Source organism: Protopterus annectens, chromosome 6.part0 (genome assembly GCF_019279795.1).
Source record: "Protopterus annectens isolate FY-2018-M chromosome 6.part0, PAN1.0, whole genome shotgun sequence".
NCBI classification, from domain to species: Eukaryota; Metazoa; Chordata; order Ceratodontiformes; family Protopteridae; genus Protopterus; species Protopterus annectens.
The window spans coordinates 1,726,919,871-1,726,991,959 of record NC_056737.1 but is presented as its reverse complement, the minus strand read 5'-3'; positions in this window follow the sequence as shown (position 1 = coordinate 1,726,991,959).

Below are 72,089 nucleotides of genomic sequence, written 5' to 3'. Positions count from 1 at the left end.
AGGTATACTTTAGTCCTTTGCTCTCAAATCTTCCATATTTTTACAAAGGCCTAAAACATTCTTTATCATACTTGTCTCCTTTAAACAAAAATATGAAAAAAGTAGGTATTATAAGAAGCTTGGTTGAAGGCATTTACATTTGTAAGTGATTATTACTCCAAATGAGTGGCAGACATCCAGAAATGAGTTATTGGGTATGTTACTTCAATTAATAAAATGGGGAATTAAGGCCACCATGAAATACCTATACTTTCTACAGTTGCAGTTGAAGGAAGGGTAAAGCATTTCCAGGATGCTAAAATTTTACCTGAATATGTTTTCAAAACTGATGTTGAAAGAAAACATGGATCTCCTGACTGGCTTGAAATGACCCATTTGAATCTGTACACTAACCTGGTTACCATATTTAAATAAAATAAAATCTCCTTCAAAATCTCAGGAGCTTAAACAAATCTGAAGTTCTCTATAAGAACAGTTGAACAATTTGAATAATTTGTGTATATTGCTTTTCCTTTCCTGAAAAAAGACAAAGGTAATTTAAAACATTATACCAAAATCGGCAAATATGCTGATAAATTATCTTACTAGCCAACATGGCTTGAAGACAAGAGAAATATTTCAAAAGGAAATATTATGTGCAATTGAGTAGACAAGTTACAAGTGACTAGCTGGTATACAATGGATATAGGAGTTAGGGATTAGTAAGGAAGGACTAGTAATATCTTATCCTCAGCTAGAAGGTCAGCCTCTATAATTATGGTCTGTATTATCAGATCGAAACTTTAGGTAGTCGAATACCTAAAGCTCGATCTGTAAATATCGAAAACTAAAAACCACAAACGGCCACATCCACACAGGGAACAAATTCCCTTGGCCGTATAAAACAAAAATTAAAAAAACTTTTAAACCCAAATCAAGTGGGAGGCTTCACCCCCCACACCCCTCGATGTGGGGGGCTGTGCCCCCCACCCCCCCAACTAAATATACCAACTCTGAAATTGCTCTACATTGGACAAAAGGGCAAATTCCACATAATAGTCAAGTGAATTCTTTCCCTGAAGAAAAATTTGCGGAAGTGGCCATATGCAGTTTTTAGTTTTCAATATTTACAGATTGAGCTTTAGGTATTCAACTACCTAAAGTTTTGATCTGATAATATAGACCCTATGTTACAAGGAGTCTACTTTTCTTGATCAAAAACCCATATACTCTTAACATTATTTTCATGAGATGAAAATAACGAAAACCACAATCCTGAACTGAGCAGTTTTTCTCAGGGCAAGTAAACACTTGCCCAACATGGGGAAATATGCCATTTTCCACATGGTAGTGTGATCTTAGAGTTGATATATATATAGTTGAAGGGTGTGGCGGGCATACGCCCACCCCCTCCTAGGTGGGTTTCAGATACTACAGTGCGTTTTTGTGAAGTTTTTGGCAAGTGTTTACTTGCCCTGGGAAAAATGTGCGATTCAGGATTTTTTTTTTCGTTATTTTCGTCTCACAAAAATAATGTTTGAGTGTTTGGGCTTTTGAGCATGCAAAGTAGATCCATTACAAGTTTTAGAAGACAAGTGGTATAACTTGCTGCATTCATGACATACCTCTGATAAATGTTCCAGCATTCTTTTTCAGAGTAGCATCTTGGTTTTAATCCTTCTCTTAACCCTGTCATAGCACCGGTCTAACACTTCTAAACTGAAAAATAAAATGAGGAATACATATTCCATTTTGACAGGCCAAAAGAAGTGCTACATCTCTTTTCAGTCACCAATATATCTACTAATTTAGTTATAGGTTTGAAGCTTTATTTCATTCATAGCATACCCAGATGTTTTCCCAGACTCATTTAGTAATCTGCAGTCTTTCCTCTCTGATAACTATGTGTCAATTAGCAACATCATTTTATCACTGTACAAATATAGGCTACTTTCATCGCCACCAGCTCCATCTCCTTTAGTTCATTCCTTACATTTTATAATAAAGATTCACAGTTCCAAAATGAAGATGTTGCAGAAAAGACTAAGGGAATTTTTGTTTCATTCATCAGTACTTCCTAAATACCTCACCTATTACCCCATTGACAGCACACTATACCCGCAGCATAGTATTTCTTCCATAATTTGCTTTATCCAGTCTTCCAAGAATTTGAGATTATACAGTAGCACCATCCTTAGGTAATCCAATTTTATTCAGTCAAGTACCCGATAAATGCTACCAGCTTACGTCCCCACTTTCTCACCTTCTCAGATTAAAGGAATGCCTTTTTAATAGTATCTGCTACCTGTATGCCCTAATGAGGCCTGCTTAATTGTAAGCTTTAACCCTATCAATGTTCATCTATTTGTTAGCCATACTCCCTACATAAATCTTTCAATATGTTGTTACTACCACAACTACCTTGTACCATTTAGTCCATCAACCATCATTTTCAGGCTTTAAAATGAAGATCAGCACAACATAAGTCAATGCTTGGCATTATTAAGTTCTTCTTAACTTCCTTCCAGTCCTCACACAGTATGTTTTGCAGACTTCATACCTCTCAAGTGCACAGATTTTTGCAGTATGTTCATATTTTTGCCTCAGATATTTGGTCTGTTTGTCATAAAATATATGGTTTTCTGGCAAATCACAGAAGACTGAAGTCACTAAATAATGACCAAATAATGAGATATTTGAGTTTCAGACTTCATATCTTTCAGAAAATGTATGCAAACATAAATCCTGTTATTCTAACAGCTTTCTAAGTTTACAAGAGCAATGTTTAAAATACGTCCCTATTTTTAGTCCTTTGTCCCACTTTATTTTAGGCTTTGTCAAGATTTGTTATATTAAGATGTTGAGAGGTATGTTTGCAGTTCTTTATTCCACCTCTTTTAAGATTTCTCAGCAAAGCATAATTTCCTGAAATTTTTAATTATTTAAAATTATACTACATACTCTTTTCATCCACCTCTACACCAGCTGACCACTTTCCTCCTGTTTATCTGTCATCTCATCTCACAATAGTTTATTCTTCCTTTTGCATCTTTTTGCAAAACTGCAGACCTCCTTAAATTGCCCCCAGTTAAACTTATCATCCTGAAGTTCTATGATTTCTTAGTTTCATTACCATTCTGGTTATAATTTATTGTCTTATTCCATAATTTGCATGACTTCTCTTTTAATACCACTGCTAGTGAGTAGAATATTTCAACTGGTATGGGTCATCTCCTTAACATTTCATCCAGGATTGCAAGACTATTATTTAATTGACTCATTTCCCCCACCATCTAGTCATCTGTGCTAAGAGATAGATAACATCTCACACAATTCAGAAATTCATTTCAGCCATCAGTAGTCTGTGGACAGAGAATCATACACCTTACTGTACCACCCCTTAGATAATAATTTTATATACTCATTGTTAAAGAAGTAATTTGGACTGTGCTCCATTCCATTGGGTTTAAAAAAGGCATTAGTATATACAAACCTGCTGCCACCTCTGTAGCTACCAGAATTCATTATACGCTGAAACTTTTCTTGAGCTGTAACCTTATTTTTATTTATTTACTTTATTTATTTGTTTGACTTTTTGCCAACTAGGTCATTCCAGTGGACACAAATGTTCCTTTTTTTTTGGTCACCTGGGAGCAGACCTGCTTAGAATCACACAGTAAGCACATGGAGGCTAAGAGAATCATACCCTGTCATAGCCTTAATCCCCTGTGCTAAGAGGTAGGTAATAGCTCACATTATTCACAAATTCATTTCAGCCATCAGTGGTGTGTGGGCTAGGAATCGTTTGATACTGCTTTTATGTACTCCTTGCTAATGTTGTAATCTGGACTGTGCTCTGTTCCATTGGCGCATTAGTATGTACAGACTTGCTGCCACCTACTTTACCACATCCACTTTCCTGATTGCCACCATTTCACTATCAGTTTACCACTGTATATTATAGTAATAAGCCCAGTCCTGCACATATTTTTTTGCAGGGAGCTTCAGCCTGAATGAAGTCCCCATACCATGATCCCTAAATATAATACCTCTGAGGCTTCTTGGAGAAAAGTAGGACACATTTATTCCCTTTTGCCTGAGTTGGTTCAACTTTAGATGTACAATATTCAGAGATTAAGAGTGTGGTGAGTGATTTTCCACATAAGGGAGGTACAAAAGAGCAAAGCATCACTGAAAAGCCACTTTGAAATAAGGTGTGGGCTGTACTTCTTTGCAGCATTACACTGGATGGTAGGACCATGTTATTGTTAGCCTGGGCACCTAACAGTTTGGGATTTGGTATATAAAATCACATCTAGGTGGTAATATCTCCACTCCACTTAATGGTCACATCACCACATGATCCAACTTAACTCTTCACTGTTCTATGTCCTCATTTTTTACTGGTCCAGGGAGCACAGTAATACTAATGATAATTCCATTCCTCTTCCCTTTATATTCACTATAACATAACACTCTAATCCATTCTTATACTTTTCTTGTACCTCTTTTTCAGTACCAGATACTCTATCCTTTAATAAACATTCTAATTTTCTCCCTGCTTCACACACAGACACAAACACTCCCATAATTTCCAGTCTCTTAAGTTTATCCTTTCACAGTGTGGCAGACGTAACATCTACATAAAAAGGCAACAATCTGCATCTTTCTATAGTGCTGCACTGTCAAATATTTCAGTACCATTATAATCTCATTTACATTCATTGTCAGTAGTTTCATTCTGCCATGATTTGCTATTTCTCAGGATCCCAATCTGCTCCACTATTTACCATTTATGCAGTCAATGAAGCTCCTACCCTTTCTGCTTGGTTATTCCCCTCACAGAAAGCTTAACATTCATTTGCATATTTCTGTCAATTCCCATATCCTTCCTTTCCAGTACAAACCTCATTAATATACATGCTCTCTGCATTGATTCCTTGGCTTCCCCATCTAACCTTTTAGTTCACATGGTTTGATCCTACTGGATCACACCATTCATCCTTTGAACTCGTAACAATTTAGTAGTTAAAAGCAGAGTAGAACATCAGGCAGTGGGAAGGATAGCACCTTGTGTGCTGTTAGAATGAGCTTGCCAGTTGAAATCCCGGTCTCCATTGCCTTCCTTATCTTCTTTTCTTTTTAGTGAGACACCAGTTAGATCACTGCTGAATGAAGAAAGATGTTAGCAATAGTTTGCAAACACAATGTCTTATTTATAAACTTCTTGTCAGATTTTTAGATCTCCAGAATTCTGTACTAATGTATACTTTATGCCACATGACTGCAATCTGGCATTCTCAGTTTTCAGGGTAAAAATCAACAGCGTTGAGATGTTTATTCACTGGTTACTATGTCGATAACATTACTCTTAGACTCTTGGCAAATAATACATTAAACCTACTGGGCTATACAGACTTCCTACATGCATCTATTTAAAATGCATGTGGTATTTCACTGATCACAATACAAACTGTATAGAATCACACCTCTGTAGACTGAGAATCCTACACAGCCTCAGATCTACAGGCATAGAGATTCTTGAACTTTATAAATACAAATATCCTTGACTCAACAATGAATATGCCCACTAGAGGCTCCAACATACTAGATCTCATACTTATAAATATGGAAGAATGCTGCACCTAACCCCACTCTCCCCAGTATTTCGTCCATTCTGGTATGGTCTGACCATAATGTTGTCTCCTTCAAAATCCAAATCAGCTCTGTAATACTACTAAAACCAGTAATAGTTAGGAGCTATTCAAAGGCAAATTACTTTTTATCAAATAAAGGATTGTCAAAATTCAATCCCCCTAAAGACCCAGATAACACAGCAGCCTATGTTGAATTGCTCTCAGAAACTCTGTACAACTATGCCAATAGCTGCATAGATGCTGCTGTACCTACCAGAAGTAATCCCAAGGCTAGTCTGAGAAACAAACCTCCCTGGTGCCAACACTAATTAAACAGAATATAGAATAAAAAAATCAGCAAGGGTAAGTTCCATAAAGATGGAAACTTTCTCTTTAAAGTAAATAGGCAACAAAGAGGGTTCAATTGATCAAGCAAAGCCAACACTGAGGCTAAGATAGCCTCCCAGGTGAGAGATAACCTAAGACCTTCTACAGCTATGTCAAAAGCCTCAAAGGCAGCATACAGCAATGTGGCTAACTGGTGCTTAATGATGCCACATTCACTGAGCCTGGAGATTTAGCAAACCTGTTAGCAGACAAATTTAGTTCCAAATGTAAACCCCCAACCATCCCCTCAAAAATACCCTCAGACAAAACCCGTCCAGCTATAACTATGTGGCATGTACTGGTTGCACTCACAAAAGCCAATAACACAGCCTTGATGGGCCCCAATAACATCTCAGGATGCCTCCTGAATAGTCTAAAATATGACTTATCAGGACCCCTGCAGTCATTATTTAGCTATAGTCTTAAAACAAGATTTGTGCCACATGAATGGAGGAGTGCAATGGTCACCCTCCTTCATAAGGAAGGGCCTTCAACAGACCCTGGAAACTACAGATACATTAGTCCAATTAGTCTTATTTTCAAAGCCACAGAAGAAATTATTAGGGGAATTATCAACAAAGACTTCCAGACAGTGAATCCATCACAGCTTGGCTTTGTCAGAGGAAGGTCTTGCTTAGTGAATCTGGTGAACTTCTTGAAAAGGTAATTAAGGCAATGGATGAGGGGGGAAAGGTGCATACTGCCTACCTAGATCTGGCTAAAGCATTTGATACAGTACCCAACTCAGGGATCATCAACAAATTTATTGAACTAGGAATTAAACTCCTTTATAACACACTGGATAACTAGCTAGCTCACTGATAGGACCCAGGAGGTTAGGATCGGTGAGACACCTCCACAAAGAGGTTGGTCATCTGTGCTGTGCCTGCTCCTCTTTAGCATCTAGTTCTCTGCCTACCAAGTTTGTAGATGATTACAAACTGGTAGCAGTCATTGAAGCCCCCAAGATTAAAACACCTTTCAGGAAGGTCTAACACAGACAACACTTGGTGTCAAAGCTATGGCTTAAAACTATATACCAAAAATGCATTGTAGTGATTTTAGGAAGTCTAACACTCTGGGTAACTACATCATCAATAAAACACCCTTAAAATTTGATTCGCCCCACAATACTTTTTGTTTAGTAGGTCTTATATTTACTAGCTTTAATTTTGAAATGTAAGAGCATTTAACTTTGCTGTTAACAGGTTTTAACCTTGTCAGATGTGTTACCAGTACTCCTAAGACAACGACTTGGGATGTTTAATTAAGTTTTATATGAAAACTTGGTTGTCTTGGTTTTGGAAATGTTCTGTTGATGTAAGAACCTTACCATTTTTGAAAATGTGTAGACTTAGAAGAAAACTAGTAGAGGGGACAATCTCTACTCTTGGATCATTTATAATAATAATATGTGTTGAATTCAAATATATACTTGACTTAGGATTAAAAAGACTGTATTGTATATTCCATTGTTTTGTGAATGGCTTTATAATGCTTACGTTATCTATATCAATATGTAAAAGTTATTAACAATATACTCTAAGCTGACTAACAGAAGTTTAAAAGACCTTGTAAGAGCTTTTTCTGTGAACATTATTTTCATTTTACTTATAATCCTTAAAATGGTTTTATATACATGGGAGGGAACAGACTCACTTATAAACTTTATAATAAAAATAAAGATCAAAATTTGGAAATTCTATTCTCTATCAGAGTCCTGGTAAAATATTGCTTAACTTTTAAATTTATATCTGCCTTTGTATGCTTAAATTCTATAACTTCATTATGTATTATTAGTGCTTTCAGTTCTTTATCCTCTAAATTTCACTCAAACACTAGAAGCTTGGAATAGATTTCTTAGTGTGTTTAGGTAAGTTATGCTATGCTTTTTTTTTTACTTAAAAATTGTTTTGTTTGGGGGCAAAATATCTTTAAAGGAAACATTTTAAAAAGTTGACCTTTGGACAACTTATTTTTCCTTTCCACTTTGTAAACTAAGTTTCCCTACATTCCCTCTCTCTTCTGGGCCAGGTAGTTTATCAGTTAGGCGCAGGGCTGAGGCAGGAAGAGATAAGTGCTATTTACCATTACAGGTATAGTGGGCCCTATACCTGATTACACCAGAGCTAAATTAATTCAGCTCAAAAACTTCAAGTTACCATTTCTGTTATCATTGTAATATGTGGGTGATCGACTCTTGGAACATGAAGGGGATCCAATTAGCTAAAAAGAGAGAACTTTTTTCATCTCATACTTAAATCGAAAGCTCAAATAATTTTTGTGCAAGAAACACACATGCAAACTGAGCAGGGGACACAACACAAAGAGAAAAAATGGATCAGAACAATCTTAGCTTCTGGAAGAGAAGTAAATAAAACTGGGGTAGCTATAATTATCAAAAGTTCATTTCAATAAGGCATTATACAGTATGATACTAACACAGAGGGTAAATGGTGCTATATAATCATTAACTGCACTCAAATAGATAGACCTATTCTAATACTGAATCTATATGCCCCATGCTGTTATCAACAAGACTTTTTTATGTCCCTATAAAAGATACTATAAAAATTTCAGGACCACTACTTAATCTTAGGAGGTGATTGGAACTCTTATCAAGATCCTTCAGCACATAAAACAAATCCAAGTAAACCATATAATTAATGTGCCACAGATACAACTGCAGTATTAAAGAGTGACTTTGGCCTATTTTATCCATAAAATTGTTAGACCCAAAACTCACCAAAAGGAAACTTTACCTTCTATTCACAATGTCATAAAGTATGGTGCAGAACTGATTTTTTTCTTAATCTCTGATTATTAAAAAAAAAAAACTAGATATTGGCCTATGTACAGAACCTAGATTCTTCTCTGATCACTTGAAAATTACACTTTCTATCAGCTGGACACTCAAACACAATCCCCTTAATAAGGCTTATAACTGGACTTTGAACCCCAACCTATTACTGAAAAACGAAATAGTAGAAGAAATAAACATGAAGCTGTAATCTTTTCTAAAAAAAAAAATCAGCCACCTCCCATTTACCCTTTAATATTAAATGGGCCTCCACTAAAGCTGAAATAAGAAGGTTCCTCATCAATAAAGCAACTTACTATAAAAAACTTGTTAAATCTAAAGAAAACTCAATTAAAAATAATATCTGTAAGTTAGAAACAGATTTACAACTCAAAATCAATTAATCAAGCTTCAAAAAGAGCGATACATGATTAATTATCAGCATTTGACTTTCCAGAAAACCAAGATCTTGGCCAACTACTCAGAATGGTCACAAATCCCCTCTAAGCTATTAGCACGTTTGTTAAACCAAAGAAAACATACTCCTATTATGTCAGAAATAAACTAGGCAAAAATACTGCTATAATTGTGAAATTGCCAAAATTTGTGAAATGATATACTCACAAATTTATGGAGACCAGGCCTTATCATCTTTACCACAGGAGAATTTCCAATTTCTGAACCAGTTAAATTTTCCAAAGATTGACCAAGCTCATCAAAAAACATTTTGTCTCCCATTACTCATCAAGAGGTAATTATAGCAATTAATAACCTTAAAACAAATAAATCTCCTGGCCTGGATGGGTTTACATCAGAATTTTACAAGAACATTTTCCCCCAAAATTTCTAAAGTATTACTGTACCTTTTAACTACATAATTAAGAAATATATCACTGATCTACACTTCAGTTCTTTAAAACTATTTTTATTCTTAAAGAAAATGCTGATCCTAAAGATCCCAAGAGCTACAGACCTACCTCCTTGATTAATCTGGATGTTAAAATCTTTACAACAATACTGGCTAACAGATTAAAACCTATTTTTCCAAACATCATATCTCCCAAACAATCGGGTTTTATCCAATGCACACAAACTTGTGACAATACGCTCACACTAAATGCACTAATAAAGCATTCTTAATGTAAGCACCTTCCCATATCTGGCATGATAATTGATGCATACAAAGCTTTTCATAGACTCAACTTAAACTTTTTGCTCTGGATCCTTTTGGTTTACCCACTTGTTTTACTCAAATTGTCAAAACTTTATACACCAATGCCTACACAACTTTATGCATAAACAGGATCAACTCTAAGAGAATCCCAATCAAAAATGGAGCAAGACAGGAATGGCCAATGTCTCCTTATTTGTTTAACTTCTATATTGAACCTCTTTTTTACTCATTAAACAGAAAACATTTCAACATTTATCAACTCTATATAATACAAGATTCCCTCTCTCAGTGTTTGCAGATGGTTTAAATCTTTATTTTACTCTACCTAGCTTAGATATTCCCAAATTACTGAACTCAATAAACATATTCTCAAATTTTTCCAACAATAAATGAAACTTGGATGAATCCTTAATTTTTTCTTTGAACTTACCAAATCCCCTTTTTTGTATCCTAGTCCAACTGAAATTAAAATTAAGGACTCCATTAAATATTAAGGTATTTTTTCCATCAAGATCTCAAAATCTGCTGCCAAAATATTATTTTAAACCACTAGCAATCCATACATCAAGACCGTAACAAATAGAGCAAATTTAAATGTCCTTTTTTAGCTAAAGTGGCAGTTATTAAGATGAATATTTTACTGAGATTGTTAAAAATCTTCATGGCCTCTCAGACAATAATACACGCTAAATTTTTCAATGAATTTCAATCTACTCCAGCTAAATTTATATGGTTCCCCCATGTCAGTGAGAATTTCCTATCAAAAACTGATGCTTCCTAAAGATAAAGGAGGACTAAATCTTCCGGATTTCAGGTTATACTATGATATAATTAATAGCAGCAGACTAATAGCAAATGCTGATTTCACAGCTAATAGGAATACCTGTGCACTGTCATGGATAGAATTATACCATAACTATGTCAAATGACTTAACTTTAATCTTACAGCTTTACCTTTCATTAATTCCCAGAAATTGAAAAATTTGAAATTGCTTTAGCAATAAAGAAAAGTATTATTAACCTACACGAACTTAATTCACTGAACCTTGCTAGTACCTTCATAACCTTACAACCACTGCATCTTACTCCAAACTTAAAACTGAATAACTCAATGCTTAATCTTTATCATTTTCCTCTCTTAAAGATGAAATTTCTATGTGACTTCTTACCTCTATGAGACAAATCTATCACAGAGTGGGGATAATCTCTAAACCTGTTGTTGTGCACAGTGTGCCTATATCACAAAAGAAAAAAAAAATATTTTGAGTAATATGCTGCAAAGCAGAGTGGCATTTGTAAATGGTAATTGTACAACTAGTAAAATTTTGTACATAGTAAAGTGTGTAAACTGTGTGACATTTTACATTGGAAAGACGGAAAGGGCACTAAAAACAAGAATCTATGAATATTTATATGATATAGGTAAGATGCCCTATACAGGCACTCAACTGTATGCACTAATTTTAAGAGGTTTATGTTTGGTATTTTAGAAAAAATTAAAATTAACTCAAGGGCAGGTGATTGGCAAAGAGTACTCTTAAAAAGGGAATTAGTGTGGCAGTTAAGGTTAATTGCCACCCCCCCCCCCGGTCTTAATGACCAAGTATCCACTGGACCAGTTTTGAAGAGAGGGCAGAAGTTTTAACATGACAAATTAAGAAAAATATAGCAAAAAAAGAGAATTTGTACATATTTATATGTTACTTTGCATAGGGTATGAATGACTTTTCATATATACATATATTTTTACAGTAATGATGGTCAAATTGGAAAATTAACATATTAGGAATACTGAAGACAAAAATTGTAGCTTTAAGAGTGGAATTTTATTTAATTGTATTATTGAAAGTAAATGCCTTGTTTGGAATGGTATAAAAAGAATAATGAGTTGTACTGATTTTTATCTGATGAAGTCTCTTTGAGAGAAAAAAGTGCTTATCAAGTATTTGTGGATTTTTTTTAAAAATAAAAAAAATTAAGTTTCCTTGCTCTGTGGGAGTGGTCATCTTTTTGGATTACTTGATCATCTCTAAACCTCCCTAGGAACAATACCATCATATTGAGACAAATTAAGGAACTGTCTTCTGCGTTCTAGATAACCCCAACGTAAACAGTAAAGATATTGACACGTCTTTTAATGTGGAAGTTATTTTCAATGAGGAAAAAATGATTTCAAACTCATATAAATTAATAACATCTCTTAGATATCAAAATTAAATACTGTTTTTCAAATACTGGTCCACTTTAAATCTATTAATTAATACAACTAATCTCTTAAACACTTCTTTTCAAAAAAACTTAATTATACACAACTTATGATTATCAACAATGCTTATCATACCTCTGCTATTCAAAACCAAATTAAACATTTATGTTCCTCCTTTTGTCCTTATTGCGACTCACAAACAACAGACCTTCTCCATATTTTTTAGAGCTGCAAAGACTCCTATAAACTTTGGTATTCCCTAAAAGTCAGACTCCAAATGATGGGGCATGAAAAATCCACACTTTCATGAGAATTTGCCATTCTACATAGACCACCAGAGGGTTTAAATAGACTTCATATTTGCATCTTATTTACTATATTTTCACTGATTACATTTTATATCACACTGAATTGGTTACATAGAGCTTCAGTTACATGGAATGGGTTTAGGCAGATGGCAATTAAATATCTAAATGCTCACAAAGTTCTAAAATGTAGTCAAAAAGCTCATCTGCACTTTATTGAACTTTGGGGCATACTATTAGATCACATTTTGATATGATTCTCTACACTTCAATTTTTGAATGCTTAAAATAAATACAAGTTTTTTGGATCACCTTTTCTCTAACTATTACTTCTTAATTCTAACTTTGCAAGGACAGGGCCTGTATTCACTTCTTTTTTATATTTTCTTCTCCCCTTAAGGTTCAGTTATAGAAATGCAATTATTTTTGGTAGATAGTACTGATGTAAAATAGCACTGTGTATAGTTTATGAGGTAATGATGTATTGATGTAGCCTTAATATATTTGTTATTTACATCTCAGTTTCTTTTATCATGGTTTTTGCAGTTATTTGGTTATATTTGCTTTAAAAATGTTTGTTGTGCTATCTAAACTTAATTCAAATAAAGATTTTTGGAAAAGAAAATCGGTTTACTAGTCTAGGATCTAGGAACTCATGTAGATAGTAACCTAGCCTTCAAGCAACATGTGTCCAAGGCAGTAAGACAATATTTCTATGTTGCTCAACTTATAAACAATGGCATGGCATCTAGGTCCAGAAAGGTCATCATACCACAGTACTCAGCCTTCATCAGACCTGTCATAGAGTTTAATTCCCCCTTTAGTATGTACCTGACCTGACACGTGCAGCAACTGGGACAGCCACAAAGGTTCCTTACATAAAGAATACAAAGAGCAAACACAATGTCCTATGCTGATTGCCTCAAAGCCCTGTCTTTTTAGTCAGTATCATACAGGCTTCTCAGAGGTGATCTTTGCCTGGTATACAGGGCATTGCTGGACCCTGCTTTAATGAAACTTTTGCACATTCACAAAACAAACATTATCAGAACTACCAGATTAAAACACCTAATTTTTGCTTGCAATATAAGTCGGACATGTTGGAGAGACTGATATATTTCTCAGAGAATTCCCATTCTCTGAAACAGGGTCCCCATCCATGTGATATAGCGTTCCTTCCTATCCTGTTTTAGGCGCAACTTGGACCAATGGATGAGTAAACGGAAATTCACCCCTGGTCTGCCTCCTATGTAAGTGAGAGACAGAGGCAGTCAGTAAATCACAACCTATACATTCAGGTACAACTAACATTGGGTAAGACAGCGATTCAGGTCATAGCCTGCTATAGGTTCCCAACCATGTCCCAAGACTCTCATTCTATATTCCTAAGCACCTTGGAAACTATTAGGATCCAACCCAACATTCTCATACCAGGTGACTTCAACTACTCCTCCATCAAATGCCAAAACTACTCATGCACCAATACACTGGCCCAACGCTTCCTGGAATTCATCAATTCCAATGCCCTGGACCAGATCATTCTTAACCCTACTAGAGGAAGCAACATCCTTGACCTGGTTATTACTAACATGGGCAAGCATTGCTCTACACCAATAGTAAATTCCTCCCTGGTTAGATCTGACCACAAACTAATCACCATGGAAATCCACATCTCACCCACACCCCCCCGCAAAGGTAACCACCATGAAAAACTTCTCCAAAGTTGACTTTGGGCTCCTAAAAACAGAAGTGGCACCCTTGTCAATGGAATAGATGCATGACTGCCAAATCATATACCAATGCACTGTAGAAACCCATACATAAATGCATGCAACTAGCCATACCCAACAGAACCAAGATGCACTCCTCCAAAAAAGGAAGCCAATCTGTTTGTCCCCTGCCATTAATAAACTCTACAACAGAAGGAAGAAACTGTTGCAGAAAAAGATGAAGTCCCAAAACTGGAAAAAAACCCTTATTAGCCTTAACAAAAAGTCGAAATCCCTCATCAAAACCTCTAAAGCCAGCTATGAAGGCAGAATTGCAGCAGACACTAAAAACAACTACAAAACCATCTATAGCTATATAAGAATCTCCACGGAAATACCCAGGTTTGCTCTGAGTTATTGCACAATGGTACCTCCTATACTGAGCCAACAGATATTGCCAACATACTGCCCAATAGATTCAGTGCCAACTCTACCCCTCTCCCCCCGCCAAAGGACCAATCACAATACCGGAGGCACCCAGCATTACTGCAGCACAGGTTAAAGTTGCATTGTCCAAAGAAAAGAATACAGCTTCCATGGGACCACACAATATCGCTGGATGTGTTCTACATGAACTACAAGTGAACTGGCACCACATTTGTGTACCCTGTTCAATCACAGCCTCACCTCAGGCTTTGTCCCTACCAAATGGCACACTGCTACAGTCATCCCTCTTCATAAAGGAGGCATGACTACAGACCCTAGGAATTATCACCCCATTAGCCTGACGAGTCTGATTTGTATGGGTATGGAGTGCATCATCATGGACCTAATTAACAAGGATATAGGGAATCTCCAAACTGTAGATTCCACGCAATTTGGTTTTGTGAAAGGTAAATCATGCCTGCTCAACCTGGTTTACTTATTTGAGTCAGTCACCATAGCTGTGGATGAGGGCAAGGCAGTTCATACAGCCTACCTTGATCTGGCCAAGGGCTTTGATACCATTCCCCACTCAGGAATTATTGATAAACTCACCAAACTAGGCATCAACCCCTATATCACTAGGTGGATTGCAAATTGGCTCACAGATAGAACCCACAGTGTGAAAGTAGCGGACTCCAAGTCAGACTGCCGACCAGTCACGAGTGGAGTCCCACAGGAATCAGTGTCCTGTGTCCTCTCCTCTTTGGCATCAACTTCTCAGAAGTCCAGGCCAACACAGAGGGACTCTGGCTGATCAAGTTTGTAGATGACTGCAAGCTGGGATCCATTATTAAATCCCCAAGTGATGTAGACATCTTACAGAAAAGCCTCACTGAGACCAATGATTGGTGTCAAAACCATGGCCTTAAGCTTAATGCCAAAAAATGCATCATCATACCCTTTGGGAAAAACTCAGTTTCGACTAATTACCACATCGATGGGAGCTCACTGAATACTGAAGGCGTGATACGAGATCTGGGGACACAGGTTGACAGCAACCTCTCCTTCGACCACCACATTGCCACTGTGGTCAGAAAGTCCTTCTACGTGGCACATCTCATTACCAAGGGTTTTGCATCCAGGAAGAAAGATGTCATCATCTCTCTTTACTCTTCCTTCATTAGGCCAGTCATCGAGTATAATGCCCCATTTGGCATGTACTTCACTAGACAAATGCAACAGCTGGAAAGGCCACAAAATTACCTCATGAAGAGGATCGTAGGCCTTAAACACATGTCCTACATGGACAGACTCAAAAAACTCCAGCTATTTTCTGTCTCATATCATCTACTAAGAGGTGATCTCTGCTTGAATTACAAAGATATGTCTGATCCAGCTCTGTTAGAAATGCTACATCCAAAGAAATCCCAATCCCTCTGCACCACACTCTCCAGAGACCTCAATCTCATTACCACAGTCAACAGAACTTGCTCGAGGAACAGGTTCATAACCCAGGGACTGCCCATGCTCTAGAATAGACTTCCAATACATGCCAAGCAGAGCACCTCACTGGCCTTCTTCAAGAGAAATCTTGATGAGTGGATGGAAAATAGAAATTTCACCCTGGGATCACTCCAGTGGCTCTACTTGATAGGGGCACTGGGAACTTTTGTCAGGCAGCACGATGCCAGGGCACTTCTGTGGGCTAGGCTTGTAAAGGCTCCAGCGTCATTAGCCTAGTACATACCAATGAACCTATGAACCTATATAAATCAAATTTGTGGGTCACATTTAGGTTGCACAGCTAGGCTTATAAGGGCCCTAGTGGTTGATAGGCTAGTATATACTTATGCACCTATGAATCTTAGTTGTTTGTCAGGCTAGTATACACCTATGAACTATGAACCTCAGTTTTATCAACAATCAGTGCAATTTGTGATCATCAACAGCTCTTATAAAGCTAGAAACAAATATAAACTCTGCAAAAAAGCGTTTTTTCAAGTCTAGTATAATGTAGATCAAGAATATTACTCTAGAAAAAAATACACACCTTAAATATTTAAGTCTGAAACAAAGACTGCAGTTATAAATATGACCATGTAGACAGCTGTGTTTTACAACTATATTTATTTCTGTTAGAATAGTGTGCTTCACTCAGTCATGTTCCTTTCAGTTTCTCACATCCCACTACTGTTTTCCCCAGCAGCTGTAGCAATAATCTTTTAAGCCAACAGCCTGAGTTGACAATAGTTTTGAATAGTTTTGCTTTCTGATGCAGTAAGGTAAATTATTAATTAAGAACAAATTGCACACAGTGTTGCTTCAAACAGTGTGGTGGAAAGAGATGGCCAATGATGGGACAATTCAGTTGCACCTATAGGTCAACTCTCCTACTAAAGAAATAACACAGTATGCCTTGTATGCAAATAATATCACTCTGCCATGAAAATGAGGGCTACTTTGCTGATGAGAACCATTGTTTATGCAAATGATAAAAATCAAACAAGCCAAATTGATTCAGAAACATATACTATTAGCTTATCAGGCTATGGTGATCATCTGTTCCTAATACCAGGAATGGTTGGTGTACTAGAACTTCACTCATGTTAGATGCTATGATTACCATCAGCATTAACAGTACAGTACAGTATGCATTAGTGCCTGTCTTCAAAACCAGTGCCTGTGATGTTGCACTGTGTCTCCCGCCACATTGCAGATGGATCTAGCAGATGTTAGCATTCCAGCCCCTCCACAACCAGAACATTATTGACTGTTACCTTGTGGAGAGAGGCAGACACTATACAGGAGTTAATAGACATGGGCTGCCCTCTCATGGAATTGGGGTGGGGGGGATAGCCATCCTTACTACTGGAATTATTGTGCGTCTATCAAAATGAACATTAGATGTCTCACACTCATAAACATCATGAATCCTATCAGGTGGAGAAACACTGTTATGCAGACATTCTATGATATAGCTCATTTCCATGAGGTTTTAGGGAGGGTCTTGACTGCACCCACATTGCTAGAAAGGTCTCACCTGCTACACATGGTGTTCGCTATATCATCCAGAAGGCTTCCACTGCAACTGCTGGGTGGTGGCAGCACACAGGTATTACTATGCAACGTATCTGTGCACCATCTTGGTATTACCATGAGTCCTACATTCTGGCACATATGTGACTTATAGACCAGCAAGGCAGCACAGAGTTCAATAGATTTAATAAATACTGATAAATATAACAAACTAGTTTCGGCCAACAGCCTTCTTCAGTGTAAAACAGTATAATCAAGTTCAATTGAATCATCCTTTAAATACATATCAAGAGCATGTGATAGTGGTTCATCCAATATGGGATTATAAAAACAGATAATAAGTATGAATATATTGTCATATGGACATGTTAGAATATACTAATAATTTGTATAACTTCATATATTCACTTGGTGGTTATTTTTCCTGTTATGGATGGACCTCCCCTGAGTATTTATATTAATTTTCATTGTATATGTATATGATTTACTTTAAGTGCCTTAAAACATATTCTATAAATATGTTTCAAATTTATTAGTATTCATGAGCTCAACCTTTTGATTGGCTCTTGATATGTATTTAAAGGATGATTCAATTGAACTTGATTATACTGTTTTACACTGAAGAAGGCTGTTGGCCGAAACTAGTTTGTTATATTTATCAGTATTTATTAAATCTATTGAACTCTGTGCTGCCTTGCTGGTCTATTTGGAGCTTTCTACTTGGTTTGGACCGTGCATCCCCTCGTGCATAGGACTTGGTTTACTCTACATATGTGACTTATACCAGTGTTCCATACTAGTTGACTTTCCACATGGTCCTGGAGTTGGCAGGTTAAACATTGCCCCCAGAAAGTCTTCACTGTACGGTAAGCTGTATGTTGTAAGCTGGCCACTCATCATGGTGTCCACCATAGTGTTAACAATGATGCAGGAAATTTCTTACAACCATGACTGCTAACCACAACCTGAAACACAAGGACCATGGCAGAGATTATATAAAATGAGACTATTGCAGACAAGACACATTGTCAAACATATGTTCAGATGCTGAAGGCCATCTCTGTTGCCTGGATACATCTGGTTGTACATTACAGGATGCTTCAGAGACTTGCAGGCAGATATTTGTGGTTTGTGCCAAGACAGATATTAGGGTGCTATGACAGTTACAATATGTGAACACTGTTCCATTGTCAGGCATACCTACCTGTGGCAGCAGCAGGAGAGGAGTCAGGTTAGATGTCATCAGAGGAATGTTTTAGTGTTACCCTCTGTGTGGCAATGGCAGGTGGAAAAATTGTGCCAATGACAAAAAGGTAGCATCTGGTTCACAGCAATGAGCTAAGACAAGAACAGCATAAAATAAAACTAATACATACAATAACACTCCTAGGTTATGCAGTATAGCTCACCGAACGGCCACCCTGTGTATCAGACTTTAGCATACACATGCAGGTTACAGAGGTGGGAAGGACACAGTCATCATCATTTGCAAATGTGGGGTAGGGTACAGTGAGAAGGACAACAATACTAGAAGCAGGCTGAAGGGTCAAGGGGTGTGGATCATAGGATCAGGGGAAATTCAAGACAACTGAATCTTGTGACCATTTATGTTTTGCTGTTACCCACCCATAGATCATACTCCCTCTTTTGAGGAGGGCTAAGCCAGTCAAGCCCGGGGTTAATTTTTGAATACCAATCCAATCATCCAGTACCTATTTGAAGGAAGATAATGTATCAAACAGTTTGCAGGGGATAGTACATTCTAGAGTTGAAAAAAGGCACTGTACAATTAAGTTCTCTCTTCACTATGCCTTATTTATCTTCTAGTGATGATTTACATTCCTGACTTTGGTATTTGTTGGACTATTTGATTTGTGGAAATGCAAGATATTTAGTGGGTCCTTAATGGAATGAAAAGGAATGTGTAGTTCCAATCTCAGGATTCTATAAGAGTCTGAATAAAGGGACAATACTTCCAGGCTTTTCTGGTAGCCTATGGTTTTAAACTCAGTGATCTTTATATTTATGAACCTCTGTGGTCTTTCTAGTTGTTCAATGTGTCTAGAAAGGTACATCCCAAAGGAGGCATTGTATTCAGTAATTTAACTAATTATTTCTGAATATAAGAAAATAATAACCTCATTAGAACTGAATAATATTCCTTTGGCAATTTGATGCTTTAAATAGAAGGACTTTACATGATGTAAGCTGAGACACCAGATGACTAGAGACTTCTGTGCTTCCCATAAAACAAAAGTCGCCTGTTTTTTTTCTGTACTAGTTACTGCACTTTTTATTGTGCTCTAGTTATTTAATACTATATTTTAATACTGTAAACAAAACTGCACTGTTTGTACTGCATTTGTCTGCCTTACTGTGCCTGTTATATTGTATTGTGTTGCTGTTTCACTGTTGCAAAGCCTTTTTTTGCTATTTTCACTGTTTGCAAAGTAATCGTTGCTACTTTTCAGTGTTTGCAAATAATCTGTTCTGTTTGTTCTGTTTTTCCCACCAAGCAGTGTTTTAAATAACTGATTTTTTTATGTTTAAAACGTTCTTATTAATCCTTGCTGCTGTTCTGATGCTTAAAAAATTTCTTAGTATCTTGCTGTTGTTTTATATTAAAACATTTTTAAGGTTTCCCGCCTAAATTAGTGTAGCTAGTAGCTGTAGCATAGTCCAGGTACAGATTTGCTGCATCTGGCTCTGTTTGTAGAAGCTGCTGTATTCTAAGCACATTTTCCAAGCTATCTTTAATTGAAAAGGGGCCCTTCTGCAGCTTTGTGAGAGAAGTGTGCTAATTGGAACCTGTCTGGTGAAGGGTGATTGGTCTAGGGCTTGGAATAAGCACCCTCATTTTTTTTTAAGTTTTTAGCTTCTGGTATTTAAGCCCTGCATTTGAGTGGGTTCTAATTGTTTTTGCATTATGCAGCACCAAGTACTGCCACTCAATTGTTCATCATAGCAAGACAAATAATTTTGACAATCTTTCCCTTAGATACAGCTGTAGCGCATTAGTGTAGTCCTCATCTTTAGTACATCTTGGTCTATGAAGTATTGCTAGTGAGCTGTGGCCTATTAAACCACCAGCCAAAAACCCCATAAGAAATATCCATTTACACAACACCTCCTAGATCAGTCCTGAAGGCACCCCCTTTATGAGAACAGTTCTTCAAAGCTAACAGTATGGACAGCTGCACTACCCTTGTTTCTCCTGCTAGCTTTGTTGACTTGGGTCTCTTGCTTAGCAACTGTCTCATGTACACTGACAACCCTCTACTAATAACTCACTCTAGTACAGAGTGCAAGAGATGAATCTACACCAAGAATCTTGAATCCCTGCTCTCTCACCCTCAGTAACACTGAAGAGGTTGTCAGCTCACCCACCACTACTCATGCACACCGTATCACTACTCATATACATAGTATGCATCCAACACATAAATCAACATACATGGAGGTTCTCTCAAAAAACTTGCCAAAAACTTGCCAAAACACCATAGACCTCCAAAAGAAAAGACTGCTACAATGAACACTGTTCCCATAGCAACACCATTGTCTCGCCTACCAAGCTCTTAAGGTGCAATACTCAAAAAACAAATCTTCTTGTCATTGCAGACTCCATAGTGAGACACACGGATGTCCCACTAACTAGGTTTAATAAAGAGAAAGCCTCAGTCAGCTGCCTTCAAGTGCTAGGATTCATCAGATCATGAATGAACTCAGGTTTCTTGGCAACAAGTACCATTTTGACTCTGTCATAGCTCATGTTGGAGTGAGTGACCCAAGATGTACTTCAATCGACTATATGAATACAAACATGATTGAGCTCTCCAAGTATGTGTCCCAGGCAGGTATGTCCCTAGCCTTAAGCAGCATATTACCCTTACCTAGAATGATGCCACAGTATAATCAAAAAATTATCAGTTTCAACAATTGGCTTAGATTTGGTGTCATTCAAAGGGGATCCAGTTTCTGTCAGCCTGGGATGACATAGTTGACAAACCTCACTGCTTTGCTAGAGACAGTTTGGCCCTAGTACCACTAGGTCTGTGGCTGCTGGCAAAGACTCTTGCCATGCCCATGGTGCCTTTTTTAGGCTAGGTCTCAAAAACAACATTGCTGACATGAAAATTGCCAGCTATAACAAAATAAGGGTTATGCTGCTAAAAGCTAGGAGCTTAAATCAAAAACTGCATACCCTGGAAGCACGTCTGTCACTGGAGGATGCAGATGTCTGCGCAATCAGAGAAACCTGATTCAAGGCCTCAGAGAATACACCAGCCTTGCAAGACTACAAAGCCTTCCATACCTTCAGACAGCAAAACCAATGTGTGAGAACCAAAGGAGGTGGTGTTTCTGCCTATATTACAGATAAATTCACCTCCTGACTAGTTAAACTGGACAACTCCATGAAGTTACTGCATGTTCAGATTACTGTGGGTAAGACCTCCATTCAAGTCATTGCTAGTCATAAATCCCCCTCCATGGGTCATGATACTCACAAGTCCTACTTGACCAAACTGGTGTCAATACAAATACTGCCAAGCACTCTGATCATGAGGGATTTCAATTGTCCCACCATGGAACTAGGATACCTTACTCTAGCCCTAAATCACTATTGCAAACTTTTCTTGACTTTGTTAACTCGAATGCTAGTGGAACAAATTGTTCAAACCCCAAAAAGAAGAACAAACATACTAGATCTCGTCCTCACTAACATGACTAACATGACAAACAGATGCAGCACCTTAACTTTCGGACACTCATTAGTTCAATCTGACCACAAATCAGTTGCCTTCAAACTGGCACTAACACCAGAACTGACAAAGGGTGAAGTCAGACTAAAAATCCTAGGGGAAGATATAAATGCATTCCAAGCCCCACCCCCAGCTGGAATGGTAACTACACCAAAGCTTACACTAAAGCCCTGTACATTCACTTGTATAAGTGTATAGCCTCAGCTGTTCCAGAGATAATCAAAGCCAGATACCCAAGTAGAAAAAAAGCCACCCTGATGGACATCCAGCATCAATGAACTTTACAACCAGCACAAAAAGTTGCAGTCTAAGAAAACTAAGGCATGATCCCAACAATGGAAAAGCACACTCCTCAGCTTCAATAGGCAAATAAAGCAACATGTCAAATCCTCCAAGGTAACTGAGAAAAAATTAGCAATCACAGCCAAAGATAATCATAAGGCCTTTTACAGCTACATACATAGCTTAAAATGTAGGACCCAAACATGTGCCAAACTAATGACTAACAGTCACACACACTGATCCCGCAGAGATAGCAAACCTGCTAGTGGACATATTTGGTGAAAATTTCACTTACTTATCCCCTCCAAACTTATCACAAACCTTGCCCCCCAACTCCCCCCCCTTACAGATCTGAAGAGCAGATCATTAAAGCCTTGTCTAAGGCAAAAAACACAGCCTCTATGGGACCAGATGGCATCCCATGCTGTCTTAAACAAACTAAAACATGAACTAGCAAATTAAGTACTTTATTCAATCACAGCCTAAGCACTGCCTTTGTTCTGGTGGAATGGAGAACAGCAACAGTTATTCCACTCCACAAAGACATAAGTCTGACCAGCCTCATCAGTAAAGCCATGGAACCTATCATCATGGGCCTAATAAATAAAGACATAGGTGACTTCCAAACCCTGAATCTGACCCAATTCAGCTTCATCAAGGGCAGATCATGCCTGTTAAACCTGGTGGGTTTCTTCAAAAATGTGACAGAGCTATGGACAAGGGCAAATTTATGCACACAGTACACTTCTACTTGGCAAAGGCTTTTGACACAATCCCACATTAAGGTGTTACTGATAAACGTAGCAAACTGAATGTAAACCCCTTTGTTGTAAGATGGGTTGCTAACTAGCTCACAAACCAGTCACACACTATCACGGTGGGTGACTCCACATCACCCAGCAGACCTGTCACCAGCGGGGTGCCACAAGGATCAGTGCAGGGACCCCTACTGTTTGGTATATACTTCTCAAAACTTCAGGCCAAAACTAAGGGGCTGTGACTGACCAAGTTTGCGAATGACTGAAAACTGGGTGCAATTATTGAATCCCCTTCAGGAAGGACTTACTCAGACCATCGACTGGTGTCTTAGTCATGGTCTCAATCTGAATGCAAAGAAATCCATCATCATTCCCTTAGGTGAAAATTATGTCCCTTCTGACTATCAAATTAACAACAGTGCCCTATGTACCTACAAAATGGTAAGAGATCTGGGATCACAAGTAGACTGTGACCTTAAATTTGACCACCATGTGTCTACTGTTGTAAGGAAGGCTTTCTACATAGCACACTTGATTAGCAAAGGCATCACCTCTAGAGCAAAGGACATTATAACCCCTCTATACTCCTCACTAATAAGGCCCATAATTGAGTATAACGCCTCTTTTGGTATGTACCATTCAAAGCACCTGCAACGAATGCAGAGACCTCAGAGGTATCTAACTAAGAAGATCAAGGAACTCCAGCACATGTCTTACACAGACTGACTAAAGTCCTTGTCGCTATACTCAATATGACTTCTTAGACGAAACTTATGCCTGGCTTACAGAAGTTAACTTTATTCACTAGACAGGATCTATTATTGACAAAGACAAACTGCTGCAGCTGTAGCCTGATAAGGTTTTAATATCATAGTTTATAAGGTCAGTTATAATATGTTTCATGGCTTTGCAAATAAGACTTGTCAGGCTGATGGGACTATACTTCCTGGGGTCAGTAGTTCGGCATCCTCTATTGTTATGTGCCAAACCTGCAGGACAAAGTCACTGACTAAATTTAGGTCAAATAAATAGTGGCTGTGCTAGGGCTTGTTTAATTCTGTGTATTAAGCAACCAGGTATAATATTAGGTATGTTGTCAGGTCCTATGAAGGAAATAATTTTTTTTCAAACACCAATATTATCCCAAGCCTTTCAGACTTTCTTGCATACTTGAGAGCCATACATATATCCTCTAGTCATCCCATTGTAAATTGCTTTTCCTGTCTCTCTTCCCAAACTTTTCTAAGCTGTACTCGTTGTTTCTTATAGTTATTATGCAATATTTTATATGCCCTACTGATTATATATATTTTTAACAGCAGTTTCCATTCTAGATCCAGCTAAAAACTCTACCAGAGCAAGTCTTTCACTTAGGATTTCCCTATTCCTTACGCTTTTCCTGTACTCTAATATCAGTCCCTGGTAGGGAAGACAGTCTCTAGCTCACAGTTCAAACTTTTTTTTGGTCTCATCTCTCTATTACTCTTCCCTCTCCACATAATTGCCCCCACTACTTTAATTCCTTTGCCAGTTTTCTTCAGTAAATTACACCCCCCGTTTACCTATTTTCTGTACCACTACTTGCTGTCATCCCTATTGGCAATATCTTCTTTATCCATTCCCATGTAGGCTTAATTATTAGAATACATTTTGCAACTTTATGAAAATCTACTTGATGTGGTGATACCATAATGAATAAGTTCAGAGCATTTTTGGGTGTTATTTCTTAGTTTCTTAACATAGATAAAGAAGGACTTGCAATTGTTTTTTTTTAATTCAGATACTAACCTAAATTTATAAGCTGCATTTGTAGACATAATAGTAAATTTCAAGTTTATTTAATCAATTTTCTGACGTTACCTTTGATATGAGGGTCTTTTGATTTGCTGCATAGTTTCAGGAGTTTTTTTTCTTTTATTGTACATTTTTGTTTATGTTGATGGACTGCCAGGGTGATTTATTTTTAAATTTTCCATTATACTTAGATCTGGATGGGACTATCAGTTCTATACACTTATCTAAGTAGGAATAGAACTCCTTTGTGTAGCTACCTGTTATGACAACATCTGTGGTGATACTGCCATAAGTGAACTTTGAAACTTTGTCATAGAATTTGTAGTACCTTTGAAATCATTAAATCCCAAGATATTGGCTTCAGCCAGTTAAGATATTTTTGTGGTGATAGTCACTAGTTTATGATATGACTTAATCAGGGAAATAGTACATGAATAAATTATATTTATAGGGACCAGGTCAGGAATATTATGTCCTCTAGTAGGTTTGTTAACAATCTTTCCTAGGGAGTTTTTTTATTACGTCTAAGAACTTTTGGGCATATCCTACATTGAAGTTATAGGTACTCTAGTTTATTGAGGTAGTTAATGGCTCCCAAAAATGGAGGTCTTGTTTGCAGGGGTTTCATCAAGTATATTTAGTAAATTTACATAATTTTCAGGGCCATAAAGGGTGTTCTGTAGTAGGCTATAAGTCAAAAGTTGTTCCTTTTTAGTGAGATATGAAGCTCAAAGACTTTAGGTTAGGTCTCCGGGAATCTATTTAGAGGGGATATGGTCCCTAACAAATATGGAGACACTACCAAAGTTGTCATCTGGTCTGAATTCATGGTAGATGCAAAACACAGGTACAGATGAAGTGCTTTCTAAGCATTCAAACCAAATTTCAGTAATTACACAGATACTGGTGTGTTCCAAATTTATGAAAGACTCAAGGTTGGGTAGTTTGTTGACGTCTGGCATTGAGAAGAGCCAACTTAATATTATCCTGTTGTGGATATGGTATTATATGTTAGCTACATTGGGATGTCCATTAGTTGGATTCTGCCTTTTAGGTTTTAGTCAGCATGGGGAAGCCTTAGAACAAGAGGTATAGGCCATCCTATGCAAAGCAAGTAGGACTGGTGAGCATCTTATCCCATGCTGGCACATGCTGGATCCAGCTAGAATAATGCCAACACTTTTGCCAATTGTTGAAGTCAATTATCTTTTTTTTATTATTGCTTAGATGTCATTTTTGAGAAAGAAATATTTCACTTAGGACCAGAGTCTTGTCTGCATTTCTGACAGACATGGAGAGTTCTGACATGCCTCTCTGTGTATCCCTAAGGTTCTGGGTCCCAATTTGTTTACCCCTATTTAGACACCAACATGTTGTATTCATGCTTATTAGGCGAAAGGGTATTAAGGATATCAAAAATCCTGACACCGGGAAAACAACTCACTGTTATTCTGTTTTTATCCAACCTAGTGAGAGGAGAATCAGTGAACTAAACCATATGGTAAACAATCAGTAAAACATGTTTATTTGCATAGTGGTCTGGTGTACTGGATTTTAGATAATTTAATTCTCTGTGATTCTTAGTTGAAAGTATACTAGAAGGCAATATGATTTTGGGGCCATTATTTTTAAAGCTTCAGAGTTCTACATTTTAGTGTGGGTTGGTACAGAGTGTGGTGAATGTGTGAGTTGCTCACAGACTTTATTTTTATTTTTTTTTTGTGGGAGTGAGACCTCCATATTCGTTACATATTTACATCTATCACAAATAAAAGTTCTTGTATTGAGTAAGGATTCATTATCTGTTGGCATAATCATTCATCTCCCAGTATGGCAAAGGTGGGCAGCTGTCTGCATCCAAATGGATGTACAAATGGCTGCCAGCTGAGCCACCATTGCCTTCAAAAGGCATGTGTGCTCCAGGTCACTATATGGCATATTTGCATGTATTTCATGATGTTCTGTAGTCCCAGAAGTGGATGTACTTCACCACAGATGCCATGCAGCACAATCAACATCTGTGATATGGTGTGAGTAGTGGCTTTCTGTGCCTGTATCTCTGACATGCTGATACTCCAAGGGTGACACTAGGTAAGAGAATTTCCTGAAGATAAGATGGGAATAGCCATCTACACACTTCTTACCTATGCTGGATACATGCACCTTGGTGACAGTGTAACCCTCTGATTCCATCTTTGATGGTGACAACTGTGTAGCTTGGGTGGGGCTGACATTGTTGAGATGTTCAGCACTAAACAAAGGAGATACTGCTAGAGGTTCACTTTCTCCTTCACTATCATCTCACCTGTGGATTATATCAGTGTGCCCTTTTCTCTTATCATCTGTGACAGTGTCACAATATCACCTGAGTGTTCCATATGCATGCCACCATCATAATCAGCCACCAGCCATCTACTGACATTGTGTGTTCAGCCTGTTGTGATGAATCATCTATTAATGGAAATGATGAATCCATACAGACACCATACCTGTGGTAATGCTAGATTATAGCTATGAGTCCCACCATGGTGTGGCACATAGACTACTACATGACAATCTTGTACCTTGTGGTGCAGGTTGTCATTGTTGCATCCCACTGCAAGTCATTGTTCTACAATAATGACACATACTATTACTGACCTAGTGCATCTGTTCCAAACACATAGACAGTTATCAATAGCCCACTCCCACATCCAGTTCACCACCAGGTATGAGCGTTCACTCACTTACCCTGGAGAAGGATAAAAGGAATGCCTCCACCTCTGTCAGTCACCTCAGTTCTGGTGGTACACAATCTGTGGTTAGCCCATCTCTGGCAATATCCTGTATCTCGTTCTTGGCATACAATAGTATATCAGTGATTCTGTGATGTACCTATACTATTGTCCTATTATGATGGTCCACTGCATTGATATCCTATGGCAGTTCCTGATGCACCTGTTCATTGAATGCCTTTTCTACTTTACTGTTCTTAACAATATGCATGTAATGTGTGCAGGGTAGTAGTAGCACTTCTGTCTGTGCTGCAATGAAGTGTTCTGGCTATTGCAGTTCCCAAAGTCCATTTAAAAGTCATGTACACCACTTGGTTACAAATGTGGTCAAGCAGTGTATCCATGACTGCTCAAAGGCATTCAACAATTACTTTAATACTGCTCATGTCCCCACTCATTGAACACAGCTCTGTGTGTTACTGTCCTGTTACTATTCTGACACTGCATCAGAGTATGGCAGCAGAAGGCATGTTAACGGTGCTTGCTATTTGTCAGAACTGTGCCAAAAGCACAATATCTGACCGATATAAAAGACATTTCATATACCCCATATCATGCCTTGCAGTTTATATGCATATGGTAACCTGTTGTGAACCTTATACACCAGCACAGTATCCTGTCAATACCTTGTTTCCAGTTCTATATCAGGTTAAGCTCACCCAAGAAGGGCATCAGTCTGTACTGCTGTGTTCCATATTTCCTCTAAGGTTGAGGCACATGTCCATCCTGTCAGTCCCCTATCATGCCCTGTGCTGTATTACCTCACATACTCCTCTGTACTGCTATCCATGCATCCTTTTGTGATGACTGCATTCCTGAGGTCCATTACCAGTAGTCATGTCTGCTGTCCATTTGTCTATATGGCTATATACTATGTTTTCCACTGCATTCTGATTCTTAAGTTGGTTGCTCTAATGCTGTCTCCTACAATATGGTGACTGTATTTTTCACTCTAAAGTCAGCCTCATAGCATATTATTTATGTTAATGAGGTGATTTAGTATGGCCACCTCTGAATTGTAGTTATAACACAAAGTGTTATCATCTGCCATCAATGTACTTTGCTTGTGTCTGCTTACTTCAGTGCTGGGAGGTCATGTGCACTGTGCATGCATGCATGCATGTTCATTCCAAAGTCAGTATCACCAGCTGGTTATGCTGGTTTTCCTTTGCATAGTATTACCATGATACTAAATGATGTGTGCAATATGGTACCCAGTAAATAAAGCCATGCAAACTGGTGAATAGTCTTCATCCTTCTTCTGACATGCAGCATTGACACATTCTCTTCAGGTGCTGTATTCATCCAGGCTCTCGCCTGGTGCAGCCAGGAAACCAAGCTCTTCCTATACCTGTTGCATAGAGACTATAGAGAATTCCTACTGGAGAGTATGAAGGCCCCTCTAAAAAATGAATGACAGATCGTAGCTATCAGGATATTGAGTGATGCCAGTAGCATCACACACTCTGGGTATCAGTACAAAAGCAAGTACAGTGACTTGTGAAGGCACCGCCCTGACCTGGTCCCCTAGTGGAATTCATAGGTTTGGGAGAGGGGGCTACCATATTATAGTAAAAATTCTGTGCTTGGTTTGGCACTCTACCTTTTACTTATCACCTGTAGATCTAATTGCCTTTGATTTTCAGGAATATGCTGTACTAATTACTATTTGTTTTGTGCCTTACTGTGGCTAAAAACAGTGAAGTCAGTAGGATGGCCTGTCTATGGTCATGTGACAAGCTCAACAGGTGGCATGATAAGAGTAGTTTATTGCTGTCTGCACTGTATTACACATTTACGCATCTGATGAATTAGTTTCTTTGCTTTTTTCCTTTCTATATGATCATCCATTTTGCAGGCCATGGTGAGATTGCAGCTCCAGTGGTCTGCACCAGCCACCAGCCATGCTTGCTTCTGGGTTCCCACCAGTCATCAGACCTACCTGTCTGAAGGTCAACCTGTAGAGGTTGACTTTAAGGATTTGTGGTGGCCTCTATGACCAATGGGACAAATGATCTTTAAGAGTGCTTCATGGAGTTCATCCTGGGCTGTCTGGCAAGAATTGCAGCAGCTAGTGAGGAGTGAGGTGGACCAGTTGCTGAATGTCTACTTTGGCAACCTGAAGTATCTCATTGTGCAGCTGATTGTGTTTAACAGCTAGCCAGCCCTATTCATTGCCCCTCCAGAGGTGGTGCTCAGAGACAAAGCTAGGATGGAATGATGGGGACAGCTGTCCTGGGTGCAAGATGTAAAATGTTTGGGGCTGTGATCTTCATTACCAGCATTTGGTACTGAATGCCAGTAATGCATATGTGGAAGCATTTTAGTGCTGTGGTTTAGGCATAGTTGAAGTGCTCAGCACATAAGGACCTTTTTTTTTTTTTATCTCAACTTAAAGTTGAGGGAGATACCACATATCGAGAATGACCCTGGGTGGCAAAACTGCTAGCTACACCTCTGTTAGTGCCCACCCATGAAGTCAGCTATATGCATGTGGGTTCCACTTGGGGTTGATAACGCAGGTATTCCATACCCTCCCCTTCTTTATGTATCATTGCCCATCCTCTGTTTGTAATGTTACCCCCTCATGTGTCAATATCTACCCTGTCAGTTATAGTCTGTGCTATTTGTTTTTTTGTTTGTCTACTTCTCCTTCTTTTCCCTGCCCTCCTTCCTCCCTGCTCTTGTTCCTCATTACCCTCCCCTTCTATATTCCTTAATAAAATTAAAAATTGACACTTATCCCTTAAAAAGTATACCCTTCTCCCCACAATTAGACTTCCTTCATGTTGTTCTTCTGTGTAATCTAGTGATGATCTTCCCCATTTCTGCTTTTGCTGTCTTCTCATTTCTTCCCCATTTGTATGATGAAGTGATGTGGCACATTGCCGTGGTACTTTTTATTGACTGCCATCATAATGTGAGTTTAATGTTTGGGATACCTTGATATACTTTTTAATGCACATAACATCAAGTAAACTAACAGTTATCTACTTACCCTTGGGTCATGTGACCATGCATTACGGAATCATTTTAAACAGCGTGGCCATCGTTGCAACTGTGAAAATTCATTAAGCATCCCTGCCCCTGGCATGACGGCAATATGCCAGCACTTATGCAGTCTTAACTGACATTATGCCATATTGTGCTAAGTGCTCTGTGCTATTTAATGCTGCTCAACTTCATTATGATTCTTTCTGAATACTTTGCATGGTCTTTATGTTGATTGTCACTCATTTTTAAAACAAGATATGCCACCAAAAATAAAAATTTCATCTCTGATATAACTTCCAGAGAATGCATTACTTTCAGTTCACCTGGTTAAAGGTATACACTTTGCTTCTTTATTATGAAACAAATTGCCATAATACAACTTTCACAATCAAGGAAGAAAGCACATCTAAAGTGCTGATATGAGAGGTGAGACATGCCCTAATCTCCATGCCCTACAAACTGTAGTCAACACTTTGAGAGCTTATCAGAAAGCATATAAGGACATAGATGAATTTTACATTTTCAGTCAGGTTTCCTATGGTTTATTAATTCATCAAACAAATGGAGATCACTATTTAAATCAAAGGACAAAGGCAATGATTCATTCATTTTTTAACCACAACATCACCACGCCACAGTCATCAGTGGTTGTTGAGCTCAAAATTATTCATAGCTGTTCTATATTCTTATTTTTTGTCTAACCATAAACATATCATAACAGTAATATATAAACCACAGATGTAAAAAAATGTAATTCACCACCAAGGAACATGAGTATGGATTTTATAAAAATCATAAAAAATGAATAGAGTTGCATATAACTAAGAAAATCAAGTATGCAGATCATAGGTTCATAGGTTTATAGGTTCATAGGTAGGTACTAGGCTATCAGCCCTGGGGCCTATACAAGCCCAGTCAAAAAAGTACCCTGGCTTTTGCTACCCAAGAAAATTATTTTCCTGTAGTCAACACTTTGAGATCTTATAAAAAAACTTTTTCTGACTTTTCTGCCTTATAACTGTTAATTACATATCTGTCATTTCTTCCTTCGTACCTGTTTTGGTCGTCAGCTCATAATACTCCTTCTTTTTCCTGTTCCAGATACATAATAGCAGTTCTGTTCGTAGCAAACCCATATTTGTGCCACAACAGTCATTGATTTATATTGCCAGAGAAACTAGTTACATGATACTATGAATAGACCTAGACAGTCAGCTCTGTTTCACTTGCTTTCTGTTCTGCTGTATGTTGGCTAACCTCTAATCCTTCTTGTGCTTGATTGGCTTGTAATAAAATGGTTAATGAATGGAAGCATGAGTCATACAACTACTTTCATTCTATCCTACCTGGCAGAATGTTTGAACCATGCATTTGGCAACTTTGAAATAAAATTATGCTTTCATTTTCCCCTACATCTTCAAGGGAATACACGTCATCTATAAAGTCACCGTATGGTGAAAGATATTACCTTGTAACAAAATGTTTGTGTTTTGAAAGGCATCATTTTCTAAATAATTTTTATCCCCTGTGCCTTACTTTCTTATAATTTATGTAGTTCATTTCCATTCCTAATGTGTTTTCTTACAAGCGTTTTACCATTTGCTTGGAGCATATTAATTACATTCACCATATTCAAAAGTTAGAAAACTATAAAACAGCCCTATATTTGATCCAAGTGTCAATTACCATGGTGTCACTACTTTATTCCTATAGGTTCACAGTTAAGTATTAGCCCCTTGCAGGCCATTTTAGGCCTAGCCAACTTCCCTTCAAAGGTGAGAATCAAAGCCTGAACTCTGTACTCTGTGTCTATGAGATAAACACCTTAACCATTATGGTAACCCACATCTCTCCCCAGTTCTGTCAAATGTGGATGAACTTTTACATACAACGATTCTACTTCTTTTCATACATGTCTTTTAGAAAAATACTGTTAAAAGGAAATAAGAACATACAAAAGCAGGTAGCCTAAAGAATGATGCAGCTCGAAAAATATTTTTGTGAAAAAACGTGGAGCATTTCAAAGAGATATCCTGCTGCTGAATGCTTTTTATTATGAGTTTTGAAAGTCATGAAATTTCATATTTTATTTAGGGGAACAGAGAGATCTTTTTATAATACCTGTAATATTTATTTGAATCTTTAGGATAAATATTTCCTATTGCTACTATATCATCTGAATGACACTGTTTCTTGACAGAGTGATTTTACTTAACTGAAATTTTACAATGCCTTTTACTCAATGAATTTAAACTATTGCACAAAAACGTAACATTCAAGTTAAAACAAATCTTGACTGTCGGACATGTCTGCTTGTCTGGCACATTTTGTATTTCATCTCTTAGCTGATGTTTTTTTGGCTGTAGAATCCAGTCTTTTGCTCTGATACTGGTTCATTGCAAAGGCATTGAAACTCTATCATATTATTCAGGTGATGACACCCATTGCAAGATTTTTTATATCATCAAGTATGGTGCAGGTAACATTGAAGTATATACTTTTTTCTTTGCTTTATTCAGACAAGACTGTAAGCCAGTGCTAGTCACTATAACAGTAAATCAAGTTTGTAAGCCATTCCTGGCCCAGCGAGTTTATTTTATCTGTTCACAGTTGTATTGTTTAGATAATACCTTTAACCTGAGAAATTGCTGCAGATCAGTGGGAATAAGGGGGGGGGGAAGCTTTTCATATTAAAATAACAACTGGAAATATAACAGAATGAAAAATGGAATGCATTAAATGGAGTGCCACTAAACTAAATTAACTTATCACATCAGTATTTATTTATATCTCTGTTAACTATGTAAAACCACTAGGCATAACTCCAATTTCAGGTGTGACCTGGGAGCACTGTCTGATTTAATGATTTGATCAGTCCAAGAATGGCTAAATGAAGGTAGAGGGAATAATTTGTCCTTGTGATGAGACATTAAACCAAGGCCAGATCTGCCTGATTTGGTGGTTGCTCGGGTGGATGTAAAAGATCCCATAGCACCTAACAAAAAGAATACGGGTCCTTTATTTTTATAGAAAAATAACTCTTATTTACAAAATCTTTAAATATTTACAAATATGTACATATGTGCAGATATACAAATATACACATCTGTTTACACATATTCATAATTTCCTTTACATTCATGATAAATTTTCATCCATATTAGACCTCCACTTCTTTTTCCATAACCACCATCTGATTTCACGTAATATTGTTGCTAAAATCCATTTACCATTAAACATAATTTCAATTATTCTTTCATTCCATTTAACCCATATAACACAAAATAATTTTTATCTATTCTTTTAACATATTCTTTAGTTCCATTCCTATCATATCCACATTTAATCATATCCATGTTTATTTTATAGGTTCATAGGTAGGTACTAGGCTATTGGCCCTAGGGACTATACAAGCCTAGCCAAAAAGCTGCCCTGGCTTTCGCCACCCAAGAAAATGATTTTCTTGTGCCACTGTTGAGCAGTGCCACAGAGGTGATCCCCAGGGTGAATTTCCTATTTCCCATCCAATCATCAAGATTTTTCTTGAAGAGTGCTAATGAGGAGCTTTCTTTGATATAGATAGGTATTTTGTTCCAGAGTATGGGAAGTCTCTGGGACAGGAATCTATCCCTCCAGCATGTTCTGTTTATTGTGGTGACAAGGTTTAGGTCCCTAGAGCGTGTAGCTCGGAGGGATTAGGATTTCTTTAAGTGGAGCATGTCCAACAGCTCTGGGTATGACATAGCTTTGTATGTTAGGCAGAGATCACCTCTGAGTAAGAGATATGCGACGGAGTAAAGCTGGGGTTTTCTGAGACAGTCTGGGTAGGGCATCTGTTTGAGGCTGGTAATCCTCTTTGTGAGGTATTTCTGCAGCCTTTCCAGTTGTTATAGATGTCTTGTGAGGGACATACCAAAAGGGGTGTTGTACTCTATAATGGGTCTAATGAGTGATGAGTAGAGCGGAACAATGACCTCTTTTTTCCTGGATGAGAAAGCTTTTGTGATGAGGTGTGCCATGTAGAAGGATTTCCTGACTACTGTGGTGATGTGATTGTCAAAGGAGAGACTACTATCCACCTGTGTCCCAAGGTCTTTTATCACACTTTCGGTGTTAAATTGACTACCACCTACGTGGTAGCTCATGGGTACAGAGTTTTTACCAAAGGGGATGACAATGCACTTTTTGGCTTGAGGCCATGGCTTTTACACCAGGCATCTGTCTCAGTGAGGCCCTTTTGTAAGATGTCCACATCATTAGGAGTTTCAATTATGGCTCCTAGTTTGCAGTCATCTGTCAACTTCATTAGGCAAAGACCTTCTGTGTTAGCCTGTACATCAGAAAAGTAGATACCAAACAGGAGAGGACCCAGGACTGAACCCTGTGGTACTCCACTTGTCACTGGTCTGAAGTCGGATTTGGAGTTTGCTACTTTCACAGTTCTATCAGTGAGCCAGTTGGCAACCCATCTTGTGACATAGGGATTTATACCTAGTTTAGTGAGTTTATCTATAATTCCACAGTGGGGGATGGTGTCAAAAGCCTTGGCGAGATCTAGATAGGCTGCGTGAACCACCTTACCCTCGTCTACAGATTTGGTGACTGCTTCAAAGAAGTCAGTCTGGTTTAGGAGACATGATCTGCCTTTTACAAACCCGAATTGGGTGGGGTCCAGAGTTTGGAAATTACCAATGTCTTTGTTTATAAGTTCCATAATGATACGTTCCATGGCCTTGCAGACCAAGCTTGTTAGGCTAATGGGGCAGTAGCATCACTGTGCGACATTCAGTGGACACAAAGCCTGAGGTGAGGCTATGATTGAACAAGGTGCTTAGGTGGGGTGCCAGTTCATTCTGTAGTTCATGTAGAACGCAGCCTGGGATGTTGTCAGGTCCCATGGATGCTGTGTTCTTGGCTTTAGAGAGTGTGGTTTTTCCCTGTGCAGCCATGATTATGAGAACTTTGCATTCTTCCGGTATAGAGATGGGCCCTTTAGGGGGTGAGGGGGAGGGTAATGTTAACACTGAACGTATCTGCCAGGATGCTTTCAATATCAGTTGTTTCTGTATATTTAGTGCCATTGTGCTGTAACTCAGTGCAGATCTGAGTGTTGCCATTGATTCTTGACATAGTTATATAATGCTTTGTGGCTGTCTTTAGATTCAGTGGTGGTTTTGTTTTCATAACTAGCATTGGAGGATTTTATGAGGGATCTCAACTTCTTACTGAGGCTGACCAGGGTGTTCTTCCAGTCATGGGATTTTACTCTTTTTTTCAACAGTTTCTTTCTTCTGTTGTAGAGTTTGTTTATGGCAGGAAACCACCAGATTGGCTTCCTTTTTTTGGAGGATAGCATCTCGGTTCTGTTAGGGTAGCATGATCCATGTACTCGTGTAAGTGCTTATAAAGTGCATTTGTGTAGGATTCAGCAGTCGTACCTCTATTGTCTGTCTGTATGAGTGTTGTGAAGTTTGTCACTTCTGTCTTAAGAAGCATGAAGTTGGCTTTGGGGGATTTTTTTACTGTGGTTTCCCTAATGGGGGGTGGGGGGCAGGATGTGGATGTCTAGGCTGATTAGCTTGTGGTCAGATCTGACCAACGAGGAATTGATCTCTCGTGTGGAACACCGGTTGCCCATGTTGGTAATGACCAGGTCTAGGATATTGCTGCCTCTGGTGGGGGTGTGGATAAGTTAATCCAAGGCGTTGGAATTTATGAATTCCAGAAAACATTGAGCAAAAGAGTTGGTACATGTAGTTTTCCCAGTTAATGGTGGGGTAGTTGAAATCGCCCATTATTAGGGTGTTGGGTTGTACCCTAATATTTTCCAGTGTATCAAGAAATGAGGAGTGGGTGTCCTGGGGCATGATGGGGGATTTGTAGCAAGTTACAATTTGGATTGTGGACTTGCCCAGAGTTAGTTGCACTTGGATAATCTCAGATGCATTATGCTGAGCAACTAGCCTGGAGGTGTGAATATCCTTAATGAATATGGACACGCCTCCACCTTTAGTGTTTCGGTCCAGGTTAGGTGGCCGAAAGTTGTGGTATGAATTATAGCCTGGTAATGCAGGGGTGATCACTGGAGCCTTGAACCAGGTCTTTGTCCCTGCACCGATATCAATGTTCTCCATTTTAAGGAATGCCTCGAGTGAATGCATTTTGAGGTTTAGACTTCTAGGATTGAGTAGCATTACCCTCAGATTTTGCTTGCTTGTACCTGTTACGGTGGTGAGTTTGTCATTTGATCCCTGCCTAAAAAAAGTACTATAGTGGTGGCCACTTCTTTTATAACTTCAACATGTTTTTTTTACATAGTTTTCCCAATAACCTTTTTACTCTTTTACATTTCAAAAATATGTTTTGTCGTTTTTTCTTCTTGACAATTTAAACATATTCTATCACTTTTCTTTTTATATGGCATATTTCCTTTTACTGGCTATTTATCTATTACCAGTCTCCACAAAAAATGACATTCTACTTTCTGATTACACCATTTGCTTTTTATTTTTATAGCTTTAATTTTATCATCTTTTAGATTTTTACATAATTTTAGATAGAATGTTTTATCATTACATTCTTATACCATATTTTTCTATCATTTTCTGTATAATCAGTTTTTATTTTCCACAAATATATTTTTTCTTGGTAGCATTTTATGTCTTCATTTATACTTTCTTTTTCTCTTTTACACTTTTTTACTGTACCCCAAAATACATTATACTTATGCAGTTTTACTACTAATCTCTCATCATTTTCATTTATCTACTTTAACACTTTGTACACATTTAATGAAGCAGCATGTGCCACTGAGTTAATTAACCCTAAACCCCCTTCTTCTTTATTTACATACAAACTCCTCTTTTTATGGGGTTTAATCTAGAATTGCATATAAATGAAAAAAATGATCTGCAATAATTCATTTTCAAATACAGTTGGGAACATAAATTACACTTGCTAAGTATGGTATCTTCCCATCAGTTCTGAATTTATCAAATAAGCTTTTTTTCTGAATGATAATTTATATGTTCTCCAGAAAAGATGTTTGATTAATTTTTCTATTGTTTTTTTTTTCATTGAACTCTACTTACTTCTTTATTCCCAAATTTTATACCTAAAAAGAAATTTAATTCATTGTAAAATATATTACCCTGATATTTGCAACATTGCCTAAACCTTTATGTTTGTCTTCAATTAAAGTTATCCCTATCATCTCTGTAGACAGTCATTTGTGCAAATCATTTCTTCTTTTACCCAAATAATGTTTTTTTTGCAATTATTGTAATGTCATCTACATATGTTAACAAAACTAGAATTCTTAACCCTTCGAGTGTTATATTGTTCATTTTGTAATTTATTTCATGCACTATCACATTTATTACTAATGCAAATAGTATACAACTCATTGGACATCCCTGTCTTATACCACTTTTTATGCATTCCTCTTGGCTTAACCATCCATTTGCAAGTATTTTGACTTTGTTATTACTAAATTTCTCAGTGCTGTTATAGTCTTCCATTATTATCCATAAGATTTCATGCCCAATCATGATTTTCACTTTTTCTTTTCTGTTCATATCATCCACAATTTCTCTATCATTAATAATTCTTGACAACCTTTCCTCTTTATACTATATATGCTATCATCCATGATATTTTCCATTTTCGTTTCAAATCTCTTGTGTATTATTTTCATAAAGATCTAATAATCATTATTATTTGGTGCTAGTGTTCTGCAGTTTTCAATTCTCTTTTATCTTCCTTCTTCCATACCAGTTTATGTATTCCACTACATAATCTGTTATATATAAAACCTTCATTTAACCATTCTTTCAAAATCTTTTTTTTTTTTTTTTGCCAATCTCTTACATTTTTATACATTTCATACTCAATTCTATCTGGGCCTGGAGTCAAATCTATATTTGCTGCCCTACACTTTATCAAACTCATTTAAAGAAATATCTTTTCCAACTCTATATTCTCTTTTTCTGTTAACTTTTTTACTTTCCTTGTTTTTTTTTCACTACCTACTTTTTTCTTTAAACTTCTCTTGCACATGCTATACTTCACTAATCATTTTCTTTTCCTGAGTTCTTTCTATTTCTCCTTTTACATTTTTTTATTTTTCTTATTACACTGTCATCTTCCTTTACTAATCTGCTTAAGTAACTTGATACATCTTTTCTTTTTCCTTGTAAAAATATCTTTGCTTGTATAACAATTCTTGTATTCCTCTTGATTTCTTTCATATAATTATTTTTCTTTGTCAAAGTACTTTCTATCATTAAGTTCTAAATCTTCCAATGCATCATTATATATCCTTTTATATTTTTCTTTCTCTACTTTTCTCACATCATATTGCCACTATGAAAAACATTTTTTTATATTTTTCCTTAAATATCATCTATCATTCAGATGAATTTTTATAAACTGTCCTCATACTAATATGACCTTTTCCATAACTGCATTACTAATATCTTTCCATATTCATTCCATGCTTTCTCATTTATACATTTTATTCATTTTTCTATTTTTATATATTTCTTATTTTCTTTTATCTCTAGCCATATTGCAAGATGATCAGAAAATTTTGTTTCAACTACCCCCTTCTCCTACAACTAAACCTTCTGCTACTATAAAATAATCTATTTCAATTCTATTTATACCCCTTTTGTAAGTCTATGAATTTTTGTCCCAAAGTTTTAACTTACCACATCTTGCAACTTCTAACATTTTTCTTATATCATTAACTTTCTTTTTATACTTGCCTCTTAAATTACAATTAAAATCTCCTGCAATTATAATATTCATATTTATCAATACATCTGATGAGATAAGCTTTCCCTTTCTTTATAGTTAGTCTAAGCATATAATGTTATAATTTTACATATTTGTTCTTTCCATTTTAAATATACAGTGGTTAATCTTCCCATTGTTGCTAAAGTTACATGTAATATCTTTACTGTATTTCTACATAATACAGCTATTCCCGAACACCTCTTATTTCCCAAATTCCAGATTCTCTTTCCTCCCCAGTGTTTATCTATTTGTAATCTTTCTTCATTTGTTAAAAGTCTTGCATCATTTAATCTAATTACATCTACATCACATGTATTATATAACTCCAAAATTAATATTCTTCTTACTATATTTTTAGAACTATTCACATTTACAGAAAGCACTCTATTTTTTTATTTTCCCTTTGATTCATGGTTTCATAGTGTATAGCCTATTACAAGACTAGCTTTCTTAATAGGCCATTCTAAGACTAACCAATTTCCTTTCCAAGGGGGAAAATCAAACAATCTGCCTTCTCTCTGAGTCAAACACCTTAACCATTATACCAAGCCCCAATTGTTAGCTGTATATATTATTTTTCATCCATTTCCTTTCTTATTTTCTTTTGTACATAACCCTCTAAATTTTCTTTTTCTCTATTTCACCCTTTTACCAATAGATTGTTTCCCTTTTACTACTTGCCAGTTTATGTCTTCTGCATCACTTATTTTAGAACCATCTTCTATGTCCTCTTCATTATTTTTTTTATCTAATTTTTATTTTCTTTCTACTATATCTAAAATCTCTTCTTTCTGTTCATTTTCCTTTCTTTTTCTTTTACCCTACTGTTATTCCCATAAATGTCCAATTTTATTACATTTATAACATTTAAATTCACATTTTTGCTTGTCCCATTTCCCCACAAATCTAGCATTTTCTTTTGTCACAGTTACTTATCAAATGTCCTTCTTTTCTACGAAAGAAACATGTTTTGTTTTATCCCCAGTATTTTACAACATTGCTATTCCCCTCCACATTTATCATACTTGGTATATGTCTAATTTTTTCTCTTTCTGTTTTTAACACAACATTTCAATCCCACCCACCAGTTCATAAACCTCTTTTATCATAAACCTTTGCAATGTCTAGTACTTCTTTACAAAAAACTTTCAAATGTCCTTTCAAAGTCTCTCTTTCTACCTCAGCTCAGAATTGTACATGAGTCCTCCTTTTTGTTTCTCTGTTAAATGCTTTTATCACATACAGATTCCATGGGTTGCAGTCTTTCTTTTTTCATATTCTTCAAGAAAATTTTCCATTGAAAAAACAGTCTCAACTATAATGTCACAAAATGTCTCTTTGGTAATAAGAATACATGCTCTTACCTCATGTGCGTTTATACACAAAGGAGCGATTAAATTGTTCCCCACTTCATACGTGCCCATTTCTTTGTCTTCTTTACTTTGAATCCTAACCACATACTTCAGTTTTCATTTTTTTCTGCCTTCTCTTCTGCTACTCCACATTTGCCTTCTTTTACTTTCTCTTCATATGTTTTCTATTCCATCTTAGAACTATTCTTCAGGATTGTCACTGCATACTCCTTTTGTATTTTTTCCATAATGTCTTCCCAGGAAACATCTCCTTCATTTTCAGGTTCATTCTGTACCACCATTTCTTTAAGTAACTCATCCTGCAATCCTCCAGAATGGAGGGTTGTAAGTATACATCCATCATTTGTTGACTCATCATTTTCTCCAAATCCTGCACACATTCTCCAGTCTTGATATTTGCTTTCTCTTTCATTTCTTTCTCTACTCCATCATATCCTTCTGTCTCCATCTGCCTCCTTGTTGCTCCAGGCCACCTCTGCACCTGGAATGTAAACAGGGAGTGTTCCTCCAAAATGGTTCCCACTCACAACAATGAGAATTAGGGGAAGTTCCATGATGCCCTCACACAATTCCCCCTAGTAGTGTAAATACCACCTCAGGTTTCCTCTGAAAAGAGGCTTCTAGCTTAGTAGGATTAACACAGTAAACAAAGAAAAATAAATAAAATAAATACAATCCTGGATTGCTGGATGAAGTTTGTCAGCAACTCATAACCTAAAACATTTGTGCTAATTTATTTGATGACAACAATAACAACTTATTAAGTGCCTTCAGATATGAAATCTTTAAGTTCAAGAAATTAAGTCAAACCCTGGAATACAGGATGAAGCTTGGTGGCAAACTGTTGCCTAAATCCTGTAAGAAAACTATCAAATGACAATATAAGTTTCTTCAAATATAAAATTCTTAAGTTCAGCAAATCAAATCAAATCCTGGATTGCAGGGTGAAGCTTAGTAACAGTTCATAACCTTAACACACTCTGGTAAATTGTCACACTTCAACATCATAAAAATGTCTTAAAAATCATATACTTTAATTTTAAGAATTTGAGAGAGAATCAAAAGTGTGCTAGTAATGGTTGTGCTTCTGTAGATCGCTGTAAAGAGCTAATACTTTGGAATATTATACAAAATATTAAACCACAGTGCTGCTTCTGCTGACAATTGTGCTTAATGGTCCTCCCAGGTCAGTGCAATAAATAACCTTAGCAGTAGCTGCAAGTAGTTTGGAATTCTGGGATTACTCTAGTGCATGGATGGGGGTATAAAATTATTTCCATAGTAGTGAAGAAGTATATTAGGAAAGGCAAAGCCTCCATTTTGGTAATAGAGAAGTGATTCTTAACCTTGTCTGTGGTTGCTTTCAGAAAATGAGGGATGGCTGTGGGAAATAATTAAAATGAGAATTGTTATTAATTGTACTTTTTTTAAATTTCCCCAAATCTTTTGGTTTTTAATACCATGATGGGAATGGACTCCATTCCTAAGTAAAAGTATTTTTAAAGTGCAGGAAATTAGTATTGTTTCATTCTTTGATATCAGCCAGAAGTGCTCTTTGCAGCACCCACAATGTGCCCAGTAATAACTCCTTCTGCAATTCGTATGGAATTACATGTATTGGTAACATAAATATGATTATAGATTCTTTTTATTAGACCCATTGCTCCTACTACTATTGGAACTGTCTTGGTTTCTTTCTTCCACATTGCTCTTGTTTCTGCCTGCAAATCCTGATATTTTATGACTTTGTGTATCTCTGTATGCAATAAACTGTAGTCACTGAGTGCAGCAATTTCAATAATCATTGCTACTTTTGTCTTCTTTTCATGGACCACTATATCTGGTTTTCTCACATCTGTCTTTTGAACTGTTGTTAATTTGCGATCCCATATGATGTAGACTTCATTATTTTCTATGATGCTTTGTGGCTCATGCTTCCAGTGTTTTTCAGCTACTTCAATATATAATTTTTGCACAATCCCCAGTGCAACAGTTTTGCCACATTATTATGCCTTTCAGTATACAGTCCTACTGCCATTAGTATGTCATAACCAGCAACAAGGTGTGCAACTGTTTTCAATTCTGCCTTACAAAACCTACATTTGTCTGTTTTCCCTCATGTTCAATGGACTTTGTAAACCAATGTGTTTCTAGTCCACTATCTTGGGTCACCAAAATGAACCTTTCATCCTTTGGTTTGAATTCACCCTTCCTTAACCATCCCCGGGTTCAGTCCTGATCAACATGAGGTTGTTCCAGGAGGTTCTATACTTACAACTGTATTTATGCATTTTCCAAATTTCTTGCCTTCTCATCTGATCCTTCACCTTATATTCCTTCTATTGTTTTGGCACATTCAGTTGCTGCTCGATTTTTATCTACTTGTAGTTTGATTTCCATTCCCGTTTGATGCTGATATGCTTGTGCTAGACTAAGAGGGGAAGTCATCTTAGATTTATTTTCCTCATGTTTCAAAGCTTTCACTATGTTTGGGTCTTGTGAGGTCAGTAGATATGTATGCAGTCCCACAATTGCAGATCTGTACATGTAATCAATTTCAGGAGGCCCATATCTCTTTCGGAAAGGAGAATATATAAACTTGGCATGCACTGATTTTTATAAATTATTTGATGAGCATGAAACATCCTTCTTGTTTTCCTGTCTAATTTATCCTACACCTTTTGGGTGCCAGTCAATTGCTCCAAAAGAGCAAACTGGTTTATAGCTAGAACTTTGATCCTAGATGTCAGTGCTGTTTTCAGGATTAATTTAAGTCTTCTAAAATATTCCTTACTGAGTTTTACTTACAGTTGTTTATGTTTTGTTGTTGATCCTTCATCAAATCCCAAATATTTATAAACTCCCTCTTGTTCAAGTTCTTTTTTGTCAAATTCTTGTACTGCTGAATGCTGTTTGATGATCTCAGAATTATTGTTTTGTGTCATAGTATATAATAAACCAAATATCATTGGAGGATGACATTTTCTATGATAGAAGCCTTATAAAATGATGCTGATAGATGGATAGATAGATATACTGGGAGACAGAGAGAGAGAGAGAGAGGGAAAAACAGCAACAATATAATACATGTCAATAGCAGATCCAATAGCAGAGTGAATTAAAGAGGGATAGAAATAGATGAGACAGTATTACATTGATATATTGCATTCTAACCTATTCTGACAACAGTGAATTGCTGAGCACTTTGGGGCTGTTCATAATCGGCTTTATTCGGGTTATTAAAAACCATAAGTATTGTGCTTAAAAGATACCAGAATCCACTCCATGTGTTATTTTTCATTGTATTTTTACAGATGTGAGTAAAATAGGGAGAACATCTGCTATTTATTTAGTAAGCTATAGAAGCAATTATACAACAATTATACAACAATTATACAACAGTTTGAACCATGGTGCTGTCATATTTATTTTACAAAAAAAAGTTATCATTTTCATTTTTGGTTGATAAAAGTAAGCTCAGTTGCCAAAAGAAAATGTTGGAATAAATATAATTTTTATTAAACAAAATGTTTGGAATTTTGGGATTTCTGTAGTGCACAAATGGGGGCTGGTATACAAATGTTTCCATAGTAGTATGAAATACATTAGGAAAGGTATTTTGATACTCGATAAATGGTTCTCAGCCTTGTCTATCCATTTAAAAGATGTCTCAGTGAATTTCTAGGCTGCTTTGTCCTTTTGGCTAGTCAACACAAGTAATAATTGTACTAACTTGAATCATATAAGAGACACTGACAGACAATGACATTTTACTAGTTGCTGTCTTTTCTTCAGATGGTAGAAAATGTTTATAAAAGAGCTGAGCTGATGGTCTATGTTTTGACTAATATAATCAAAGTTTATCCAAAAATATCTGCCTATTATGGGGGTTGCCTTAATCTGTGTGAAGGAAGTACCAAATAAAGGAACACCCTAAATGCATTTGCAAGGCTGGTTCTGGATTTACAGAGCTGCGGGTTTGGTCGAAAAATGCTTTTGGCTGTCAGTCAGGTAATTTCACATGACACCTTCATCTAAAATCGTTTGTGTTCACTTCTTCTACTAAGCAGCTATCTGCCAAAGCATTAACAGAACCTGTTTCCTGGCATTACAATACACCTTCAGGCAACACCATTACAATACTAAAAACATTGTAAGTGGAGGAAGAGGAGAAATCATTTTACAATATATAGTATGATATTAGAGATTTAAAGTGGTGCAACAGAGCAGAGAGCAAGAGTTATGTTTATGTCAGAGAATGTCCAGCAATGTTCAGCAGATAATGTCCAGCAATATAAAGTATATCCTAGCCAAGAGTTTAACCCATGTTTAGACAGGGGCATTGGGTGCTGATTTGTCTAAACATGGGCTAAACTCTTGGCTAGGCTTATAAGGGCCTCAGGGCCAATAGCTTGGTAACCTCCAATCATCCTATGATCCTACAATGCCTCAGATTCTATTTTCAACATCACCTAGAAGTCCATTTTTTTGCATGCTGTTTATAAACATTGTCACTGCTAAGACTCTTGCAATGCTGAGAAGAAGCACTTTGATGGCTAGAATTTACATTAGCAGGTATGTGAGCTATAAATCATAGAAATAAAAAAAAGGCTTACTGATGTAATGCTCAAAGTAACAGCTGTTATATAGTCGTAAGTTACTCAAAAGCAAAAGTAGTAGCACATGTTATGAATCTTTGGTCGGGAAAAACAGAACTGGTAGTAAATACTTCTTTATCTAACAGAATGTTCCATCAACTAGTTTATTCATAGATAAGAGACACAACTGGGTATTTAAGTTGAATTTCTCAAAGTCTTTTGGGTTTCTAATACAATGACAGGAATAGTTCCCATTCATAAGTCAAAGTATGATTAAAGTTATTTGTTTCATTCTGTTTTTACCTTATGTAAGCTGTAATATATACAGGATTACAACTGAGTCTTTGATTATAACCGCATTATTATGTGTTCAAGACATGGATACCAAGAAATTCACCTCAACTAGTTGATGGATTGTTCTTTGATAGATAAAAAAGCATATATTACCAATCCTGACATCATATATATATATATATATATATATATATATATATATATATATATATATATATATATATATATATATATATAATTAGGTTTTATTTGATTTAAAACACATTTAGTCAAAAAAAACACTGAAAACTCTTACAACTGATCTAGACACATTTCAATGCAAATGACTCAAGCACATTTTATAGAGATTGAGATACGGCATAACTGGACATTAGCAAGGTACAAATACTGATCAGCACTGATCTGCGTTTTGATTCCTATGATCCAGAACGACACAAAGGTGACTTTCTATATGCTTGTACAACTTTCCTTTAAAATATGAGTTCGATATTTGTGTTTTTAGTGAAAAGTGTTGCATATCAATTGTGACTTTTTTTCCAGCAAAAAGCGTTTTAACACCCATATATGAATACGTTTCCTGACTCCCCCAAACACAGCTGAATGGTGCTCCTGTCGGAAAAAAAGAAAAGAAAAAAAAAATATATATATATATATATATATCTACTTCAGATAGTCAAACTGTGGTGGTGGTGCTGCGGTAGTGTTGTCGCTTCACAGTAAGACGTTGTCCTGTTCGATTCTCAGTTAGAGCGTCTTCTGTATGGAGACATGCATGAATGGGCGTACCTTTGTTGAAGGTTGTGCATCAGGTCTGGCAACTCGGCATGTAAAAATCTTCTGCCAGACATTAGCGGACCGGAGTTCCGCTGTGGCGACCCCTAACCGGGAAAAGCTGAAAGACTCAACAACTTCAGATAGTCAAATGGCCGTAACACTGACATGTATATGTCTGAGATGAAAACATCATTTCTTCACAACATCATACCCGAAATAAACATTTTTTTTTTTTTGCAACAAGGGGACTACGACCCCCTCCATCCCCCACACACCCTGCTACTTACATATTCCAACTCTGAGCTTACACTTACATTGAAGTGAATGGGAATTTTTCCCTAAGACAATCTCCATGCAAATGGTTTGATGTTGTGAAGAAACTCCCCCGGATTCACTAATCTTCTGTGCAGGATTAGCATAGTCCTGCACGGAAGCGTCAGTTTAGGAGAATGACAGCAGTGCACCATGCATATTAATGAAGGTGCACTGCCCGACCTCCTAGGCTTACACGGAGCATGTACGAGTACAGAGGGAGTGTCTGAGAGCAGAGCTCTTAGAATAATCATGCCCCTGCAATTTTCAACAGCAGAAAGTGGAAATAAATGACCGAGACCGCTCATAGGTGTCCACATATCGCCACCAACAGTCCCCCATGTGTAGAACAGCAACAGTACATATTGATAATTTATTTATTTATTTATTTACATTTGTTGACCGGAAGTGTCCGACTAGGCGTAGGTCCATTTTCAGCGGATGCCCAAGGAGAAAAGCTCCACAGTTAAATTATACAGACAGTAGTTACTTTGGATTTACATAGCGATTAACAATTAGATTAACATAGCAATTAATTACATAGTTACAGATGAAGAACATAGTACATCAGTAGACAACTAGAATCTTTATCTGTGAAGTACATAACAGACATTAACAATTGTTACAATAAGAAGTTCCTGCTGTATAATAAGTAGTTGGCTTATGAGCATCCGGGCTTGCTATAATCAAGGTAGTTAGTGAGGTGGAAAGAAAGGCAGTGGTTTGATGGGGTGGGAGTTGCAAGGGCATAACCAACATGTTTTTAGGTGCACTTTTAGTAAAGTTTTGAAGTGGGTACATGATGGTGGGTGGGAGGGAGTTCCATAATTTGGCTATGGCACAAGAGAATAGTGCTTCACCAGCAGAGTTACTGGCTTTAGTGATCTGCAAGTGATTTTTGTTGCTGGATCTTAGTAGTCTGGTGGTGCAATAGGGTTGGAGTCAATTCTGGAGGGATGTGACATTTAGTGGATGGTTTACTAGTTTGTGGGCGAGTGTGAGTTGATTCCATTGAAGGAGGTGAGGGAGTTCAAGCCAGCCCAGTTCAGCAAGTGAGAGGCAGTGGTGACTACGGTAGGATGCCCCTGTGGTGAATTTGGCGATTTTGTTGTAGCAGGTCTCTAGCTTGTTTAGATCTCATTGCCTTAGGTTGGCATATGTTGGAGAGGCATAAAGTAGGGTGGAGATAAGGTGGGAATTTGCTACTGAATTCTTTGCTGCTTTGGTGAGAAGTTGCTTATTTCTGTATAACGCTCCTAGTTTTTTGTGGACTTTTTTTATGGTCATGGATATGTGAATGTCAAATTTTAGTTTATTGTCTGTTTCCACTCCTAGCAATTTGGTGTGTTCTGTTGGGTGTATAGTGGTGGTGTCTTTTGCTGTGATGTTAAAGTGAGAGTTGTTTTGAGCATATTTGGTGGGTTGGAAGATAAGTAATTTAGTTTTGTTTGGGCTGAGTATTAATTGGGCATTGGATAACCAAGTTTCAAGAGAGGAAAAGGCTTCCTGTGTGACTTTTTGCAGTTTGGGTAGAGACTGGGCTGAGCAGATGATGGTTGATTCATCTGCTTATTGTATGAGTGTGCCATGTTTGGTGGCAGAGGCTAGATTATTGGTGAAAATAGAGAAGAGTAGGGGTCCAAGGATGGATCCTTGGGGAACCCCTATAGAGACAGGTAGTTGGGAAGATATGACATTCTGCCATACAACGGATTGTTGGCGGTCAGACAGTTAACTCTGAAACCAGTTGGTGACTGATTGAGAGAAGGATAGGTTATTGAGGACAGAGATGAGTTGTTTGTGTGGGACCATGTCAAATGCTTTAGGTAGGTCTAGGAAAGTAGCATTTTATGCTGAAGGATAGTGTTAGTAAAAGTGAGTAAGTCAGTGGTGGTGCTATGGTTTGGTCAGAAACCATGCTGAGTACTGGAAAGAGGTTGTTAGTAAGTAGGTAGTCTGAGACCTGAGAGTGAATGCATCTATCCAGTATTTTGGAGAGTGGAGAGAGAATATCTATGGGGCAGTAATTGGTTATTTTTGCGGAGGGGCCACCTTTGTAGAGGGGAATTATATGTGATATTTTCCATAGTGTGGGAATGTAACTTTCTGACAGAGATCAGTTAATCAAGATGGATACTGGGTAGGCCAGAGCATCAGCTGTGATTTGTAGGTATTCACTTGGGAGGTTGTCTGCTGCTAATTTTGTGGGCTTAACTTTAGTTAAGAGTTTTTTTATGTTGGAGGTAGGTACAGGAAAAAAAGAGAAGGCAGTGGAGAGATTACTAGTTGAAGGTGTGGGTTGGAGGGGAGGGGGGTTGTGTTGTTTAGCTAGTGATAGTATGGTTTGTGTGAAGTGTGTGTTGAATGAGGTAGCAATATTTTCAGAGGAGTGAGGGATGTTAGGAGGAGGGGTACTGACTTTACCTGGGTGGAGGATGGAGTTTATGGAGGACCAGAATTGTTTAGGGCTGTGTTGGGAGGAGTCTAGGGCAGACTGGTAGTATTGGAATTTGTCCTGTTTTATTAGCTTTTTGACTCTATTGCGTAGTTCTAGGAATTTCTGTGTAGTTGAGGGGGTTTTAGTTTTGCACCAGTTCTCCCAGGCTTTATCCCTGTTTTTCATTTCTGACTTAGTTGTTTTCTGTAGCCATGGGGAGGGTTGTGCTTTGGTTCTGGAAAGTGTTATGGGGGCATGGTAATTAAGGATGCTCAGGAAGGTAGTATTAAAAAAATTCAACTACGTCATCAAGACTACTTTAGAGGATGCCAGTTACATTCTTTGAGGGATGAGATGAATGTGAGTGGGTTAAAGTTTAATTTTTTATGTATTTGATGGTAGATGACAGGTTTAGCTTGGTATAGGTATTTTTTGAGTAGGAATGTTGGGGAGTGATCACTGAGGCTATTTGATAAGCAGCCTGTTATATATGAATGGGGGCTCTTACTGGCGAGTATCCAATCCAGGGTAGTGTGCTTGCTGGAGTTTTTATTTATCTTGGTTGGTGACTGGACTAGTTGGGTGAAGACATGAAGGTTTACATGATGGGTTGGATGGTTGCCAGAACAGGATTGCCTGTCAATATTGAAATCACCTAAAATTATAGTTTCTTGGGGGAGATGGTGGGTAGACCAGCTGAGGAGGTTTTCTAGTGGAGGGATGTTTTGGCCAGATGGGAAGTAGCATCCAGTTATGTTGATGGTTTTGTTTTGGTTTATTTTGAGGTTGGTATATATTATTTCTTCATTGCCTATTTGTGGAGCTGATGATTTTAAGATCTGGATGTTTAGATGCTGTTTAAATATCTATAGCTACACTGCCTCCTTTCTTGTTTAGCTGATCTACTCTTAGTATGCCGTAACTGGTAGGGAGGATTTGCTCACTGGTAATGTGAGGTTTTAGCCAGGTTTCGGTGAGGATGACTATATCTGAAGAGTACTAGTCTATGGTGGCATAGAGTTCATGGACTTTGTTGGGTATACATCTAATATTTAGGCTTAGTAGAAGGAAGTCACTTGGCTTTCTATTGGCTATGATATGGGAGAAGTTGTGGTTTCTAGTCTGATTATGAGGATTGGGGTTGGAGATGGTAGGGCCAGGGTTGGGGTAGATGTCTCCACTTAGGGCTAGTTTTGATATACATGAGGTTATTAGTTTTCTCAGTTTTTGAATGTGTTTGTTTATTAGGGAAACCTTATGATTTTGCTCTGTGGGTAATAGGTATGGTGGGAGGGTTACTATGTTAAGTTGTAGGGATGCTTTATGTTTGAGTAATATAGTTGTTAGAATATGCGGGGGGGGGTTGCATAGGGATGCTTCTTGAGGTGGTGGGAGGGGAGCTGAGTGAGGGTGAGACATGACTGGTGGTGTGAGTAGTAGTACAGTGGTAGTGGTTTAGTGGGGGAATGATGAAGTTTTGGTAGGATGTAAGATATGCAAGGAGAGTGCATGCAGTGAGCATAGGTAAGGTATGTTTGTACATGTTAGCTGAGGAGGAGTGATAGTAGTGGAAAGATGGAGGAGGTAGTGTTGGGTTTAGTGCCGTGGTTGGTAATTGGAATGATGGGAGGGGTTTGTGAGTGTAATAAAGGTAGGACCACTGGGGGTGGGAGGGTATGGGGGCAGGGTGGGGAGTGAAGTGGGAAGAGATCCTGTTAGTTGCTTTTAAGAGGGGGCTGGAAACAATCAGGTAACAGAGTAAACTGATAAATGAACATATGGTAGTGAATGTGGAGACTCAGTACCCTGTATTTCCACAAACTATGAGTTAGCTGTGCCCCTTTTCAGGCAGTTTTAATAAGTTCTATGGCAGAGCCGAGCATGAGGTGCTCAAAGGGTGGTTGTAGTTTTAAAAATGGTGCCTACCACAGGTAATATTTATTAACTTTGGGATTGGCTTAAGGTAATAAACTGGGAAGGGGGAGGGGGAGAACAAGGGTGTGAGCAGGCAGTTCTTTTGTACTGCTGCTAATGAGTCAAAGCAAAGACATGTTTGTGTTTAAGAAACGATCAGAATTGACCAAGAACTACTCTGAAACTGTAAGTCATTTTTTAACCATTTCTCAGGTGGAAAAACAGGATAACCTTGTATCAGTAGGCTACTGTGGTCTCAGTTTAAATTAACAAACACACAGTATTTATCAGCTATGGATACTATTTGCTAACAGAAGGGAATAAAGAGAAAACGGAAGATGTGTGTATGTGTGTGGTGTGGGGGGGGGGGGCGCTTATAAGCCAAAGCAGAGTGCTCTCCAGGAGATAATGAATATTGGCTCAAACAGGTAGACACATACTCAAAGTTAACTTTAGCTGTTTGCAGACAGTTCAGACCCGGACTGCGCTTTTCTTATAGGAATGATAAAGGTGGTACCGCAGTTGAATACTTAAGAGTGGTGTTAGGTCTAGAAAAGAAGAGTACAGAGAGGAGTAAGCACTTTGAGATGGTAAAGATATATTATAAAGATTACAAAAAACAAACTGAGCAAATAGCTACTGTATGCAGGAAAATATGCCTTGAACCAACTACTAGTATATGCAGATACTGAGCCAAATGGAAAAAAACATCAGTGAGAAGGGACCACAGCTGACAATTATGCAGTCACAGATAAAAATATAGCAAACAGCACTCTGTCCTGGGTCACTAATGTGATTCTATCCACCAATAACAGCACAGTTATATAAAAATAATTAGACACCAGTATGAGCTGTCTACACACAACACATATACATGAATAACATTAGTGAACAAGGTGCAGCTATGCAAGTAGACCATACTATTATACTAAAAACAACTTGGTGCAGACAAACAAAATGCTAGCATACCATAGTAACTTCCTGTAATAAAGAATAAATCATATTAGATGTCAAACACAATTCAACATAAATAAGCATATACAGTTGTAAAACACTTACTGGAGAGACACTGAGTTCCTCATGGGGCCTGTAGCAGAGTGGATTGTAGTTTTAAAAATGGTGCCTGCCACAGGTAATATTTATTAACTTTGGGATTGGCTTAATGTAATAAACAGGGAAGGGGGAGGGGGAGAACAAGGGTGTGAGCAGACAGTACTTTTGTACTGCTGCTAATGAGCCAAAGCAAAGACAAGTTTGTGTGTAAAAAACAATCACAATTGACCAAGGACTGCTCTGAAACTGTAAGTCATTTCTTAACCTTTTCTCAGGTGGAAAAACAGGATAACCTTGTATCAGTAGGCTACAGTGGTCTCAGTTTAAATTAACAAACACACAGTATTGATCAGTTATGGATACTATTTGCTAACAGAAGGGAATAAGAGAGAAGGTGGAAGATGAGTGTGTGTGTGTGTGTGTGTGTGGGGGGGTGCTTACAAGCCAAAGCAGAGTGCTCTCCAGGGGATAATGAATATTGGCTTAAACAGGTAGACACATACTCAAAGTTAACTTTAGCTGTTTGCAGACAGTTCAGACCTGGACTGCGCTTTTCTTATAGGAATGATAAACAACTAAATAAACTGAAGAAACCCCTTTATTTATTTATAAAAATCTGAGTACAGCTAACTGTAGGTGCACTGGTGTGCCCATTGTTTAGCTATGGTTAAAGTAGCTTTAAAATATATATATTGCTGTATATATGTGGACATATGGATGTAGACATATATATCTATAGATGCATGTGTATCTATGTATATATGTTTATATGCATATATATATATATATATATATATATAAATTTCTATATCTATATCTACATATATAGATATGTTATATCTATTTAGATAATAATATATGTACACACACACATACATCTACATGTTGAAATACATTCCCCGTAGTGTTGAATACCTGGGCTGGATGATATGTTTATGAAAACATCATGATTGTGCATATTTGCCATGGCTTGCTGGTAAATCACTTAGTCTATGGTGTGTAGGGTCTTGGGTTCGATCCTTGCAGGAGCTGTTTATTTTGTTGCTGGGCAGAACACGGCCCATTAGATACAGAATGATTACGGCACTTTAAAGCAGTTGAAAGCAGGTTTCCATGGGTTTCCATGAATTTGTGCAGAGCTATGCACTGCTAACTTCCAGTTACAGTGTTTTACACTCAGTTCACTTCTAAATTGCTTAACCTGTGTAGGCAGTGCTTACCCCCGTGTAAACCCATTTACAACTGCTCAAAAGTGCCTTACTCACTCTCTATCCAATGGGCCGTGTTCTGCCCAGCAACAAAATTAACAGCTCCTGCAAGGCTTGAACCCAGAACCCTGCACACCATAGACAAAGTGATTTACTACTAAACCATTCCAGATACAAATAAATCCGATATTTTTGGAAACATATCATCCAGTCCAGTCAGGCAACAGTACAGAGAATGTATACCAACATCTAGATGCATGTGTGTGTAAATATATTAATATCTAAACAAATACAACATATCAATATATGTGTGTGTATATATATATATATATATATATATATATATATATATATATATATATTTATATATATATGTGTGTGTATGTATATACATTTCTAAAACTATATACATATATATATATTAATATATATGAACATATATACATGCAAATGCCTACATCAACACATATATGTGTCTACACCTATATGTCTACATATACACAGCAAGTTACATATGTGTATGCAGATATACATCTATGTAGGTATATATGGATATAGTTATATATATATGTAAGCAGATATATATATATATATATATATATATATATATATATATATATATATATATATATATATATCTTTATCGGTAGATATGGCCATACATCTGTAGATAGCAATGGCAGATTAACAAACACACATATGTCCACATGCACCATTAATGGGGTTGAGAGGCCCCACACACTATACATCCTGTACGAATAGGCATCCCCCCACAGCCAAATACGTCTGCCCTGCAATAAACTACCAAGTGTTGCAGATCCCATAACTAGGACCTGACACGACATTGGCACAAGATGTTAACAGTACTACATCCCACCTGTATGATGTCAGGCTGGTATTGGTAACATATCATGCAGTAGAGTCTGCCTCCCATAAGAAATGTAAAATGTGAAAGCCATCAACATACCCAGGATACAGATACACAGACAAAGATATGCAGATATATATATACATATGTATATATATATATATATATATATATATATATATATATATATATATATATATATATACATATATATATATATATATATATATATATATATATATATTTACTTATACACATGCAGATATATGTACAGTAAGATACATATTTAGAAGGTGCACACAATATGGAACAGCCACTATGCCTACAGTTAACTGGACACTGTAGAGGCCAACCATACCAATGACAATCAATGCCTGCAACATATACCCACAGAGAGGTCATAGGAAAAACACCACACACAGGTTTGCAGAAATGGAATACCTTTTGTTGTGTACTATTACAGTTCTATATGTCATGCCATATAGCTGTTCACACACTGACATCCATATAAACAGAGGAATTCAACTGTGAAACAGTTATACTAATATAGTAGTCTGGAAAGGTTCACAGCTGTTGCTGTCCAGGCCAAGCCCTTCAAATTGTACAATAGTGTGGACAGACTGGGCCACAGGATAACAAAAGATCAGCAGTATGTAATGCAGGTGTATAATTCAGCAGCCACTATCTACACTCTGTACAAAATCATTAGGTGGCAAAGACATTATGTGACCAAATGGGTTGTAACTGTTACATAACAAGGCATAACTGACACCATCACATGCACACTGACAAACAGAACAGTCTGTATGGCAGGAGGCAGTAGGCTTGCATTAACCCAAGATATGTAAGTACTGTAAATATAGGTGAAGTATATGGTACTGTACATCCAGATACCTTAAGGCAGCTCACCCCTAATACCCCCACATATTTTAACAACCTAGGTCATTTATGGTGCTCCCCTCCAGACTCAATAATTCAGAGATATATACCACTGTTACATACACTGACCTCTGGAGTGCATAAGAGCACACATGTATTGTGTAGGTGATGCCCACACATATATGGCCCCAGCCCCACCATATGTGTGGGGATACAACAGCAGTGGACTGAAGGCAGCAATAGCATTGTGATATACTCACAGCCTACTACAGAACAACCCCTGATATCATGTTATATGTGCAAAGCTTGATATGTAGGTGGAGGACAGAGGCTGGAATACAGGCAGAAATGTGGAGAACTGTTGCAATACACTAAGTAAGTTGCTGCTGTTACAGGATAATCTGCAACATACCCTTAGTCAGGGAATTGAGGTTAGTAACAGTAATGGATGTAGCCATGTACTGATAGCACTCAACACATACACTGCCAGTGAAATATCTGAAACAGGACCTATGTGATGGACAGACAACACATGATAGGCACACCTCTGGCCACCAAGAGGATAGTCCCACAGTTGAGAGCTGTGCAGACAGACTGCATTCCATGGTAAAGTAGTATATATACACACACCCTGTAACAACAGTACTATACAAAGCATAACACAACTCTACTCACACTCTGTCTGTAGTTCCTGAACCTCCTACAAATATTTAGCTTTCCTGAGTGTGCCGGTTCTCTTGTAAGAGGTATTGCTACCTGCTGTCTGTAACACTGATGCCCACACACAGGAAGGATGTCCGTCCCACAGGCACTGTACAGGGACCACATCCACATGATGTAGGGGTTCAGAGTATGTGGTTGCCATGACAGTGGTGATTGGAAGTACTACACATGTGTAATCATATATATATGGCTATCTGGATGATAATATGTACATATATTTCCACCATATGTCCTGGACATGGAGTGTAGTCCTACCCCAGCCTCTATAGTCCCACAGTTATAGTGCAAGGGGATGTCAGGCATGTATAGCAGGTATATTAGTAGACTATTGCTACTTTCATTAGGATTGTCTTCACAGACATGGTGTGTGTTGGAGGTCATATCTGCTTATAACATGTGTGCCATTGGCTACTGACAGACATCCTAAGGACATCATAGTACAGTACCGCTGCTAGCACGTAATACCCCTGTGGACTGCAGCAGAGATATTGGACAATATATGTGGACATTCTGACACACTTTGTACAGTCCAAAGGTATACACATAACCCCTTAGTGCTAAACATGTGTACCATGCCTGACAGTATGGATGTGGACAGCCATGTAGATGGGTATAACACATAATGGCTGGAATACATTTGCCACCATAGGTTATGCATTCACACACCCTTGTCTAGCCTGACACATAATAACTGCTGGTACAGGGTTGCCATGGCAACATACTACCCACTAGATATTGACATACATCTGTACAGCATCCCACTGCTCTGTCTGACATACATGACTGTTAAGGGAGGCCCGGCAGCAGTACACCTGGCAAGTATCTGCACATGACATCTCACTGGGTAAGTACACTAAGCTGCTAGGCTTGAAATAATGCACTGTGCAGGCTACAGGCAGACTGGCCCAACAATGGCCTACATCTCCTATGGGGGAATACACATGTACCTGCATATATAGCAGGCTCTACAGGCATGTCACAGCACAGGTTAAGATACACCTGTGTGAAAGTGCATAACCACAACAAATGTGAGCACAGCCACAGCCACATATGGTAAGCTAGCATAATATTACAGTATGTGGACTATTTGTTCGACACCATCCTCATATGTGCCACTCACAGACTGACCCTATATATACTGGGCTGCTACACAGTTTGGTCGATGGCTGTCTGTGGTATGGGACATGTGTGTGTATGGCCCTACAGACATGTACGCCAATAGGGTACCATACAGTGGAGCAGCATGTAACATCAGATAGGACAGGACCTAGAACAATTACATCTACCACAGTCTGTACACAGGCTAAAGTACATATTAACAATACACACACTGTCAACATTTACCATAAGTACACGGACCTCAGTACTGTATAAACATCCACAAAATATCCAGGTTATGTCATCAAATATAACCCCTACTGTACATAACGTGTAGCAGTCTGATATCTCACTGGCTTGTTATCAGAGGTGATGAATGTAATTATGGTGTACAGCATATATGCACTACTTCATGCATGACATATGTACACAGGTTGACAGAGCTGTGGCTGGAAGTACATATACAAGGCTATTAATGACATGTTGCTGTGATAACCTCATACATTTACTGTTGTAATAGCGTTTGCTGCAACATATGTCCTATGAGGGATAAGAAGCCAGTAACTGTCACGGCTTTCACCATCTACAGACTGCAATCCTCACACTACCTTCTGCAGTACACAGATAAATGCTCCATTGGTAACACATGAAACCAAAGGAACAACACACTGCCCTGTATGCAGATGACCCAGCAGATGGGGATTCCACATAAACATGGAGCTCACATGGCAGGTATTGAGACATGTAGGACAGTCATATCCACACACACATGCTGTTAAACCAACAGTCCTCCGAATGCAGTATAGAAGGACTTACAGTCTGTAGTCAGGTCAGGCACATCCCCCTCCTGTGTGTTGCCCTGTTTCCACAGTGTATGTTGTTAGAGGTAAATCCCCAATCCATCTGAGATGCTGTTTGCCAAACAACAGATCTAGTTCCTGCTCACAGTAAATGAAAACGTCCAACACCAACATGATGTTCCTAGATATTGGAGTGTGTTTCCATGCAATTGGCTATGGAAATGTTACCACAGCTGTTCCACATTCAATCAGCTAGGGGTGGACTGCAATTCATGCAGAGGCCATCAGCTGATCATGAGCATCACTTAAACTACACATGCTGCTGCCAAGCAAAGCAGGTGTAGGTCTCCACATCCACCAGAGAGGGAGTGGAAGAGGCAGACAGAGGCAAAGACAAGGCAGGAAGTGGTGGGAGAGTAAAACCTAAGGATATTTGCATCACACACCTACCAGCACAGGGTATCAAACCCCTGACCACTATTTAGTGCTATCACAGTTCTATACAGTTATGGGATGTGCCACATGGGTTACCTGTTGTGGAGCCCACAGAACATATATGTGATGGTGACTGACATCTGCAACAGGGATACAGAAGCTACATGATAGGTGACGTACACATGCCTGTCCACATGTACAGGTGCCAGCATCAACACAGCCACACTCTCACAGTGACGCACACACATTGACAAACTTGGCAGGGCCAGGATTACAAGTCATTAGCAGTGGGAAGGCCACAACACATCACTGTGCAGGTATCACATGCACCACACCTGTCATGGAGGTTGTGTGGGCAAAGGGTATGGGGGGTGTCTGACATCAGACAGCATGCTTCAGTATGCCCATGGGGTTTGTAGGGACTGTGGATGTGAACATACGCACTATACAACACACACACAAACACACAGGGTGCCAGTACTGACATGCATGGGTGCATGTCTGTATAGGTGTGTAATGGTCGACTGTGCCAGATGGCTGTACAAGGCTAGGCGATGGGTATACCTTGGCATCAGGCCACATCACAATGGTCTGCATTGTGGCTCAGGGCTGTAGTGTCTGCATTTGCTGACACAGGTGGGTATTGTAACACCCATCCAGTCACCTGGGTGACTATTGTGTGTGGCCAGTTCTGTGCATCGCTTGCCATGTATGTGTTCCTTAGTGCATGACATGGATGGTGTCTGGGATGTGCACACCTCCCACATGCATGTACAGTGACATGTGGAACTGTACCTGGGGTGTCTGGCCCATTTTGTGAACACAGATTATCATCAGATGTGCCAGTCTTTCCCAGCTTTGATGGGAACTGGTAATGGGCAGCAGGGTTACCCTGCACCTACATTGATAGCAAGCTAATGGCATTCCCTGGTGTCAGTGGCATCTGTCAATACAGGGTATGCTGTCAGGCATGGTATGTTCTTTGTGGGTCACATGTGATGGCACCACAGGTGTTTTAGGTGTCCATGGGAAGGTGCACTGTCTGCATGTACGTGCATATTGGACAGATAGACAGGGTGCCATGCCATCTGTAGCCACAGCTATCACCCCATAGTTACTATCAGTGGCCAATATGCAGTGTACTACCCACATATTGGCTGTTGCCTAGGCATGTGTGTGTGTGTGTGTGTGTGTGTGTGTGTGTGTGTGTGTGTGTGTGTGTGTGTGTGTGTGTGTGTGTGTGTGTGTGTGTGTGTATGAGACATGGGTTGAGAGTGTGCTCTGGGTAATACTGGGGTTGCTAACTGTGATTGCCTGGCCTTGATGTCACATGTATGGGTATGTCTTTGCACCCCAGCCTCTCAGCTATTTAACATCTGCTATCCCTGTATGGTGGACACCATATAAGAAATATGCACACTCACATCCACCTCCACTCAGGATACGTGTTACAAAGACACACATGCACACGCATCTGTCATATCTGGAAGTAGAACCCCTACCTAACTAGTTTATTACATTACAGCATTGCACAGTTATAGTACGTGCCATTGTGATTACAGGAGTCCTCCTTCCCAAAGGTGTATATCACATTGGATGACATCAGCAGGCTTGCCAATGTAGGACATTTGAAATGTTCTGTGTGTGACTAGCCTAAAATGCATTGCTCCCTACACAGACAGTGACACACACACAAATTATCCACCACCTACATGTGTGGGTATAGAATCCCTAACAGAGGTCTATATCACACTACAGCATTGAGCTGTTTTAGGATGTACCACGAGGATTACTAGAGAATTCCTTCCCCAAAGATGTATTTCACAATGAATAACAGCAGCAGGATTGCCAAAGTAGGCCATTTGAAATGTACTTTGTGTGACTAGCTCCATACACAGACATTGAAACACATAAAAACATCCGAAACTGCCATGGGTGAGGATGGAACCCTACCACAGTTTGCCACCACACTACAGCAGTATGCAGTTACAGGATGCACTACAGAGATTACTGGGCTCCAGCCTTCCCACAGGTGTATTTCTAGGTGGGTGACAGCAGCAGCCTTGCCAATGCTGAGTATATGACTTGTAAGGAGTGTGAGTACCCTAAAAAGCATTGCTCTCTACACAATCAGAGACACAGACACACATACAAATGCACACACACACACACACACACACACACACACACACACACACACACACACACACACACACACACTTGCCAAGTATGGGGTTAGAACACCTACCTAACTACTTTATCACACTACAGCAGTACACAGTTACAAGACGCACTACGGAGGCTACTGGACTACAACCTTCTGAGAGGTGTATTTCTAGGTGGGTGACATCAGCAGCCTTGCCAAAGTTGAGTATATGAATTGTAAGGAGTATGAGTACCCTTAAAAGCATTGCTTCTACACAGTCAGAGACAGACAGACACGCACACAAACGCATACACCCACTCACAGTTGCCACGTCTGGGGTTAGAATTCCTATCTAACTAGTTTATCACACTACACCAGTACGCAGTTATGGGATGCGCCACAGAGATTATTGGGTTACTGCTCTCCCAAAGGTGTGTTTCACATTGGATGACCTCAGCGGGCACATACAGGGTCATATGTCACAGATACGTGTATACAGTTGCTAGATGACTACTTCCTTGTACAGTCATGTTGCACAGCTGGCATGTGCACCACATAGTCTGTAATGCTGACAGATACTGGTGGTTAGTATCTGCAGTGAGTGACATCTGCACCTCATGTGTTTGGGGCCCTTTGGCTGTGTGCTGGGTAGGACAGGCCTGGATGGCTCCTTGTCACAGTCACCCTCTTCCACACATCTAGGTATGTCTACCTTTGGCTTGTTATAGTGTGTTGCCTGACATATATGTCTGTATTCCCATCCACTGTGTGTGCAAGGCATGAGTGGTGCACACTGACGAGTGTCTGCACTAACAACTGCAAATGTTAGATATGTCTGGCCCACTGGTGTTTGCAGTCATGGCCTTCATGTGTTTAAGTGTGTGAGCATGCCCAGTATGACCTATCAGTATGTTGTTGACTGACAGTGTCTACATTTCTCTAAGTGTGTGAGCATGCCCAGTATGGCCGTCGGCATTGAATGTGTGGATCGTGTCAAGGTAGTTTGTATTGCAGGGGTGACCTTTGTGTTGTACACCAACAGGTAGCATGCTGTCTCTGCAGGGTATCGATCGATCATTTGGCTTTGACTGTTACTACATTTCTGCATAGCAGGGGGGGCACACTTGACTGTTTCTACATTTCTACACAGGAATGGGGGGGAACACCTGACTGTTATTACATTACTATGTAGGATGAGGGGGCACACCTGACTATTTCCACATTTCTACACAGGGTTGGGGGCACACCTGACTACTATTACATTACTATGTAGGATGTGGGGGGCACACGTGACACTTGTACACATTTGCTATGACTGTACTGGTATGTCAGGTACTCCATTTCGTTCTGTATTGCTAACTATCATGCTGACTAGAAGCATACCAGTGTACTACAGATTGTGGCTTTGGTTGCCCTACACATTATTGTCCGACTTCCTACTCTTCAGAACTAACATCCTACTGCCTGCCCTGCTGTGGTCTGTCTGTGTAGGCCTGGAGGGGTGTTTAACCATAGCCATCATTCTGGGGCCATGGCGCAGGCTCTGTTTGGGTTTGTCTACACCTGTCCTGCTGGCTGAGACTGTTGTTGGGTATGTGAACCATCCTGACTGGCATGTGTGGGTCATATGGACACACATGTCACTCAGCACATTTCCTGCAGTGGGTTTTGTCACCCTGTGTAGTACTGGCTACTATGATGAGTCCAGTATGTGTTACAGATGCCATGGTGACACTATGGGCATCTACTGTCTGCTGCCATAACATTCAGCCACCTAATTCCCTTGCATGCTCACATCCATACCATAGCTACAGGTAACAACACATTCTACTCTATTTGGCAATTGGTAGGTTGGTTGACTTACCTTGAGGGTGTGCCAGACTTGTGGATGGTGCTGGAGGGCTGCCTATGTCAGATCCGCATAGTACACTCCCTATACATGGATGAGCACAGGTAGTGTCATGTTTGGCATACCTTTTACTGTATGTGTGAGTCAGAGAGAGGTGTCATTCCCTGGGTCACTACTGTGCCAGTGCATGTGCTATGCGTTGCCTCTTTGCCAAGGCCTGGGCATACTGGACACGCCTCCTTCTGCCTACTGGGGCAAGCTCAGGTTGTTCATCGTTCAGGTCACTCTGTGCCAGTGTAGGCCTTGGCATTGGTGGTGGGCTATGTGGCCCTGCCCCATGCTGTTCCTGCTGCAGCTGTTTCCGCAGGATCATATTGTGTGGCATAGCATATACCATAACTATTTGGGTACATGAAGCTGGTGAATACTGCAAGGCTCCAGCGGATGTGTCCAGACACTGGAACCATGACCTGAGCATCCCGAACACACGGTCTATTATATGTCTGGCCTGTGTGTGTGCCTCATTATGGTGTTGTTGTTCAGGTGTGTGTGCATTTCTGATGGGTGTCATCAGCCACGGCTCCAGTGTGTACACAGCATCCCCCACTAGGTGACTGTAGGGGATGTCCCCATTGGCAAATCTCTGATACAGCTGTGTCAGATGCCATATGTGGGAATCGTCATAGCTTCCAGAGCAGCCAGCATACACATTCATTATAATGCCCTGGCCATCACATATGACCTGGCAGTTGATGGAGGGGATGCCCCTGCAGTTGATGTATGCCCTACCCTGCTCACCAGGTGGTGCATTGATGCATATGTGCATGCAGTCTATAGCACCCACTACCCCAGGGTATTCTGCTATTTGGTGGAAGAGACGCATATTGCTGGTCAACACTTCACAGGTGTTGAGGAAATATACGTGCTCACTGGCATGTGCTGACATGGCATCAAGGAACTGGTGGAATACTCTGGATGCTGGTGCCTGTGAGATCTCCATGATATCCCCAGTTGTGCTTTAGGAGGTACCTGTGGCTAGTATACCTAACCCTACACATATCTTGGTATCCACTGGGATGGGTTCCCCTCGGTCAGTTTGGTATGTCCGGTGTGGCCTGCTCAGCTCAGCAATTTGCTGTAGGAGGTCTCTGTCCACCCTATGGTGCTCCACTATCTCCAGCTCATGTAGCCACTGGTAGGTTACCCTGGGTCTATACACTCTTCTCCATCTTCTCACTGTGGGTTGTTCAGCAGCATTCACATCCTCATCACCCTCAGCTTCTTGCACATGTTGCTCTATGTTGCCTGCTGCAGCCCTTCTTATTTTGTAGGTTTGTTTGTTAAAATTTACCCGCTTGTATACACAGGTGGTGTAGAGCTGTGCTAAGCTAGGAGCAAACCCGAGCCAAAGGCCTCCAATCCACTTACAGGATGCCTGACACACACACCCATGATGTCACCTACCTCATAGTCTTGAATCCAGATATTCATACTCTTACACTGTTGGAACCTGCCTCACATGCTGGGGAAAACTGGGATTCACTATCCTTCCCCTCATTTTCATAGGATTGCCTGCTAATGCATAGTTACATATCTCACACTGAGCCACCCCCTTTAGCAACCACTACTCACTTGCCAGGTTGTCTTCTGCCTGCCATTGACTTGCGTGGCAGAATACTGATTTTAGCTAGAATGCTTATTTTAGGTGTATTTTCTTATTTTCCCCCTGATCCCGTTTCCACACCGCTGCCCTATGCTTAAACAGCCGAAATTAGCGAAACAATAATAATAGTTTTTTTTTATTTTTTGTATTGTTTGCAATGCCAATCGCCTTATACTTGGCCATTGGCATGCTTCCTCAATAATATGCAGTCTTTATTTGGAGCTGTCATAGCTCCAGTTTGGATCTTGCAGAAATGTACTCTGTTACTAACCGAGTACATTTCTGCGGATATCACTAGTCTTGCAGGACTGTTGCAAGCTTTCTGGATTGCAAAATTACCTTATTTGCATGGATTTCACCTGCAAATGGCATGATTTGCATACCAGGGCTTAGTCCATGCAGGAGGGGTTGTGCATGCCCCTGCAAGCTGTTCCTGGATCGCACGGCAGACATATTGCCTGTGTGGGCTCCTGCACCAATCTTGCCCTCCATGCAAACTTTTGTGAATCCGGGGGATGATGTTTTCATCTCTGCCATATGCGGTTCGGCATTATGGACATTCGATGATCTGAAGGGAACCTATGCATACACACACACAAACACACATATATATATATATATATATATATATATATATATATATATATATATATATATAGATATATGTAGATATATGTAGATATATATATATATATATATATATATATATATATATATATATATATATATATATACACACACACACACACACACACACACACACACACACACACACACACACTTGATATGTTCGGGAAAGGTGTAACTTTTCTTTCCTCAGCTTTGTCAATCAGTTCCCATTAATGAAGCTTGTGCGGCAGACTCTGAATCATTCTGACTTATTGCTGGGGGGCATGAAATTACATGCAAGCATAAAGCTCAACATTTTTACAGTCTGTACAGTTTGGTTGTCCTTCTAGTCTCATTCAAACATCATCACTTTGAGCAGTTGACCTCACTCAATTCAAACTGAGCTATTCATCAATTTGGACTTTAGGGAAAGGGGAATTATGCAGCCTTATTACTGAACACATGGAAGTCTTAATATAGATATCCTTATTTTATATATGTGATATTTCCCAAGACCTGATTAAATATTTCCAAAGGTAGTAGCAGTATTACATTTAGCCGTGTAACTTAAATACAGTTTAATGGTCAGTACCATGTTATTCAAGAACTTTTTAGAGAAAAGTAATTTTGCATTTAATTATAAATGGGTCCACTGCATAACAGTAGAGAATGGCTGATATGCAGTACACCAAAGTCCTTAACAATTTATGAAATGTCTTAAATAATATTACATAATGTAGAGAGTGTACTCCATGCATGGAGTATATATGCACACCATCTTCCCCCCTTCAGATTGTATGTGATTCTACAAGTAAAACCACTTCACTACCAGCTGGCCCCAATGGGATAGCCTGTGGGACAACAACCACATAGTACACAATAGTACTGCATTTGTCAGCACAGCAATGCCCTGATACTAAATAGTAAGGTCATAGAACCAGTCCACACTCAGCACTGTGAAGATCTAATACTCCCGACCCCCAATACCTATGTTGGCCAGCACGTAAATATCTGCTAGCAGTAGAGTTTCCTATTATGCAGTCATATAGATACACAGACACACAAACACACAAACTTGTCTCACCTCTCAACACAGTGATGCTAATGAGCTCTCCCAAAATGAGACTGTTCATAGCAATAGATTCCCTTATTACAGTACAGGCTCCATCATCATGTCTAATGATTGTGATGTCTAATCTTCTTACAGCCCTCATAAATCAATAGCATAATAAGAACCTATGAGCCTTTTTTCTCACATGAATCCATTGTTTTTAAAAAGAAAAGACAAGCTGACCCACAAGGGTGTTGTCAATTTTGAAAGTGTGAACATTTAGTGGGGTATTCAGAAAGAAGCATAATAAGAATATGCCCTGCTGTACATAACATTACCAAAATAACATGAATTGACCCAGCAGGGACTACATATGCATAAGTACATATGTAGTCCCTGCTGGGTTTACATCTGCAGGCATGCTGACATAACTAGGACATAATATGGCTAGTTTTACAGACAGAAGACTTCCAGTTGCAGAAGCAGGAGTCATTGTGCAAGTGAGAGGATCATACTGCGCATAGCTACTTAATCTGAAGACATCACATTGCCCAATGCTCATGTTCACATGTGCATTAAAGTGCAGCATAATTGCTACATGGGCACAACTGGGATCAAGCTGAAGGACTACTCAATAATGTGCCAACTGGTTTTATTATGTAGGGATGGATAGGGGGAGACTGGACAGTCAGAAAGGCTGAACAGCATGGAGAGGAATATACAGAAGAACAATGAGAAGGGAATGGTGATGTGGGGGTGGAATAAAAACAGCATGTTTTCTTCCACTGGTCAAGTGCCCTTTCATTTTTTTTTAAATGTTGGAGGGGAAGATGTCAATGGGAAGAGAGGTATAGGAATGGCAGCAGGGGCAGATACACAACCTATAAAGCAAAGAAAGACTGACAGGGGAGTTAGGGACACAAAAGTGGTGGAGATAGAAGAAAAATACAGAGGGTGGACAGCTGTTGATAGGAGGGATTGAACAACACACACTGGATGTGTAGTGGCACACAAGGAAGGGGAAGACCATTATGAGAAACAAGGAATGGTGAGGATCTCCTGCAAAGCTGCCCCATAGGTAAACCCACTCATAAATCAGTCAGCTACATGGTTGTAATCATAAGGAGGTTCCAACACTGGTGGCCTAATGGATGGAGTTGGATAGCTACATGACTCTACTAGCCATATGAGAGGGCACTCTAGCATGCCAATACACTTATTGAGAACACAGTCCACCTTGGCCCCCAACAGTTGCTGAGCATTACACCAAGTGACCCAAGAGATCCCCCCCCCTTTGCATGCCTTTCCAGTAAGGAGCTTATGCCACCCACCCAAAATGCATCATCAAGGTCCAGCAGCATACCATAAGGTCATCCTCCACAGGGTGACCTTCATTACTCTGCAGACAGACAGGTACATGACTGTTGGGACCCAGTATTCAGCACAATGGGCTAGTGCAGAGAGTAGTGGTTGCCACATCATTTCTACCTGCTCCAAGACTGATTTTGAAGAAATAATTTCAATTTGAATAGGAAAACAAAATAATAAAGCTACGTATTTGAAACAGAGTGAAAATAAAGGACAGAATAGGATGCAAATACCATGTTCAGTGTGATATATTGCAGTTTATTGAGACTGGATTTAAAAGAGAAGCAACAATTAGCAACTGAATACAAAAATTGACAATGGAATACATTATTATAGCAATAATCCATGGCTGGGTGTGGATAACGCTGGGTTTACTTACACCCAGTCATGGGTTATTGCTATTATACAATGGTTGTAGGTTGTGCTATATTTTTAATGTTGTTATTTAGGTTTTTGTTTGATTTAGTTTGTATTCTTCCACTTTTTCTGAAAGAAAATAGTTCCAGACTTTTAGTTCAAGTTTATAATTTATTTTATTTGTCTTTTATTTTAATATGTTATTTTTAATTTTTCAAGAGATGTGGAAAGAGAATTATATGAGTAAATATAGTTGTTAAAGATGTCGCTATGTTTTTCTGCTGTATTTTTTTAATATAGTTCTATACTGCTTCTGATTTCTTTCTATGTAGGCTTGAGTTTTTCTTAATATAATACCTGTAATGAGATATTTTATTTGCATTTAGTTATATATACATTTTATTTTTTTATGTTTTTTTAATTATATATAAGCATACATGTATTTACTTGTTTTCTTGGGTTTGTACATAGTAGATGTTTAGTGTGCCATAATTTAGTATTGTCTGTCACTGGTGAAATTTCTGATGTATTTTCAAAGTTTAGAGCTTCTGTGTTATGGAGTTTCATTTTTTTTCTTGGTTCGTTGTCTGTTTTATTATTAGTATTATCTTCATATTGGATTTTTTGCTGTTTGATGTGTTCCAGAGATTATTTTTCCCCATGTTTTAAATTCATCTGGCTGGTAATATGAGCATAGTGATGTTTCACTTTTATGTCCTGTAATGTTCATTATTTGCCATGGTTCCATTCCTGATTGTGAGAGCAAGGTTACTGCTGTTGCTCATAAGGAGTGGTTTGTATATCCTTTTATAAGATTTGCTAGTTTGGAAATTTCTGGCAGCATTTTTGAATGGTGGATTATTCTCATTGGTTGTGTCATGTACCAAGTTTCCATTTTGTCTAGTATATGTTGTGGAAGTCTCTTTGGGTGAATAAACACTGCTGTTGTATTAAGTGGCATTTTTGAAGGTATTTTTGAAACTTTTATAGGACATAATAGATCTCTGAGGTTTTCAAACATGAATCCTGTAAATAATTGTTTTGTGAGGTCATAATAATCTGTATGGTTTTTGGTGTGCTCGTTAAAATTTTTTGTTATGTATTCTGCGGTAACTTCATGCTTTATTATTGTGAAAGTGTCTTGTGTGAGGTATTGTACTCCTTCATTTCTATGTCTTGTGAAGTACAGTTGGATATCACACCATACTTTTCTGATAAATTCATCTGCTGTGTTTGGGGAAAGGCTGTTTCTCAGTTGTATTATTTCTTGTATTATTAGTGGGTTGTGGTGTTTTGTTGTATCTTTTCCATTTCTTTGGTATTTTTTTAATTACTGATTTAAATACGTTATTAGCATTTGATAGACATGTGTCTATACTGAGGTGATATTTCTGTTTAATGGTGAGTTGTTTCTATACCTGTTGAGTCCGGCACGTATGGCTACAAATGTGCTTATAACATATTCTTTTCAACTTGTGTTTCAAACTGTAGCATAGAATTCTGTTAGTACTGAGTTTAAGTTCTCTGGCATTATAGTGTGCAACTCTATGCTGTAGTCATATTTGTTTTTGCCAGTTCTGACATATATTTATAGCCCAGTTTGTATGTTTTCTTGTACTTGTTTCTTCCTTTTCTAATTCTAGTACTTCTATTTCTTCAGGTGTTTTTTCTGCATGTTTTTTGTTGGTTTCCTGTGTTCTATTAGTTTGAAAGTTTTCTTTTGGTTTCAGAAGTGCATGGCTAGTCATATTGTCTTTGTTTCTTGGGGATTTGTTATCTTGTTGCACATACTGTTCCTGCTCTTGCAGTAGTTTCCTGCTTGTTGAAGGATGGTTTATTACTTCTGGTATGTTGTCAAATATTTCTTGAAGACCACTACACACCTGTGAAGCAATGCACCCATTATTGTCAGTACTAACAAACCTGTGTGTGTGTGTGTGTGTGTGTGTGTGTGTGTGTGTGTGTGTGTGTGTGTGTGTGTGTGTGTGTGTGTGTGTGTGTGGAGTATAATGATTTGGACACTATTCACATTCACTACACCTTCCATTGGCCTACTTAAGCATGCCTTCTGATGTCAGACACCTTTGCCCATATATCATTCTGACAACCCCTGTGGTGCATGTGATACCTGCGTATTACTGCATTGTGGCAAACTAGCTAATTAGGAAGTCTAATCCTGACCCTGCCAACTGTGATAATATGTGTGAGTTCCTGAGAGAGTGTGGATGTGTCGAACTTGACACCTGTTCTTCTGGACAGGCACGTGTACTACACCTAATTTTTCTCTCCTTTATCACTGTTACTGAAGCCACTCACCAACGAATAAACCTTTGGCTAGCTCCCCAAAATGTAAGCTCTTGGGCACATGCAATAACTGCATAAACATGTGATAGCAATATATAGTCAGGCAAGGGTTTGAAACCCTGTACTGGTAAGTGTTTGACACAAACATGTTTAGGGTTTACTCTCCCACCCCCTCCCTGTCTTACTTTGTCTCTGTCTGTCTCTTTCACTCCCTCTCTGGTGGATGTGGAGAAGTACACCTGCTTTGCTTAGGCAGCAGCTTGTGTTTTGTAAGTGATGATCATGATCAGCTGATGGCCTCTGCATGAATTGCAGTCCCCCACTAGCTGACTGCATGTGGAACAGCTGTGGTAACATTCCTATAGCCAATTGCATGAAAACACACTCCTATAACTAGGAGCATCATGTGGGTATTGGCCCTTTTCATTCACTGTGACCAGGACTTCATGTCGGTTTTTGGCAAACAGCATCACATATGGTAGTGGGATATACCTCCAACAACATGCAATGCGGAGACAGGCCAACAAACAGGAGAGAGATGTTCAAGGCATGACTACAGAATGTAAGTGTTGCTCTTCTGCATTTGGAGTAATGTTGGTTTAACAGGATTTCTGTGGATATGGCTGGTCTACATGATTAAATTCCTGTCATGACAGTGTTATGTGTTTGAGGAAACTCCCACCTGAAGGGTTATCTGCAGACTGGCCTGTGCTTGGAGTGTTGTGTGTCTTGTGTTACACACAGATCACCTATCTTAGAACTGCAGAAGCATAGTCTGAGGATTGCAGTCAGTACATGGTGACAGCAATGAGAGTTACTGATTTCATATCCTTCATAGGACATACGTCACAACAAACCCAGTTACAACAGTAAATGTATGAGGGTATCACAGCAACATGCCAATATTGACCCAGTGTTTGTGCCTCCAGCCACAAGTCTGTCAACCTTTGTACATATGTCATGCAGTAAGAGGTGCATACTGTCTGTACACAATTATTTATTGATATCATACCTGATAACAAGCCAGTCAGATATCAGACTGCTAGACATGTTATGTATAGTAGGGGTTATATTTGAGGACATAACCTGGGCATTCTGTGGCTGTGTGTACAGTAGTGAGGTCTGTGTACTTATGGTGATCGTCGACAGTATGTGTATTGCGAATACATACCTTGGCCTGTGTACAGAGTGTGGCAATTGTCATTGTTATTGGTCCTGTTCTATCTGATGTTACATGCTGCTCCAGTGTATGGTACCCTATCAGCTTACATGTTTGTAGGGCCAAGCATACACATATCCCATACAACAGACAGGCATCGGACCACACTGTGTCATGGCCCAGTATATGTAGAGTTAGTGTGTGAGGGGCACATATGAAGATGGTGTTGATCAGACAGTCCATATACTGTAATATCAAGCTTGCTTACCATATGTGGCTGTGTTCACATTGGTTGTGGGTATGCACTTTCACACCGGAGTCTGTTATTCTGTGCTGTGACATGCCTGTAGAACCTGCTATATTTGCAGGTACATGTATATTCCCCCAAAAGAAATGTAGGCCGTCTGCCTGTAGCTTGCACAGTGCTTTTTTACATGCCTAGCAGCTTACTGTAATTACCCAGTGTGATGTTATGTCCAGATAATTGCCAGATGTACTGCAGTGGGATACTGTACAGATGCATGTCACTAACTAGTGGGCAATATGTGGCCATGTGATCTCTGCACCACCGGTTATTATGTGTCAGGACAGACAGGAGTGTGTGAATGCATAAACTGTGTGGGCATATGTAGTCCTGTATTTACGTGATATAGTCATGTACATGGCTATTAACATCCACATTGTCAGACTTGGTCCACATGTCTTGCACTAAGGGGATCTGTGTATACATCTGGACTTACCAGAGTGTGCTAGGATGTCCACATTTATTAGTCATATCTCTGCTGTAGCCCACAGGATCATTACTGTGATATCAGTGGAGCTGTACTATGATGACCATAGGATGTCTGTCAGTAACTGATGGCGTACATGTCAATAGCAGATGTGACCTCCCACACACAACATGTCTGTTAAGAGAACCCCTGTTACAGTAGCAACAGTCTACATATATACCTGCAATACATACATGACATCCCCTTGCACTAAGAGGCTGAGACTAT